Source organism: Pyrgilauda ruficollis, unplaced genomic scaffold, assembly GCF_017590135.1.
Source record: "Pyrgilauda ruficollis isolate IOZ18807 unplaced genomic scaffold, ASM1759013v1 scaffold51, whole genome shotgun sequence".
NCBI lineage: Eukaryota > Metazoa > Chordata > Aves > Passeriformes > Passeridae > Pyrgilauda > Pyrgilauda ruficollis.
The window spans coordinates 398,455-469,689 of NW_024526711.1; the positions used below are offsets into that span (position 1 = coordinate 398,455).

The following is a 71,235-nucleotide window of genomic DNA, read 5'->3' on the forward strand; positions in this document are numbered from 1 at the left end:
TGCTCTTTAGTGCTCAACATACTCTGCTGAGGTAAATGGGAATCAACCCTCTCATTTCCATGGAGCTCCCTCTGCTTGCATTAGCAAAGGGGCCGGCGCATCAGACTGCAGTGCAATGAGATGTCATACGGGTGTCTTGCTTTAGGTATCAAATTAGATTAGTCTGTGTTTCTAACCAAGATAAATACACTATCCAGATAATTAAATAGCTCCCCATTCTCTTCAATTTTAACTGAAACATCTCATTTTAAATATGACTCTCAGCCACACCAGCGTCCTGCAAGGTTTAACCTTATGCACCATGAACAGTTTTATTCAAGTTTTTAAGAGATATCTAGTGCTTGTAAGCTATTTTAGGACTGAGATCTTGCATCACAAAAGCTATTTGTCCTTTCTTACCTCCCTTCCCAGCACATGCAGTTCAAGTGTTTACTCTGAAGAAATGTGCCCTTAGGTTAACCTGAAAAAATGTGCAGCATTTTCATTTTGCCTTCACCTTTTTCTTCTGGTCTGGAGCTGGAAGTAATTGATGGTCCTGTAATCAAATAGGCCACTTTTAAACTTACAGGGAAACATTTGATTAATAGTTGGACTCGGTCATCTTAATGGTCTTCTCCAGCCTCAATGGTTTTATGACTCTATGATTTATTTTTAGAAGTTTTCTGTTAAACAGAGAATATGATTGCAATGATTCCAAAGACTCACCTGGAGCAAGTTACTCATACTAAAATGATCCCTACCATAATACAGCATAATTCCCCAGCTACCCTGAGTTGAGATCTCCCCTTAGAATCTACAACTGATGCCTCAAAATATTTATTACACTGGTAGAAACAGCTCTGTCTTTTCTGCCATCCTATATCTAAAATAACTGACAAATACTATTTATGTTTGCAAGACTGATATTGGATCTGTGGAAGGAAAACTGCTTCATTTTCCTGCTGGAGCTGTAGGAATCATTCTATTAGCTCCTGCCAATTCACATTCAAGAAATATAGTTTACTTCACATACTGAAAGAATCTGCTAAGAACCCATACATACATACACACACACATACACATGTATGTGTACACATATATACACACATGTATAGATAATTTGTATTTAATTTTACACTGAAAAAGTGCTAAAATAATCCAACAACTGTCACTGCTAGAGATGAGGCTAAATGAAATGGTATTACTTATATGGCATCAAATATTTAGAGACTCTGGTCCAAGAGCTTCAGAACTCTTAGCAAAAAATTATCATATGTTGGCAAAAAAAGAGAAGTTTCAAATGGTTTGAATTTAATTTTTCAATAAATTGAAAGGATTTAGAAGAACAAAACCCCAATAACCCTATAAAGAATAATTGTACTGCAAAAGATTGTATAATTTGAATTTCAGTACTGTGCATATAGAAAATACACATATTTATACATATTTTCACAGCAACATTTTAAACTTCGTTAGATTCAAAGATGACTCTAATGAATCTGTCAGCATTTCACATGTGCATTATTGCCTATATTTTGAAAAACAAAAAGCTGTACAAGTTGAGCCCTGTATTCTCTGAGTCTGGCTGCATAGTCAGAAACAGAAATATTGCACTCAAGACCATGCCTACAAAAATGCACATTTAATAAGGCCATTATATTCAAAATTGTAATGGGACTTGAATTACATGAACAATCAAATATATCATAAATAGACCTAGGACAGTCATACTGAAAAAGATGTACTCAAAACTGCAGTGTTCCAGTAATTTAATAACTGGGGTTTTTTCCCCCATGAAATGGCAATCTCTCAAACTGGTTTTATGCACAGGGCCAGGCAACATGATGTGTATGTACACATGCATTCTCACAATGAGTTTTTCATGGTTTTTTTTAGAATTTAACAATTACCCCAGAATTTGATAGTAGACTTCTACTCAAGTTCTGTCATAACAATGTTCAAGTTGCAATCAATTTTAATCCACTTCCATGCATGATGAGGGAGCAAAAAATTTTGACTTTCAGTTATTTAAATATTTACCATCATGCAAGACATAATTCTTAAGTCAGAAAGTGTAGCAAAGACACCATTGAACCTGTACTGGAATACTCCCCAGTATGCTGTTTCAGAGCTAGATCACATTAAGAGTATCAGTTTAGCTGATCTGGCTTATTGAATGAATGACAGAGCAAACAACCAATCTAACCCAATTCAAGGAATGACACAGATTTAGAAGTTAGCTGCCCACATCCCATGGCAAATAGAAAGAAGCTACCCTTTAATCAAAGTGGGGTAAACAACCTTGAAATTACAGCAGGGTAACTGCACTCACACCAGTCACTACCTTGGAGAAGCAGGTGTGCTGTAAATCTGCTCTGTAGTTATTTACTACTTTAGCTATTCCAAAGTTACTGAGTCAGCCAGCATTTTGGCTTGGTTAAGGGTAGTGGCATTTGTCCAAGAAGGAAGGGTAAATCACTGTCCCTCTTCCCCATGCCACACCATGCAAATACGCAGTTATGCAAATGCAAAAAGCATCATTACAAAGGCTGGAAGAATCAGAAGACACAGCAGATAAGAAACTTAATGGTCACATGCATTTGAGTTCAGCAAAGACAGCTTTTCACAATTCTACATTCTGCCCAAAAATCCACAGTGGTGGTGATTAGGGATGAACCACCTTAGGGATGAACCACCTTCCAGCTGAACCAACTCCAGCATTAGGAATTATTTTTTAGCACAACAGACTATATCCAAAACTCTTTTTCCTAGGACCTGTTTTCTGGGTTTAGATTTTTTTAAAATAGAAACAAGACAAGCCTGAGACACAGAATATGTAACCTGCTTGCATATTATAAACAGTCAATGGACGACTGAGATACAAAAATCTATTAACGTGTCACTCACTTTATACTCACAGTTCCCTGTACTCTTTCTGCACCAATGGTGCCACTTGCCAGATATATGTTTGTTGCTACCTCTGGATATGTTTTTGACCAGAGCTTGGGGGGGAATGCATTTGGACAGTAACAATGCAGCTCTTGCAGTGATGGTCAAGGAACACAGTAATTCAGGATATAGTTTCTAATTCCACCCATCTTCTACTCATTGCATGCTAAGCAGCTCAAAATGTATCTCTTAGTAACCACATTATTCAGAAGGTGTATAAATCTTTCCCTATTTTCTTCACAAAAGGAATGGTAAGAAGTCCTTTATGTAATGAAAATCTATCTAAAAGTTTGTACTTATTTTAGCAGTTTTGACTTACAATGGTGGCCTGTCTATCAGCAATACTTTGTCTGCAAGTGTCTAACAAATAGAGTTTTGACAGGTATCGAGCAATAGAAACGTTTTCAAGGTTTTATGTTTGCTTTATTCTCTCTCCCAATAAACCGAATTCTCTCTCCCAATAAAGTGATGGTTGGTCTTGTATTTAGCACGACTACCCATGCACACAACATTTCTAAATGGAATTACATGCTGTTTCCTCTCCACCACAGCATTACCTTGCCACAGATTTAATGCAGGTCACAGACAACAAGCAGCAGGCCTATTTTTACTGCTTGCTTGCTTCAACCAATATATTTGTTCACATTTACACATTCTTAAATGTACTCGACTTGGCTCTACTAAAAGTACCACTCCAAAATTTCAGTTTTCATTAAAATGATGACTTGATCAAAGGATACCACCAAAAATCCCTTTTACTCCCACAGAGAAACACACGTTCTCCTGAGTTAGTACTAACGGATATTTAGATTAGAGGACTCCATATTTCAGAAACCAGTTATTTAATGCTCAATATTCTTTTCAGCAGATGAAGAGGTAGGTATATTTCCACACAAGAAAAAATAATAAAACAAAAACCAAACTGTAACAGATTCTCAATTAAATCAAGTAATGTCTGAAAAGTCAAACACTGTTCTGACAGCACATATTTTGTCTGAAGGTACTCTCCAAGGAGGAGAAGAAAAGTTGCACATTCTGATTAGATAATACGTCATAATTTGAAATTTAATAATTTTCTGGAAAGAAAGCACAAGTATTCAAATGCTACTTCCTTTCCCTCCCCCCCCACCCCCCAAGAAATGTGGGTGCCAACAAATCTGCCTGTATCAATGGTAGTATTAACTTTTGGACTGCTAAACATGGAATCAACTGCAATTCTTCCTTACATTCACCAACACCAGCAGTCTACAAGTTTACACAGAGACCATATGCATGATAATTACATAATTACAATAGAAATTCAACTTTAGTGTTGTTCTTAAAACAATCTTCATAAATAATGAAAATATCTGTGTTCTAGCTCTTCAGTAACCTAAGGTTAATTGGTACAGATAGTGTTTTTTTCTTCCTTTTATAAACCAAACTGGAGGTTCCTCACTGCCAACAATGGTTAAGGCCTGGATCAAGTTACTCTCCTTTTGCTTTTCCCTTTTTCTGCTTTTTTCCATTTTCCACCACCGCATTATTTTCTGGTTTGCTTACTCCATTTGCAACAGCACCATTTGCTATTTTGCCATTCTTTACAGGTTCCTTGGGCAGCTTATATGTCCGATAGTAGAAGTTACCAAACAGGAAAATGAAGGTGACAGCATAGAAAATGACACCCCAGTGCATCCATTTAGGGAAAGGACAATCAATATAAATAGACATGGCTGTGTGGCCAATAGTCACATGGAACTGCACCTGAAAGACAGAAAATAGAGAATCAAAAACATCTGGATATATTCTGTAGGTCTGAGTGCATCATTAAGTAATGAAAACAGCTGAATTGGGAGGTGGTAGGGAAGCTGTATTTGGCTGTCACACTCACGCAAGCACATCCATGCTTGACCAGGAGCATCACATTTATTGCAGTATTGGCATCAGTTTTCAGAAGCAGGACAATGAGAAGATAATAATCAATCTGAATATTGTCTACATTTTGAACGTGCTTTTGTTACTCAGCTGAAACAACCATCAAGGAAGCATTAGACTTTAACTCACACAACTCTTATATATGTTGCATATGTTTTTTCAAAGCTGAATAAATGCTTCCATCTCCAGGAAGTACTCTAATTGAGGAGTGTCAGGCAGAGAACTTTTGGAAGGAGCAGCATCTGATCCAAAGCTCTGCAAATGCAAATCCATGAAGAGGCAACACCTTTTATCCCAAAAGGAGGGGAATTACTTACCAATTGCAATATGGTCAAATATCGTTTCCACCACAGGTATTTCTGAAATTTAGGGCCACAAGCTGCCAATCCATAATACATGTACATAATGACATGAATAAATGCATTCATTTGAGCTCCGAAAAAAGCTGTCCAGGAACAGAAGGGAAGACCATCATGTAATTTTGGAAAAGAGGATTCTTTTCTAGTATTACTCGTATAATTATTTTTAATAGTAAAAATTACAAAGCACAGGACATGTCAGGATTCCATCTCCAAAATACTGAATAGTACAATACAGACCTGGCTGTCAACATGTGCTGACAAAAACAGATGTTAATGCAAGTAGCACGTCACATCTTTAATGTGACTACTTATGACAAAGCTTTTCGTAAGATTTCTGTTGAACAAACATAAATGACATCTATTCCACATTAGTTGTTGTAGTGTAACTGCAACTGTTTTTCTAAAGGATTATTAAAAGCTTTATTTGACAATGTAAAGTATAAAGTACCAGGTTCTGAATTTTAAATCTTTTAAACTGTATTTAAATGCAAAAGGTTCACTTCTCAGCAAGAAGTCAAGAAACTCACATGGAAATCTGATTAAATAGGCCAAAAATGTTCAAACAAAGCAAGTCTTCACTCATGTTTTTTAAGAACTTTAAGGCATTGCGAGATGCATTTGTCTAAATTAATAATCTTTAGTTTATTTATGATTTAAAATATCCAACTTTCTTAAATATGTCAGTGTGTACCATAACATTTTCCAGCATGATCCACGTTAGATGCACATTGACAGTTTCATTTGCACTAAGATCTCTTTGCTTTGTCAAGATTAGCAGCCATTTAACAGAAACACATTATATCTTGTTAAGGTGTTCTTAGACTGACAGAGAGGCTCAAAAATGCTCTAATGTATAAGATTAGGGCAATACAGACAACAGCTGCTGACATCAAACAGCTCAGATGCCCGAGTGGTCTGGACCCAGTTGTTGTAATAGGGTCTAGTTTATAATAGAACTGTCTATGTAAGCAATGTGCTGCCAACTAGAAAATAGAAGAGCACAGATCTATCCACATTTATGCAGTGGTGCTACATAAATGCAGAAAAGCAACTGCTGCTTTTCCTTTTGCAGGTTCTAGAAACTAAGAGGCAGTGCTAGAACACCAAAACTTGAAAGAAATTTAGAAATAGTTGCAACTGTTGTATTAAAAACCGCAGATATTTTGCATGAAAATTCTGAAAAGGCAACAAGGGAGTGGGCCTTTTGAGATATCCAGGGAATTTCTAAGCAAGACTACAAGTAACCATCCTGTCTCCAATAATCTCATTTTATAGGTGCAGTTGCAAATAAAGATCATGAAACATCTGGCTGAGTACCTGCTTCCTGCATATTACATGAGGGAAATGAAAAGTTAGTCAGAGACACTAAATTTACGTATTTCTTCCTTGCAATCTAAGTGGCCATTCACTACTAAATACCTATAGTAAATGGGAGCATAAACCACCCATGCATTAAGTGCTAGTGTGGTTCAAAACAACCAAAAACAAAACACCAAACCCAAAATATTAGTTTTATATTCATAATATGGTATTTTGTGTTTACTATATGCTATTTTCAGTGTTGCTAGCCTACAAAGCACACATCAAAGGAAACAGGGCATTTTTCCTGTACCCTCAGCTCTGCAGAGCTTTCAATTTGAGACAAGGCTAAACAACAGGAACAAGAGTATAATGTAGGCAATGAAGGGTGTGGCAAGTGCAATAAACAAAAATATAAAATTATTTGATGGAGGTTTCAGAAAAGAAGCAAGGGAAAAAAAAGGCTGATAATGAATTTAGACTTGTGTCATTGTGAATAGGTTTTGAAAGTGAATTGACAGATTTACTGGCTCACCTCCAAGGGAAGGTTTCAGAATTTTATACGTGCCTCTTAATAAAAATAAAAGCAAACCTCAAACTCATATACAATGCCAAAAAAATATCTCCATTGACTTCATTAAATTTGCACACAGAATGTGACCCACAATTAGATTTTGCAGCTCTCTGTATCTGCAAAAATTGAAGTTAAGCAAGATGCATACATCTTTCTGTTTCACACAGATACAGATACTTTCGAAGGCAGATCTTCAGGCTTGCAATTGATGCCCATGAGGAAGAGAAAAGAAGTTTTGCAATTCATTAGATTATTGCTCTGCTATCTTCTCCTCCCCCATGTTTCCCACAGAAGGAGACTGTATGCATTAATAAACAGTTTTGTGTATTTTTAAATCTATAAAATTTTCTTCTATTGCTCCCAAACAATAATAATTCTCCCTTCTGCCCAATCAAAAGCATATGAGAGGAAGGGAACTCACCTTGTCCACCTGCAACCCACTTAATACCAATCCACCACAAGGTGAACATGGTGAAATGGTGATAGACATGGAGGAAACTAATTTGGTTAAATTTCTTCCTCAGGATGAAGAATACTGTATCCAAATATTCAATTCCTTTAGAGACATAATACCACCATAAAGCAGCAGCTATCTGCAATGAAAAACAGAGACTATGTAAATTTTAGTGATTCCAAGCTGAATGGAATAAAGTTCTCACCATCTAGCTACTGTAAGAGAAGGATACTGCTTCCTTCCCTAAATCTTGTTTAAATGGTGAGGTGGAGTCAAACATCTGACAGTATGAGAACAACAAAAACCACTCTTTTCATCTATTCTGGACATGGAAGAAGATTATGGAAGAAGATTATTCAGAGCCTGTTGCTCACAAAGCACATCTGTAAAAAAGAGCTGATATAGTTAAAAGCTTTGCCATATCTGAACAGTTTACCAGTTAAGCACGGGAAGTTTGTGTCCTCATTCTCTCCTCAGCTTTGCAGAAGAAGTCTGCCACAGGGCTTCCCCCTCTAATGAGGAAACACTTTGATGTGGTCAGAACAATGAGGCAGAAACACAATGATAAAATGAAGTTGCAAAGGTGAAACCTTTAGTACCACAGGCATATGGGTGGAAAGGTATCAAAAAAAGTTAGATGCGGTACAGATTTCACATTCCTTATAGCAATATTCCCTCAGCTTCTCCTGGCCTGCTCCGTAACTCCCTCTGTGAATTCCCCTGTGGCTCTCTGCTATTCAGGGAGTAGAAAAAAAGAGACCACAGCAGCCATACAAACTGAACAGGTATCATCCATCTACCCAACAGGGAAGTGCTACACACCCAAAATTCTTTTTCTCATCCACCCATCACAGCGCATCTTGCCCAGGATGCAACATAAACAGGGCTTCCTGCTGAAATTAGGATATTGTCAAAGCAAGTAAAGCCCAGAAGCTCTGTGTAGCAATATGCTAATGCTATGATATGGGAGTATGGTGATGGTAGGGACTCCCTCCCAGATCCCAAAACATAGCAACAAGTCTAGTTTTGGCATTGTAAGTCATCCAGCTTGTTATGCAAGGGTGGGACCAGATGGTGACTCACACAGAGAGTGAAGAGGGAAAAAAAAAAAAGAGTTGGAATTGGTACCACCAGCAAGGAGAGGAGGCAATGTCACAACACACTATTTGTAAGAAGTTGGCCTTGTCTTTCAGGACTCAGTGGATGGTAAACCAGACTTTCTTAACTTAATATGCTGTGAAATAACCTCACCACCCCCTCAGTCCACAGGGAAGACAAAAGAAAAAAGAGTTAACACAGAGCAGCTTCCATTCCCAACCACACACATAGTTTTAGGTGAGATAAAGGGGAATCATAAAGAGCTGTAGAAAGCAATGCTATACCCCTGCATGGTGTTTTCCTCCACCTCTCCAAACCAGTGGGAAAGAAGAACATCTCTCCACAGACTGAGTTTGTCATAGCCATAATTGGTCTGATGAACAGTTTAGGAGAAATTACAGCAGCAGCAAAAATGCAGCATAGGAGAAGAATGCTGCATATCTGCATTGCAGGCTCTGCAGCTTCCCAGAGGGACTGCACATCTTACTGATGCCAAACTGCAGCCTTCTATGTATCCATTAATGAACACCCCTCTCTCTCTCTGGATGTGATTTAGCCCACTTCAAGACTTGGGAAGAGGAGGCAGATTTTTTCACTTTTATGTGAAGTGATATTAATATCTAAAGCTGAAGAGAGGCTTAATGACAGAAAAGTGACTCCCACAGATCTTGGAGTTCCCAGACACACAGGCAAGCTGCAAGAATCATTTATACATACATATATATATATATGTATATATTGCTCATTATCCAGCACTGCCTCTGGGACAGGTAGTCAGGTATTTAATAACACCCACATCAAGGTTTGTCTCACACCCAATGGCTTAGCATAACAGTCCAGCATCTCTTACAGGTCTTTGCTAAAGTTGCATCTCTTACATAAATTAAGATAAGCATCTTTTTATTTCATAAGTCAAAAATAAACACTTTGGACTGTATAGCCATAAGAAGACAATCCAGCACTGCTCTTTGGAGGCCTTCCTTTCAAAGAAACTTTTAGAGAACCAGGAGGTCAGTCACAAGCAAACTGCCATAAAATCTTTTATAAAGTAAATGGGCATTTTTGTTAATTAAACAAGGGAACCAAAAGACAAATAGCCAATAGGCAAAATAGCCAATTTACTCTAACACAGAGCAAAATCTAAAAATCCTACAAAAATACTTCTGCCTTATACCCAAAGTGCCACAAGTTCAGTATTTCTTCTTGGACAAGTCACATAACACATCTCATTGCTCTTCTTTTGAACTGCACCTAGCAGAGAAAGCAATTACACTTCATGGGTAAAAATAATCTGAACTTTAGACAAAAATGCTTCCCATCATTTAAAAAAAATAACAGGACTCTTTGAAGGATTATACCTGCTGATTTTGTGTTCCTGTAGATTTTTTTGCCTGTCAGCTTCTTTACTCCCTTACTATCATCAAACTTTCTACCATTTACTCTCAAACCTGACAGGTTTTTTGTACTGATGATCTATTTCAGTACTTCCAGTGACTTCTACAGATGTTTTCATCATTAGCTTATAGAAAAAAATGAAACAAATGTCAAGTCATTTGCCTGAGGCCATGCATAAAATCAGTGAAAAAGGGCAGAAACAGAAAACAATACACTGATATGTAATCTATGTCAGGAGCAGATGGCTACTAATAAATTTCTTTTGCAAAGCATCAAAAATCATGACCTAAGCTTTAGCCTTTGGACACTGCATGCAAGAAAGATTTAGTTGAAAAGAAAAGGAAACATGCATCAAAAAGGCACATCCTTGTTATGAACAATACTAGTCACAACTATATATTTTCTGGTAATTTTCATATGTACCAATCTAAGTCTGTTAAACACCAGATGGCACAGAAAGATTACATTACAGCCTAGGATTAAGGGGGTCAACAAGAGGTCCAATCCCATGTCCTCTGCCTGCACCAGGGTTTTTGACTGGAGGGCTGTTTTATTACAGGACTCTGTTTCTGCAGCATTTTCCCTCATTTCGGGTTGGAGACATTTATCCATTAAGGGGTGTGAAGGGACAGGTACTTCTTGGAAGGTCACAGCAATGTGAAAATTAAAATAACTTTTTTATACTGAATTTTCATTTATAGAATTTTGTTTACAGAACTTGTGAAGTCAAGTTTACTGAATTTTAAAGTATATTATGTCTATTTCATAAGAGGAAACCATTCAAGCTCTAGACATAAATACTAACAATGCAGATTACAATTACAATACAGAAAACAACCATTGTTTGGCTCCATAATTACAATCAGCACACTTAAAATAAGAACCAATTCACACAGCCCCATATTCCAAATTATTTAGAAATGCTAATTAAATAGATGAACTTTGACCTGGTAAACAAGGACACACAAACATAAGCAGAGGGGGGAAATGACTACTGACACACACCAGCATACATTAAGTTAGACAGTGTTATGAAATCATTCACTTCAAATACTGAAGCTCCCAAAGGAGTACTACCAAGCATGGATTTAATATCTCCGCCCTTTGCATTTATTATTTTGACTCTTAAGCTATAACCAAAAAAGTTTTTGCATGTTACATCTGTAGATTCCTCTAAATACTTTCTTAGAGATTTTCTACCCCCTTTTCTTTCCTGTTTACTACGAACAATTTTTTTTTTTAATAACAAAACCACTCAACTTTCTGCCAGCAGTCAGTACAGTGGCTGCCTACTACTACTATTCAACAGATAAGTCATTCACAAAGGAGTTTATTTCAGCAAATGTTTCGGCACCTGGGGAATTTAATTTTCATCCCTGCTTGCTCCAGTTGTCCATTGTTTCTTGTAGAACAGTCAGGGAAGCCTGAATGAGACTAACATGTGTAGGTAGGTTCAAAACAGTAAGCAGGAGAACCAGCTTCTTCACATTTTGTGTAAACTACCTACACAATTAACCACCAGCGAAAGCGAGAAGACCGAAAGAGTTGAAGAAAATATACATGGAAAAATATCCCCTTAAAAACTGGCAAAACCAAAGAGGCTGTGTCTGACTTAAGAGGTCTCTGAGCCACAGGTTGCTGAGTTGCTAAACTGTACAGGGAAAGTGCCACCACATGCCCTGACTTTACTCCCTTACAATCACTGGCTTACTGTCTTGATACATGATGTGAGTTGGAAAGGCAGAAAAGGACATTCTCTGGTATCCAGGATAGCCAAACTTTTTTTTTTTTTTTTTTTTTTTTTTGAAAATTTTTTTTGGGCCTTTTTTTTTTTTTTTTTTTTTTTTTTTGGTAACAGTTTTCTAGGAGCTCTCTGTAGTCTCTTGAATGACAAAGGATGGTTTTTTGACCCCTTATTTTGATAAAGAGCTTTACACAAAAGAGGCCACTCAATGTGATGGCAACATCACAGCGGCATATTCCCAAAAAGCCAGAAACAGGGCCCCTACCAAGGCTCCTATGTTGCCATTTAGACCACTATATACCATTAATTTCACGTTTCTCAACATTTGTTCCAAATTTCAAAGCCCCAAATTAAAGTTATATATGAAGCTCTGTTCTTCAGAGCATGTTCCATAATGCCTTCTGGGCTCAGTGCTGTTTCCATGTGAACTAGTCCCAGTCTTCTTTAATTGAGCAACACAGGATTTATTTACTCATTCCCTTGCAAATATGGTCATTGCATTTGTAATTGATTCTACTGTTGCAGTGCAGCATTTCTCTGCAGAACAAACCTGGTGCCAATAAATGCTAGACATTTAGTATCTAGATCTATTAAAAGGACATGAGAGATGTGCTAAAATATTTATCAATTCTATACTCAAAAATGCAAAAACATTTTAAAATTGCTTTTGCAGGTTTGTATTGTAAAAAGACGATGATGAACAAAATCTGGAGGAGGTTTGGATTGGGTTGGCTTTTGGTTTTTTTTTTGGTCTGTGACAGTGTCAAAAAACAGCATACCTTCTAAATCCAGAGCATGACATACTGCAAAGCAGGACAGAAATCTATCCCAGAATCCTCCATTCCAGTTTGACAAAGCACACTTGTGGAAAGTAAAATTTTCTACTTGCAACTTATTTCCTAAACTGAGAATTCATTCAAAAAGAACTACCAGAAAATGATCAAGATAAGAATCTTGACTGATAAAACACTATACACTTGCTGCAGCAACTTGAGAGGACTCCATTTTCACTCCTTCCTCAACTCCCTCAGCTGCAAACTGAACATGCTGCAACTTCAACTTCAGGGATAAGTTTTACGCAAATCCACAAATCTGGGAAATAATTTTATAAAATTTAAAAAAATAAGAAAAAAACTCAGGAAGGTAAAAAAGTATATATTGCTAGAGCAATCCTTCCTATCTGTCCATATTATATAGTACAAATACATTCTTCAGGTCATTTTGCCTTTATTTCATTGTATAATAATGCTGTCCTCATCATAACAAACAAAATGGATGATAATTCTTTTGAGCAGGTCTGACCTCTCCACTGTCTCCCACAAACAAAGCGGGAGCACCCAAAAGTCAGGCTATGGAACAGAGTACTGCTTGTATGTAGCTAATATAAAAATTCTTCCAATATATTACACACCAGTCCTCAATGGCATTCAGCTAAGTACAAGGGCATTCTATTTTGCTTCTCTATTAAAAACCCCAAACCTGTCAAGCACTTGCTGTACTCTGCTAGATCTTGTTTTTCCATAAAATTTTTAACAGAATCATTCTAGTGACTGACATAGTGAGAGCACTGTATTGGCAAAAGTGAAAGATTGGCAGCTGCAATAAGGCCAATAAAAATCTACACGCAGAGCTGTTCTGCAATATCAGCCATTACAAACAAGGTGTAAGACTTGAACCTCCTGTTCTCACTACCACCCCTGCCACGTGCAAAGCTTCTGACTAACACTGCCCATGAACAGCCACCTCACAGACAAACATTTTTCAAACTACCATAAACATAACACATTTTCACTGCATTTTCAGGAACATGTCCTAATCTGTACACGAAACCTGCAAGAACAGCTGAGAGATTCTCTAATGTCAGCTCTGCTGGAAGATAAGGTTTAGTGTGTGTGCTAATCAACAGCATTATGAAAATGAACAAGGAACTGCAATTTGCTTTTAATTTGGATGTTTTCCAAAACCCAGATATTCGAAATCTAAGATTATAAAATGAAATGTACTGATAATACATTTGCCAAATGCCAGCGAGACCTCTTAAAGCCAAACACGGGAAAAGGAGACAAAGAGTTGCCTCACCAGTATGGGTGAAGTGCAACCACAAGATAAGATGACAAATCTCACTTGCTTTGATCTAGCTAGGACACACCACCTTTACTGCGGTTACCCCGGCATCCCAAACTTCAGCAAATCCAGGAAGCAAAGGATGTACACAAAGTTTACCCTGGATGGTACAACTGTGGATGAAGCCAAGGATGGTATCTTTAAGACTCCCCTTACTTGCAGCAGTCAGATGCAAGTTAGCACAAATATGCTGATGCACTTTGATTAAACCTGCTACGTATGATGTAGTCAAACCTGAAGTGGCCTGTGAGGATGTAATGGGACACAGCCACTGCTGACAGCAGCTGTGGAAACACTGTTTTCAAAAAAGGCTTAAACCATCATGTAGCGCTATACATTACACACATTCATATAAAAATACAAAAAAGCAATACTCACCCTAACTTCATAAACATTATCTGAATAATCCACAGTCTGGCAGACATAGCTGTACCCTCGAGCTCTTGATGACAAGAACAACTGAAAATATTAAAGTCATACATGAGGGGAAATAGAATACATAAAGCATATTTATAACAACTATCAGCAAATTTCTTGCTACATTAAACTTAACTGAACAGAAATACTTAAATTATTCTTCTTAGTTCCGAGAATACTATTAAGAAAGCCAATATTTAGTACTAACAACCTATCGTTACAGACTACTTATTTTTTTCTTATAAATTCAAAAGAAAGTACTAATTTTTCCCTGCATGTATCTGCCCAGATAATTAGAGTCTTGTAGAACAAATTCCAGAATGACCTTAAGCTATGTGGACACTGATATTCTTTCTGATGGCTCTAGCTTCAGAATCAGAAAATACCTAATTGCTTTCACTACAATTGACAGAAATGCTATTCCCAGTATGGATTCAAGAGAACACTGTTCAAGAGACAGGGATTGGATAACTTGGATCTACAATTCTTAGCACAGTATAACAATCAAAATCCAGAACCTCCCCTGCTCACTTTGAACAGCCAAAGCTGAATACCCACTAAACACAGTGAGAGGAAAAGGATGGAGAAAAGTTCCCCATTTTGCGCCAACAAAAATGGCCTAATGCAATTGAAATGCTTCTGTAGGGCCTTTCCAAACTAAGCACGTTGCAAAAACCTGGACAGGAGAAGATAAAATTGACATTTGAACAAGTTCCCATTGGAAAGAAGTACACTTGTCTAGAGTTGTACAAAGCTCAAGTAACACTTATCTTGGCATTCATAAATGTTATGATCCAAGAACTTTTAAAGCCAAGTAATCCCTCTATTAAGGATCAAAGAGAGAGCAGTGGAGCAGACATAAATTGGGGTGACAGAAAAAGATTTCATAAAACCTGTCACGGACAGGCACTGACTACTCTTACCACTAACTGACTACCGTATTATTTACAACATATAAAACCTTGTGAACCTCTGGACTTGTTTGCTGCACGTGTGTTAAAGGAGGTAAATGAAAGAACTGTCCACAAAAATTATTTTAGGAAAGAAACTGAACTACTTCTGCATCATCTAAGTCCATTTACAAACTACTGTAACTAACTGGAACTCCAGTGTGGTCCCATATGGGCACAAGCACATCCAGGACTAACAGAGAAGAGCAGGGAAAGTTTAAATTGCACTGTTACAGAAACCAACCCATCTCTACTGTGACCTACTGGATCACTCAACCAAGGTTCCCTTGCTAAAAGGCAGTAAATTGACTTCACCCATTGACTGCCCTGAAGTAGAATAAGAAATTCATGATTCTGTAACAAAATAGGGTCTATTTCATTGTGACTTCTGTATAGTCTAAGCAAACTTTGCTCCAAATTTGGATCTGAATTTGAATTGAGCATATGAGCATATTCAGCACTGTGCTTTATGACTTATATTTAACATAAGCTGCCACAGATGAACAAAAGAGCTTGCCATGAGGATGGTTATTTAAATAACTTTTAATGGCATTTCACATTCAAATTCTGTTCTTAGCAATGTCTGGAAACTTTACAATCACTCACAAAATACAAGCAGTATCATTTTAGTAATAACAATAACATTAAAACTCGTGTGATTACAATAGTGGCACAGTGGCATTGTAAACTTTGGAAGCAGAAATTGCCTTGTTACAGGGAACCACTGAAACTTGAACACCTTCCTGCTATCAGTCTCTACAATCAAGAAAAGACACTTGCTGGAAGTGCTGTATCCATTGCCTCAACATCCACTGAATAACAACCTACTACTAGGCAAAAGGAGGAAACTAAAACCTCTGTGTATAAAGTTATGAGCTTTCAGCATATCAACAACAAATACGTATTTGCAGTCCCACCCAGTTCTACGTTAATTCACTAACTTGGAAATGCTACAAACACATATCCTATAAAGAACATAGGTCTGAAAATTATTTGACTGCAAGTTTGGTATAATTCAGCTTATGGATGAAACAAACAAGTTTAAAAGAGTATGTGAAAAAGCCAGGCATTGCAGTAACACTGCAGAACTAATTTCAGGAGTTTCAGTTTTAGCTTGCCAAGATGATTGGATTTAATCTCTTCCTTCAACTATGCTTTCATGTCAGCATTAAATTCTTTTGTACCTGTCACACTACTTAGTTGAATAGTCCAAGAAAACAGTTTAGACAAAATGATGACTAAGGTGTGATGGTTAAATTTTACTAAGCCATGTCTTAAAGAGAGGCTGTAATCATTTTATGATTAAAGATTTTATGCTAGGAGCTCTGGGAAAGGGTCAAAATGCAGATCATCATCAGATAGGCAATTTTTTCCTGGCAAAAATACAGAACAGACCAGACAGTTCTGCAATACTGTAATTTTAACTGCTCTGTTCATTTGCTTACTTCTGGAAACAGATTTTGAAAATCTATGATCAGAGGTCTTCCAGGAAGACAACTCCTGATCTCCATGAGCAGTCACAGCATCATAAACTTAGCATCAGCCATATTCTATACAGCTATCCTTGAATAATAATTACCAAACTGTTAAGTAATCCCAGTTAGCTACTGCTACACAGCTGTTCCACTGCAGTGTTACTATTCATTCCCTCTGTCCAGAAAATCCAACAAAGGAAAAATGCAGCAACACTGAAATTTATTACAAGTAACACACTCAGAACATTGCAACCCAAATATTAGAAGTCTGTATCCTTTTATTTTTATTTAAAGGTATAGTTCACTTCATTTTTATTCTTAAAGCTAACTTCCAGACAAGATACTTTTCCTTACTACAGACAACGGACATCTGAATTTCTAAATATTATAAACACATTAAAATGTAAACAGTTCAATTTCTAACAAGATACATTCTGGTACCCTTTAGGATTATTAAGATAAAAAAAAAAGTATTTAACAGGTGTTAAATTTACAGATTTTAGTCTCTCCAGTATTTAGATTAACATAAATCTAAGACGAACTTGGAATACCTCAAACACAAATTCTCTCTATAGGACTCATTTAGTGCAATTATTCTAAAAACACAAACTCCCTATCTATAGAAATACTCACCTCAAAGGCAAACTCATCTTTAAAAGTCTGTGCAAAACATCCACTCTCAACAGACATCAAGAATATGCAACATCATTTTCATTTTGACATCCTCAAACCTCAGTAAGAATTCCCTCTGGCAAGAGGGCATACACACCTCTTTGAAAATGAAGAAGTTGAGCAGAACCATCCCAAAGTTGTAAACAACCAGCAGGAAGCGTAGCTGGAAGGGCTCTCTTGTCTTCATCCATTTGGGGCCCAGCCAGACAGTGAGGAGATAAATAGTGCTTATAGTCAGTGTTGGAAATGGAGACTGCATCAAGGGCCAGTCATCAACACGTTTGTCTGGGGGATGAAGCAAACAGAAGGAGTCAGCAAGGTCTGTGTAAAACATATTCCGTCATCACTTTAAGCATTGAATTTGTTAAATATTATTTTCTCCTGGAATAACTGCATCAGATAGTAGAACCTATAGTAGAACCTTTCTAGGAAGGTTAAAGAAAATAGTTTTTTAGGAAAAACACCACTATATCACATTACCTCACAGAGAGATTCATTGTCATTCAAGCTTTGTTGTCAAGTTCTACAAATCAAAACAATAAAGCAAACAGAATCACATGAGCCCAAACACAAATCAACCCACTAATGCCCCAAACGAATTTTTCTTATGATGAATAATGACTCCAGTGGCAGTATAATCAAATATTCATCATCACTGCAAATGAAAGATACACAAATTTGGCAAAATACTGATAAACCCAGTAGCTTTTATTAGTTTAAAATTAGGCACTAGAAAGTCTCCTATAATGTTTATACAGGTTGTATGACGATAACCTTTGCTACTTGATGTAGGTCAGTCTCATGTTTCAGACAGAATACTAACAGTGTTACCAGAAAACAACAAATAAAAGAGTTCTAAAGGGATGGTTCTAGTCAATCTGTGCTGCCATGTGGGAAACAAAGGTTTTATTTACAGTCTCCTTCAGTCACTCATAGGATCCAGTTACATTAACCACATTTCAGAGCTGAGAATATGCTGCATTAAGTCCTAGATCAGTATGAAAAAAGCAGCGTTAGCCTGATGAACCAGTGCCATCAAGGATTAGAAGGTAGCTCTGCTAGAGGAGGGAAGCGAGATTGCAGTGACACCTCCTAACTTAGTGCCGGTGTTGTCCCATGTGTCACACGTCCCCCATGCCCTGAAGGCTAATATCAAGCTGTAGCAAGAGATGAAAAGAAATACTTCATAACTATCAGAACTTCAGATACTGCACAGCTCTATGATACTAACTGGATCATTTTCCAGATGCTTAGGCCAGTTACAGTTCCCATGGAAATCACATCACAGGGCTCCTTGGGAAGCTCAAACGTCTCAAATACATGCCTTCAGTCAAGTGTGGGCAAACTTACAAATGCAGCTGCCAGAAATTTACCTAGAGGAAAAGTTTCTTTTAGAGAACCGTAAGTCAAAGACCATGAAAAATCCCTATACCATAAATTAATTTCTGACCCAGCACGATAGAAAACCCTTCTTATCAAGAAAATGAAGTAAGTACAGAACACTGCTGTCATTACTTCTCCCACACCTCTTTCTTGTTTCCTTTGTTAGAACCTAATTTTAGGAAGAAATTTCATGAGGCCCTCTATTTCTAATAAACAACAAGTACTGTGATCTAGGGAAAGAGAGCACGCAGAACACAGATTATTCTTACTTCCAGATGATTTAATAATAATTGAGCTGCACATTCCAAGATGCTAGGAGGCCTAAAAAGAAACGGAAAAGCAGAAAGGAAAGCCTAACTGGTTCCATTATGGCTGTTAATGCCAGAAGAGAAAATTCATCCTAATGCATGGAAACTTCAAGAAAGGACACTGATGCTGCCAGAATGATGGGATTCAGCAGTGTGGCCACAGCCACCAAAAGGAGCCAAGGGCAAGACAGGGCAAGGACTACAGGGAGGAGTGTAAAAAAAGAGGACCTGAACAGAGTGAAAGAAGACAGCCACCACTTAACTTTTCATCAAGCTCCCGAAACCACAGAGAATACCACCCAGCAAATTCAAAATCACTACTGCATTGCAATTATTACACTCTTATATCCTTTACAATTTAGTTCCTTCTTGCTTTTAGTGATTACCAATCTGAATCTAAAACAAAAAATAACACACACAAAAAAACCCCACCCAAAACAACAACAAAAGAAAATAATAATAATAAAAAAAACAGGTGTCAGTTAAGAGACAGCTCTGGGAATAGCCAATGAGTGCCTTGCTTTAATCCAATCCAGATCTCCCTTCACTGCAGTGTACAGAGTTAAGAGCAGGTGAGGCAAGAGACACACCAGGTTTCTTGCAATAAGGAATATAAAGAGGATAAAGAGAAAAAGACACATTAGAGAATCTGTCTTCTATTTTCTAACACAGTGTTCCATGATAATTTTACACACTAAAGTGGCAATACAAAGAAATGTGAAAGAGGAAGATTTGAATTTTAGCCAGGAGGTGAATGTTACCACCCACTGCTGAAAGCAGGAAACCATGACCTGTTCCAGATTTCTTTTTATGTCAAGAGACAAAGATTTCTGGACTTCCAGATGGAAAAATGAGGATTCACTAGAGGGTGAAAGGAAAGACAAAGAGACAACTTACACTAAACCCCAGCTCAAAGTAAGCTTTGCCTCACACCTCATCAGCATTGTAAACAATTCTTCCACCTAGTTTCCACAAATACTATAAACTGAAGAACCTCACTGGAGAAAACCAAGAGATATATTTCATTAACTCTGACAACTACGTAAGAGCACCTGAGAAGCTGCCATTACTTTTCCATACCATGGTCTCAGCCTATTATTTTCCCTCTCCAAAGGGATTTTTGGACAGTGAGCCACCACATCTCAGAGAAGTCTTGAAGTATTTACAGGAAAAACTTATATTACTGATACAAATCTTGTAACACACTGCCCAGGGAATCTAACATTGCCATTCTGGGGGCCTGACCTCTCCTAGGACAAGTAATTACAAACACAAAATGCTTCTGTGAGAGGGAACACAGTAGGCAATTCAGTTCTGGAGTACATCCTGGCCAAAACAGTAGAGCAGTCTATTCTCCTGGGCTAACTACAAACACCACCTTACGTTTATTTTAAGGGCATCTAGGAGTTCTGCATATGATTATTTTTAACTAGTACTGTGGCATCAGAAAACATGACACCGTTAATCCCTGAACTTTTTCATCACAGGATCTCTCCTGGATAATGCAAAGTAACTTGTTGCATCGTAAGTCAACTCCATTCTTATTGCACAGAAGGTTATACAAAACAAATTTCATTTCAGTTTACCTGGAAAGCCTGCTTGTTCATGTTCTACACAGAAAAACCAGTAAAATGCAGACCCTTGCTCCAAACTTCCTTTCAGATGGTCTCTTTCAAAGATAAATTCACTATCTTAAGTCAATTGCTCAAGTGACAAATGCTCCAAGCTACTTCAACACTTTCCTCCTTTCCATTCCCCAATCTGTTTTAGCAAAACCAGCATAATTTTGTGTCCTACTTACTAGCTGGTGCTGATGACCACAAAAGATTTCTGCAAATTACAGAGAACTGTGAGAGCTTAACGGGACATACGAGTGAATTAAATCCTGCAGTATTTCACACAGAATAGGGACATTTTCACCTCAAAGATGAAATAAGCTTGAAATAAAAAGGCCAGCTCCCTGAATTAAAAGAAATCCCTCCAACTGCTGTGAAGCAAAAAGACCAGTGCCTTTACCTGATTAGAATTGACAGAGATTGACTGAATCTTTCAGGGGATTAATGCGTTTGTCTTTCAAATCCCAAGACCCAGATTCTAATTCGATCACAAATAAAATGTCTGCTGTGGTGGCACAGCCTGTAGCACAGTGCTCTTCTGGCAAGGTGGGAAAAGTTTTATAACAAATACTTAGGGCTGCACTTTATAGCAAAAACAAATCCAGCCTAGACTAAGGCATCTACTAACATGTTCTTGATAGAAAATAACTGTTATGTAAGGAAATAGTAGGAAATATGTATATACACAAGGCTTTCCTGTCATTTTGTGTATATACATTCTGAAGTTACACCTTGCAAAGACAAAACCCAGAAGAACTTACATTTATGTATTTATAAGTACGTATATTCATTATTATTTTAAATATATATATATATAAATAATTGAAATTGTCCGGAGGTACCTACCTTTGCAGGATGTAATTCTTTTTGTGGGGAAATTAACAAGAAATACAAACAGACCACTTTGATTTCTTCATTCAAAGCCAGAAGAGCAGGACCAGTGAAAAGGACTGAATATCCTGCCTGGCAATGTCCAAAGAAGACATAATTAACCTATACTAAAATATGGCTGGAAAGTGAAGATGAATTTCAATAAGTAAGGCTGCAATGATGGTATTCTAGTATTAAAAATCACAATAAGCTTTTGAGAAACCTACAGTAATTGTTTTAATATGTAAGCATTTCTGTTAAACATGGTTCAGCGTTTCCTTTCTGATAGAGAAGATTTTAGATGGTTCAATTTTTCTGCATTTTACTTAGCCTATGAACAATTTTTTCCTTCCCCATGAAAAATAAGCAAACAAATGCATAGCAGAGTCACTTTGACATTCACCTAGAGAAATCCTGAACATTACAGTGGTGATTATCTTTGCTTTTAAAATCAGTTTTAGAGAAAATAATACATCACTAAAATACATGATTATTGCAATTCCCTGTCTTCATGTTAGGTTCAAAATAAATACTTAGAAAATCTTCAGTTTAACAACGTATGTATTCCTTAGCTATAAGGTCGGTACTCACTAATTTATCTGGAGAGACTTTCAAAGTTATTAATAGCTATTGATACTATTCTCAGCGCAAAGACACTTACAGTGCCAATCCAGCACATCCATCTGTCCGATTACATTTCTAAAGACACTGCAGAAATGACAGCGAGCATTTAAAAGTGCTTCTGTGAGAGCTCTCTGCAGATCACCTCTATTTTAACAAAAGTACTATCAAAGCCAACCTCAAGTTTAAGAAAGATTTCCTTAAAAAAGTAAAAATTTTAACTCCATAATAGAAGGAAGGCGAAGCAGTATTACCAAATTGAAGTATTGTTCCATGAACCACAGTGTTTTAATTGTCTAAGAATTTCCCACATCTTGTTAGTTCCCCTACCACTATAATTAAAATAATTACAAAATGAAAGCACATATAATATAAAAAAAAGAGGTGAGAAATACAACTTCACACACCTTAAAATGTTTACAAAGTTTTCACACAAGATCCCTTCAGTGATTTCAGTGCTCTAGTGACCCCCTCCCTCCCCTTTTCTTTCTGGCTACAGATAAATATACAATATACTTCTCTCCAAGATTTTCATTAGAAATACTGGTTCAGTCATGTAAATATTTACAAGTGAATATAACATTCACTCTGGGAACACAACCACTGCAGAGTGGATCTGTTGAAAGTAAACTTGAATAAGCATCTACCTGATTAGACCCGATGCTTTAAACTAAACTGACTAATACATCAGAATAATTTAAAAGTAGATTTACTGTTAGCAGTTTGTAGAAATTGCAAGAAAAAAAGCTCAGTCTCTGACTAACACCTCAGAACAACAACAGCTAAAGCTATAAAATTAGCCTTTAAAACAGTACAAGACTACATGGGCTGCACAGTTTGAGACTGAAGACTGATAATGAAGCAGCACTGCAGAGTGAAAATTGAGAGGCCCTATATTTTTGGATGGAAAATCTGTAGAATTAAAAAATTTCTATTCACTTACTATTATTTTGATAGAGCTGCTCATATGGCCTCAAATGAATTTTTCTTTTAGGTTGTCATTGCTTGGATTAACTTACCTGCTTTGCTATTGATTATTCATTGCATAAACTGCACTCTACTCCTCAATTAGTGAAATTACAAAATCATTTAAATTGGAAAAGACCTTCAGGATCATCTAGTCCATCCTATGACTGAACACCACCATGTCAATTAAACCATAGCACCTAAATGCCATGTCCACTCACTTCTTGAACACCTCCAGGGATAGTGACTCCTGAGGCAACGCATTCCAACATCTAACCACCCTGTCCAGAGAAGAAATTTATCCTGATGTCCAACCTGAACCTCCCCCCACACAGCTTCAGGCCATTTGCTCTTGTTCTGTTGCTAATAATCTCAGTTTATAAAGTTTCTTTAATGAGAAATCCTGTAATAGCAGGTTGAAGCTACTGCATGAACTAAAATTACATCCCTATAGCCTCACCCATGCTTCAAGCAAAAGAAAAGACCATGTCTTCTTTGGAGGGATTGTGCAGACAGATTGCTGCAGGAAAGCAAAATGACTGGGACAAAAAGAATGGCCAGTTTATGCTTCTTTCTTATCCATCATACTTGGCAATGTCTGCAGTCTTCTGGCACTATGGGTATTTCTAGAAGAGTTTGACAGGGTCAGACTTACCTGTACCTAACTCAGAAAGAATCTACTATCATCTACAAAGCAAAGGTCATGAAACTTCCATTAACACATGTATAAGCCAAGAGATCATTTTTAGAAGAATTTCCCATTTTAGTACAGGATATGTCTTTTCAGAGGCAGCAAGCCCGGTAGAACATATAACAGCTGGATGTAAAACATTAACTAAAGTTGCTCTCTATAGGCCAAAAAAATCAGGATTAAACTTGAACTAGTTCATATGATTTTCTTTCCTGGACACATCATTCTTTTCATTCCTCATTTGGGTAGTTTTGAACAATTATCAGGTGACTCGCTAGTTGCCTTTTCTTTTTTAATTTTCCTTAAAGAAACACTTCATCTCATTCACCTGCAGGCGTATTTTCCTATCATAGAATCATCTTCATGGCTCATCTCTGTATACTCAACAAACATTTAAATTGGCCTTGCACTGGTTTCTCAGGAGCCAGTCAAGCCCCTGCTGCTTTATGTCACAAAAAATTCTGTATTATCATAATGTCACAATATCAGTGGTGGTAATAACTGGCAAGAAAACTAAGATGTGAGTATCAAGAGAATCATAGAATGCCTTGGGTTGGAAGGGACCTCAAAGATCATCCACTTCAAACCAGCCTGTCGTGAGCAGGGACACCTCCCACTAGAGGTTGCTCAGAGTCCCATCCAACCTGGTCTTGAACAGCTGCAGGGATGGGGCATCCACAGCTTCTCTGGGCATCCTGTTCCAGTGCCTCACCACCCTCACAGTAAATAATTTCTTCCCATATATGGAATTGGTAAAGCTGAGGATGACATGCACAGGACATTATATGTATAAAGGTTCCCAAAACCCAGCAAAAAAAAAAGCATAACAGCTGATCTGGTTTAAGTAATTTTAAAAAATTAATTAGTAGATCAGTAGAGAGAAAGCAAGGTTTTTTTAAATCTTTGATAACAAATACAAATCTAAAAATCTGAGTTAAGTTTTTTACCTTTCCTTGAGCTTTAACTAGTCAGGAACAAACTAATTTGTTCACGTTAAGAACAAGAGACATCAAAATTTAACGGCAAAGCATTGTCATTTTAACAAGCCGTAAAACGCAATACTAAGGTACAAGAATAAGAGTATTCAGCCTCAAGCACAACGAATAATGAGACCACATACTCCAAAAATCAAAGCAATGAAACCCACATATTCTAAATTTGCTGTACAAAACCCTGTTGTGGTCAGAAATGAGAGATGCCTGCCCCAAAACCAAGAGGACTATGAGGCAAGACTAACAGGTACCACCCACAACCAGTTGTGGCTTTGTTTTGAACTTCAGGGCTTGGAACTGACTGCTTAGTCTTCTTTAAAGCTGTAAACAGCAACACAAAATCAAAATGCCAAGCAGCTAAGAGCAACATCTCCTGCAGCTAATGAACACCTGTGTAATGTGCATGTGTTTCATAAACTCCCATTAAAGTAGGGGGAAGGCCTAATCCCAATTAGCTGTTTAAAGGCCAGATGTATTTTAACCAGTCTTCCCAACATTCTAGTCTTCTCAGGACTCCTATCACTCAGTCATTAATACCACATTGCCTTTGTGCCTCCATACAACAATTACGTTATACACGGGTTTCAAGCCAAGGATAGTTATGGAACTACTATGAAGTTCAGGACACATGACAATTTACCATCAAGTCTCAGGATTTTCAAGTCCAAATATATTACCTTGCTCAAATTATATTTATCTCCTCCATTTATTATGATTACTTGTGGGGACAGTACAAATGGTCTGCTTCAAGCAATAATAAAAATATAATCCTCACTGAAGCTTACACAAGATATGCAAGATACAAGCCCTTGAGGCATGAAGTATTCTTCTGGTTGCCAAATCTTCTTTTCCAAACATCACAAATGCAAGATGCATTTCCAATGCAGTGATGCCTGCATGCTGTTTCTTAAATATTATAAATTATGGAGTAAACAGACAAAAGCATACAAAACCCCCAACCCCACCATACAATGTAATTTTATAAACTAGTTGCAGACTTTTATGATCCAGCATATGTCTCTGTATTTCTAAAGCAATAGAATTACTACACCAAACACACTTCATAAAGCTTTTCTTCTACTGAAACTTCTATTCAAACATTTATGGGTTTTGCCAAAACTATTTATCTGAATTCAGACAGGACATGTCACTACTTCATACAAAAGTGCTGGGGTTTGGCACTATGGAAATAGTTGTAGGAGTATCAGTAGGCAGTAATACAAGCACAGGATTTATGCACATTCAATGTTGCAATAACAAATTAGTCTATTGGCCCACCCAGAGTTTTATAATGCTGAAGGGGATGATCATAGGGCATGATGACTTCTCCAAAGACAGATACTGGATTCCTTCAGTTTGAACTTAAGTTCATTGAAAAATGTGAAAGATTATTAATATCAGTTCAATAATAACTCTGCAAGGTCTTATCCTCTGTAAAGTGTTACATACCCAGCGTACACAGGACAGTAAATTCAGCACTGGCACATGTCTAATGTGCTAACACACCAAAAGGATAGTGATGCTTAACTACACAGCATATATAAACAACTTATGTTGATGCTCTTGTAACAGCTATTTGGGGTTGTAGATGAACATTTAGAGACTTTTAAATACAGTGCTTGAGGACGTATGAAAACCAGCAATGGCAAGTGAAATCTGCCTAAAAATAATACCAGAAAGCTACTGGAGAAAATTTGCAAGAAGCTGCACAGAAAGCTCTCTGATAAACTACCTGTTTTTCCTGTTTGCATCACCACAAGGATGCTCCTCATCACTTCGGTTTTACAGAAGGATGAATGAGATGAGAATTTTGTTTTGATTAAAAACTACAAAAGGAGTTACTGAAATGCATTAGCTCTTCAAAGTTCAGAGGCAGAAATAAATTTACTGTTGTGAGATGCATTAGGTCTTCTGTTAGCTTAACACAAATACATCAGTCAAAGCCTCCAAGGAAAAACAAAACTCTAAAACACTTAGAACTTAATTCCTCAACATCCCTTTAACATTAGCAAAAATAACAAATTGGGGGGGTGAGGAACCAAGCACAAAAAAAAAAAAAAAAAGAGACTAATTTTGAAATGCTGATTTTCAAAATATGAATTGAATCACAAAATATTTTTAACCCGAAAGTTATGAAAAGAATGATCAGTGTCTGAATCTTTCATTCACTAAGTACACAGCACTATAATGGTCTCTTTGGAAGCTACATAATGCACATGTCCAAACAACTGCTACAACTGAGTCTTTCCAGTTTCACAATTGTGTTACCTTCCATGTAACACATGGGCCCCAAGCTTCTCTAATGCTTTCAGCAATAAAGTTTCTCCCTCATGGTAAAAAATTTAGGGATCACTGAAATGGAGATTGGACAGAGTAGGAAAAAACCTGACCTAATTATCAAAGCATTTTAGGGTACTCTGTATGTGAGTATTTCTACTGGGCTCATCTGTTCCTGGTAAACCACTAAATATTAAACCGTGTAGAAAATATGATTATGAAGTCTCCTATTTACAGCCCAGCTAGTCACTTTAACTACTATTTTTTTTTTTTTTATGTTAACTCAAACCATTTAAAAACAAGGTGTTACAGTGATGTCTAAGAATAGGAGGACAAAATCAAGTCAGAGCGATTTGCTGGCTCAACAGAAAAAGTGAAAGACATGGGTTACAAATTCACTTCTTTCAGCAATATTCTAGGAACATTTAGAAAGCAATAAAACAATTTTTCTCATTGGTCATAACTGGGAGAAGGAATCAAGGAGATAACACCTATAAGCAGATAAAAAAAGAAAATAGAGCAATATAGTCAAGCATGCAAACTAAGCACAACATATGCAAGAGCTGAAAGAAGACACTTTTTAGATATAGCAGAAATAGGTAAGAGGAATAGGAAAATATGATGGAAACAAACCAAACAGTCAAGAGTTCACAATTATGCTGAAACAGAAAGTGAAACTAGGGATGTGCTGTTTTGACCCTGTCTGAAGGCCAGGTACCCACCAAAGCTGCTCTGTCACTCCCCTCTCACCTGGATAGGTTAGAGAAGATAGAAGAAAAGGCTCATGAAAGTTAATCAGAATCACAGAATCACTGGGTTGGAAGAGACATTCAAGATCATCGAGTCCAACCCATGCCCTAACAGCTCAACTAAACCACGGCACCAAGTGCCACAGCCAATCTTTTTTTAAACACATCCAGGGATGGTTTAACACATCCAGGGATGCCTCCCTGGGCAGACCATTCCAGAACTTTATCACTCTTTCTGTAAAAAACTTGTTCCTAATATCCAACCTATATTTCCCTTGGTGCAGTTTAAGACAGTGTTCTCTCCTTCTGTCAGCCGCTGCTTGGAGAAAGTGACTGACCCCCATCTGACTGCAACTTCCCTTCAGGGAGTTGTAGAGAGTGGTAAGGACAGGGAGAGGTCACAAATTGGTTATGTCATGGACAAAACAGATGTGACTTGGAGAAATTACTTGAATTTATTACCAATCAAAATTTGAGTTGTATAATGAGAAGTAGAACAAACCTGAAAAGCACCTTCTCCCAAACCCTCCCTCCTTCCCAGGCTTATCTTCACCCCTGATTCTCTACCTTCTCCCTGCCAGTGGCAATGGGAGATGGGAAATAGGGACAACCGTCAGTTCATCACATGCTGTTTGTGATGCTCCTCCTTCCTTAGGAGAAGGAGTCTTTCCCCTGCTCCAGTGTCAGGTTGCTCCCACAGGAGACAGTCCTCCATGAAATTCTCCAGCCTGAGTCCTTCTCACAGACTGCAGCTCTTCACAGACTGATCCAGTGTGGGATCCTTCCTGCCAGGAGCCTGCTCCAGCACAGGCTTCCTTCCCATAGGGTCACAGCCTTCTTATGGCATCCACCTGCTCTGTTGTGAGGCTCCTCCACAGGCTGCAGATGGATCTCTGCATCCTTATGGACCTCACAGGCATCAGGGGCACAGGTACCTCACCATGGTCTTTCCCATGGGCTGCAGGGAAATCTCTACTCCTGCACCTGGAGCACCTCCTCGCCGTCCTTCCCTGACCTCCATGTCTTCAGAGTGGTTTGTCTCACATATTCTCACTCTTCTCTTCTCTGGCTGCAATTACTTCTGTGCCATTTTTTTTTATCTCTTCTTAAATATATTATTGTAAAATCATAGAATGGTCTAGTTTGGAAGGGAAATTAAAGATCATCCACTTCAAACAACTTTATCATGAACAGGGACACCTTCCACTAGACTGGGTTGTTCAGAGCCTCATCCAATCTGGCTTTAAATATTCCCAGGGATGGGGCATCCACAGCTTCTATGGACAACCTGTTCCAGCATGCCACCATCCTCAGAATAAAGAATTTTTTCCTAGCATTTCTAAGCTAAACCTCCACTCTTTCAGTTTGAAGCCATTCCCCCCTATCCTCTCACCACACGCCCTTGTAAAAAGTTTCTCTCCATTTTTCTTGTAGGCTCCTTTCAGATACTGGAAGGACACAATTAAGTCACCCCAAAGCCTTCTCTTTTCCAGGCTCTACAATTCCAGTTCTCCTAGCCTTTCCTCATAGAAGAGGTGCTCCATCCCTCTGAACAACTTGGTGTCCCTGCTCTAGATTTGCTCTGTTAGGTCATTGTCCTTTTTGTGCTGGGGACCCCAGAGGTGGAAGATCTCATAAGAGTGGAGTAGAAGGACAGACTCACCTGCCCCAACCTGCTGGCCACACTTTTGATGGTGGGATTGCTGTCGCAGAGATTTTATTACCATCACTGATTGGCTCAGCCTTGGCCAGCACAGGAATGCAGAAATCCCATCTTGGAATGGGCTGGCATTGGCTCTGTTGGACATGGGGGAAGCTTCTAGTATAGTCCCCCTAGTAGAAAACCCTTGCCATGCAAACACAATACAAGGGAAGAATCCCACGGTACAAGCAGACACAATGCCACAGAGAGAGTGAAGACTCCAGGACAGGAGTTAAGGATCAAACCACTGAAATTATTCAAGTGCCTAAAGAAAGAAGTTGAGTTGCAGGCACACAAGCAAAATGAAACCAAGAGCAATTGATGCCCACAGGCGTCACTATCTTGCATCAAATGCAAGCCAAACTTATTCTCCCTCACCTTCCATGAGAGAAAGGTAATCTAGCTCATGCTTATCTTGAAATCCAAGCACACACAAAACGAGTTAATACAAACCACATTGCACTCTATTCATCTCCAGGCTTGCCTTGCAGCTACTTATTGCTTTGCCTGCTAGCTAGGGTGCAGTACTCAAAACCCCAACAGGGCTAACACCTAAGTATTGCCAAGCCTGAATTTCAGAGCTGCCTTCATTTGCATCCTTAAAATTCCACAAGACTTTGAAGTTCATACACTCAGAAGCACTTGAGTTTGACAACACTGAGCATAGTTGTACCCACTTGTCACCACACAAGACGCAGGAACTGTATTCAGCATCCACATCCTCCTAAGTGAGGTGTCAGTCAGACAGACCCACTCAAAGTGTTCCTTATGAAGTGCAGTGGTAGCTCCAACTTGGTTTCCAAATACAGCTTGAGAAAGCAAGGCCTTGTCATATATTTACTAGTCAGAGAAGTCCTACCTTATAAGATCTGTCCTTAAAATCACACTGCCAAACTTCTGTGCTCCAGGAACACCTCAGTCATATCAACACTCTTTAAAAGCCAAAGCTGTCATTCTTTTCATGGTCAATTCTTTTTAGATAAATGAACTCTCATTTAGCTCCAGTTTTTCAGGCCATTCAGGCATTCATTCAACCCCACTTGCTTTACCTCAAAAAACTCTTCAGTACACACAACAGCCTCTTCTCTCCCCTTAGCTTTGCATCCCAGTAAATTCCTCCTCGCAAAGTCCCCTCCATATCTGTTTGGAGTTTTCTCATTCATTCACCTTTCATCTAAATGCTCTCCTAATCAATCAATCAATCAAGTATCTCAAAAAACCTGGCTGGAATGGCAGAGGAAAAAGTGGAATCTTGCCTCACCCACTCCTCATGACTTCTGACCTACAAGACCTTAAAAGGAACTACATCCTATGTTCCCTAAGCTTCTTCTATTACCTGTCCTTGTGCAGCCTTTGACACTCTTCCCTGGCTGCACAGGACAGCACAGCACAGCTGCCTTGAATACAACGACTTCTGGTGGTTCATATCTATAACCACAGCCCTGCCACAGCCTCTTCACCCTGAGCACAGCACAAGTGCCGGGTGACAACTACAAACACTCCTGACAAGGCACTGCAACTAGAGACAGCTGCCTACAAACAAGAGTTCAGCCACTATCCTCAATCAAGCTACCTAAGCAGTGGAGTCCCTACGATGAATGCATCTGCTTCACAGCAAGGATATTTCAACTTCCCAAGAATTCTTCACCTCTGGTTGCAGTATGGGGCTCCAGGACCACATACTGATATACACCTCATGGTGCCTCAGCTGAGAAACATTATTTGCTTAGAACTCTGCATCAGCAATTTGCTATGTGCTGAATTCTAAACATCTAGTCATTTGGCCTTCTGCAGTAGGTATTAAGGTCATGCGATCAGCTTGGTTAAATTCTGTATACAGCCATTTCCAGATCTTTTCTCATGGCTTCTCCTTTAAGAGTATTCATAACAACTTATTTCCTTCAAAGATTTCAAGACATGCTACCTACACAGTTTTAGAATGAATTTTCAAATATTCAGTTATGTTCTTGTCATTTTGTCTACAGATTTCCTTTTCCTTCTGGAATATGCTGATGAGTGTTCAAACAGAAGTTTGTATTACATTCTTGCTGGTGCTCTTTGAAGGTTTTTTTCTGTTTAATTTCTTTCCTGGAGCTGGGATTTGCATATCATCCCTACAACTTCTCCTCCTTCATTTTAGGCAAGAGAAGTCTTCCTCTCGTAACTCAGGTTCTCATCCATAGAGTTCATTTTTCTTGATCCTACTCCCTTATGACCAAGGTCTTGAAGTTTGCTGACCTAAGATGTCTAAGTAGACATTTCCCCTTCACTAATGTACTTTTCTGAATGATGTTTCCATTTCCAAAAATGCTTGGTATCTGTTTAGTTCTGATTATGTCTTTTGAGTTGTACAATCTGATAAAATCTCCTGATGATGAAATGGGGGTAGAATTTCCCTCAAACATTCAGCAAATTGCTTTCAATACCAAGCACTATTTTTTTTTCTTCACTAATAAATTCCCTCCCTTCACTAACTGGCAATTAAATGTCAAATGAATCAAATAAACTGGATGCTCCTATTGCTCAGTTTAGTTGACAGCAGTCTCATATGATCTAGGCATTAACATTCTTTACTTCCACAGTCAATTTCTCCAAATGCTCCTTCTGCCACAGGTTTTTTCTTTGTGTTTCTGCCACAAGACAGCCAGCCCAGTTAGACAGCTTTTCCATTTCCAGTATGTTTCTCCCTGTCTAATCTTTGTGTTTTACCCAGTCATGGCCACAGCCTGAAAAAACTGTTCCCTTGAGAAGAATATTGTATCTGCAAGACAAGTATTGTGCCAAATCACCAAATCTGATGCTCAGCCAGCCCTCTGAAAGTTTAGGAACACATTCTGCTTTGTTTCTGTGAAACAGACTTCATGAACCTTAATCTCACCCTTCATTCTCTTTCCCCATCATCATCCTCTGAAGCACTTTCACTGGGATTCTACTTGCCTCCAGCTTTGGCACAAATCCTCAGCTGCAAGGGACTACTTGCACTCAGAGTGTTCTGCTAAGCACCCCCATGAACTTTTCTCAAGTATACGCACTCAGGATCCTTTGGTCATACTTGGGTTCTCCATGGGGGGGGAAGGTACAAGGGAAGAAGAAACGTGTGTTGTTCTGCTTCTGTTCCCTGGACTGAAAAAGAAAATGAACCTGAACTTCCTGGGCAATTTTAAAATTATTCCCAAGATCTCCTAGCAAAAGTGTTCATGGCAATCAGTGTTCTCAAGCAATCTGCTCCACTGGTTCACCTTTTAGGCAAGCAGCTGTAAGTTTCCCATCTTCTCCATCCTCACTGCCTTACACTACTGACCCAGCTGATAAAACCTACCATTGACGCTGCTCCTGAACAAGATCCTAGGTAGAACACTGCCCTACCACTAAAGTGAAAGTTTGTATCTCTCTCCTTTCCTACTGATGGAAAAAGTCTGTAATCTTACTAACTGCAACAGCTGTAAATAGTTGCTGTTCCAAAGCAGTCCCACATGGCCTGGGATGGCCCTGCCTCCTTTAAACTCTTGAGATCCAAGAACAAACATTCTCACCCAAAGTCAGTAAAGCCTTCTGTTCCTTAGCTCAGTACATTCAAACTAAGTAACTCCTCTAAATAAATATTTTTGTCCAGTGTTTCACGAATGTTCTTCCCAAGCCAGAGTCTCCCATTCCCCTGCCCCAACTGACAATGGTCTCTTCACCCACATTTTGAGATTTCCACACTCTTCTTTCCTGGATTGTGTCCTGAGTTATTCATCTTAATAGTTCCCCTGGACTCAGCCTGGAACCTCCCTTTAAGTCACTTGCTCAGTCATCTAATCATACCCTTAATCCTTCCTGGCAAATCCAACCCCAACCAGCTACTCGAGCTGAGAGAAAGAAGGAAGCCCTGCCCTAGCAATTACATGGAACTGGTCCCATGCCCTTACAGAAATAAGGGCATGGAATTCCTAGATCATATTTCCTGATAGTAACTGTTCCTCTGACCACCTTTTTTTTGCTCTTGATAACTGCTAAGAAGATGTTTTTGACCTTTCTAGCTCTTCTTGAAGATTATGTCTTCCAAAATTATGTTCTTTAGCTTCCTAGGTGAATATATGGTTACAACGGATTTTGAGCTTTCATGAAAGGGGTCTGGAAAGTAGTCAAGGCTGGAGAGAATAAAAGTAGTTTTTCAACAAATGAACAAGCAAAAGCATTAAGCTAATGCTGAAAATGTATTTGATAATATATTTGGGGAAAAAGTCACAGAACACTGCTATTATTCCCAAATGCAAGACTTAAAAAACCAAAACCACAAACAAATCAGATTTAGACAGCATGCTTAATGCCAAAAGAAATTGTAACATCAACTCAAAATCCATTTAGGCTCATTATATACTTGGTCTTTTGGGGGTTTTTTGGTCTCAGAAAAGGTCAGTTGCTTTTTAAATAGCACAAAGCAGGGGAGGAAAACGATCAAATCTTTAATGTGCAAAAATAAAGCAGCACAAGACTCAGTGGGATGTTCTGGCACAGTTCTACACAAGTGTCATCACAGGAGTCCGAGGCAGCAGGAGAAAACACCTGCTGGCAAGACAATCTTGCTGAATACAGAGAACAGGGCTAAAGACACACAGGTGTTCAATAAAAAAATGGAAGTGGGAAATTGAGAGAATAAGTGTAGGAGTAGTAGTGGGAATAATATTTCTTCACATTTTGTTGTGTAATTTTGCTGTGTAGTAGTGTTTCAGTATGATTTATTGTGTAATGCTATTGCATAGCATCATTTGTTGAGCAACTTTGCTGCGTGGTATAGTTTTTTATTTAATGATATTGAACATTAGGCAATGGTCTTGCATGCCATAATTTGTGTTTTCTGTTGAGCAACACTACTGTCATAGCTCTTAACACAAAGGTGAATTGCATGAACTCACAACAGTGCTGAATTCACAATTTTAACATATCATAGAATAGTTTGGTTTGGAAGGGACCTTAAAGATCATCTACTTCCAACCATCCTTCCGTCGGCAGACACACCTTTCACTAGAATTTCAGAGCCTCATCCAACCTGGCCTTGAACAATTCCAGGGATGGGGCATCCACAAGTTCTCTGGGCAACCTGTTCCTGTGCCTCATCACCCTTGCAGGATTGAATTTTTTTCCTATTATCCAAACCTACTCTCTTTCAGTCTGAAGCCATTACCTTGTCCTATCACTACCTGCCCTTTTAAAAGGTCCCTCTCCTGCACCCCTTTGAGGTACTGGAAGGATGCTGTATGTTCCCTCAGAGATGGCAAATGGAGACAAGTATTTTTGTCTGAACAAAGAAACATGCAGAAAAGCAGCAAACAGAGCAGATATTTTTGCAGAACTTAGGGCATTAAAAATTATTTCACTGAACAGCCACACAGCATTACCTCATGAATAACACTTTCTTATCCTGAGCTACCTTGTAACTACAATGTGACATATTACATGTTTCGCCTATCCCTACCTGACTGTAAAAACTACAGGAGAACCTTGTTCCACACACTACTGGGTATAAATAAGAACTGTAATGTGTTTTTCACATGGCTTAGGCTCTACCCAAAACTAGCCTTGCAGGGACCTGCTGTAATCCAAAATCTGAACAAGAAAGTCTCCACAAGATATGACTGATTACTTCATTACAATGGAATCCTGCTTTAACAGCAGTGCTGCCAAACTTAAAGCGAAAATTAAAAATTTTCCATTATAAATCAGTACGACTTGCACATATTTTAGGGGCAATAACAATGTCATCCTACTACTGCTTAACATACTCCAAAGAAGCAAAAGAAAAAAGTTTGCTCCACGTGTAGTATCACAGTTAGTTACTTATCCTTACATTCTTTACATTTACTTGTTTTTTCTTCTTCATTTTTTCCCCTCTGATCATTTTTGCTTACAATAGACATGGTCTATTGACAGACTTAAATAACATTTTTGAAGTTCAGGAAACATATCAGAATGTGTAGTATTTTTTTCAAATAAATCAAGCAATCTATAAGGTTATCAACTTTGTACTCACATCTATATTTATATCCATCTGAAAATGCTATTGATTGACTAGAATAGCATCTCTTTCATTCATTACCTGGCAGTCTGTGGACAATTGTATGTTGCAAGAGTCAGAGAGCAAACACTGGTAGATTACAATGCAGTGCTGCTGCAAGCATTTTTATTTGCTCTCATATTCTGGCAGTTTTCAAAAACAGAAGAGAAAAATACACATGCAGGCTCAATTTTTAAAATATAGCAATACACAGAAGTTATGGAAAGGGAAATTGTGAAAAAAAAAAAGTGAGCTTCTTCCATCTATAACATAAGATTAATTTATTATCTGACAGATGGCAGAAGGGAGGGGGGGCGGAAAAGCAAAGACTGCTGATGCAGTGAGCTTCCCGTCTGTAATGAAGGCCCCACATTCCCACCTATCACACTGCCACGAAATACATCCACAGCTACATGCACACCAGTTTTGCTCTGTTTCAAAATAGCTAAACCTCATCGCTGCGTGGACAACGAAAAAATCAAGAAAACATCCAGGGGAGTAAATGATCCTTCTGCCAGCTGGCCGTGGCTACTCACAATAGCAACTGTGAAAGCGACTCCTTTCATTTGACACACGAGACAGAACCATTCACGCCGACCAATAACACTTCCAGAGGTACCGGGCACTGCAGCAAGGTACCACCTCATTTGCTGTCCCAGCACTGCAAGCCGCTTTTGCACATTTCTCCATGTTCCAAGACATTTACTCTTCCTTCAGCATATGCCACATTGCAGTCGTGGAGTGCCAATACAGGAGTGCAGCACATTGGAAAAGTAGAACAGCAGGACTGACCCAAACACACTTAATATAAAATTAAAAGCTGCTGCACTGGCGGTAACAACCATTTCCTCTTTTTTTTTTTTTTCTTTTTTTTTTTTTTTTTTTTTGGGCCCCCCCCGGGCCCAGGACTGACCCAAACACACTTAATATAAAATTAAAAGCTGCTGCACTGGCGGTAACAACCATTTCCTCTTTTTTTTTTTTTTCTTTTTTTTTTTTTTTCTTTTTTTTTTTTTTTTTTTTTTTTTTTTTTTTTTCTGAGCTCCACGCGATGCCGACGCGGGGCTCCCACCTGCCGCAGAAGCCAAAGACCGCCTGAGCTCCGGCACGATTTACCGGAGGGCCTCGCTTACCTCCGACATCAGATCCCCGTACGACAACCCCAAGGCACGCCGCGGCGGCAGAGAACCGGAGCACCAGGGCTCTGGGAAGCGGATTTCGCTACGTCCACCCGCGGGCGCCCGGGGGACGCGCTCACCTTGCCGCGGATCGATGCTCCGTGCACCCCGGGCCGCTACACGGGATTACGGCAGATAAATAAACACTGCACCGAGCGCACCCGGAGGGGCGAGGGGAGCGGGCGGGAGTTGGGGGGTCTGCCCTCGCCGCGGCCCCATCCCGGGGAGCCGGAGCGCGCTCCGCGTCTCCCGGGAGATGGAGCCATTTTGAGCCGCAGCGCATCAGTGGCAGCGGGCGGGGGGCGCCGGGCACGGCGATGGCGGGGCCGCGGCCGCCCTGGCGCGTTACCTCGGATGCTCCAGGTCCAGCGGTAGAACTCGAGGGTGTCGTTCACCACGCTGGACACCAGGCCCATGGCGCTGGGGGGCTCGGCGGCGGCGGCACCCATGGTGAGCAGCAGCAGCAGCGGCGGAGCCGGCAGACCTCTCTCGGCGCGTGCGTCCGTGCCTCTGCGCCGGGGCTGCTGCTGCTGCTGCCCCTTCTACAGCCGGGGATGTGATTTAAATCTCTATCTCTCCGTATCTTCCCTCCAGACTCCGCCTCGCTCCCGTCACCGGCTCCGGTGCCCCGCGGGCAGGGTGGAGGGCGCGGAGGCGGGGGGCGGCGCGGCGGCGGCCGCGGCTCCGCAGCTCGGTGCTCGCGGCTCGGCGCTCCCGGCTCGGTGCGCGGCGCGGAGCGGAGCGGAGCGGCCACGCCGCGCAGGCGCCCGGAGGCCCCGGCCGGAGCAGGTGCGGGCGGTGCGGGCACCCGCTCCTCCTCCTCCTCCTCCTCCTCCCTCCTCGGAGGGCGTGCGGGGTGGCGAGGAGGCGCTTGTTATCTCAGCCGGGCTTTTTTGTGTTCAATATAGGATTTTTTTATTTTTGATTTTATAGGGGGGAAATTGAGTGTTTCAGCCAACTTCTATTTCCTTTCTTTCTCTTCTCTTTGTATAAGTTTGGATTTTTCTTCTCTCCTTCTTGCTACCCCTTGATAGACGCGCCGTGGGTCCGGCGTGAGCGGTGCTGGTGTTGCCTCCGTCTGTGCGTATCGAGGCTCTTCTGCTGCTTCCAGGAGCCTTCGCTAAGATCCCTTCTCCTCCCAGTATGGATTACACCAGCAACCGCAACGGGACCTCGCTACCTCCCTGCCCCACCACCTGGTGGCACTTCCCTGACCGGCTTTCTCCAGGTGCCACCCAGCTGCCCTTCGCACACCTCCCCTTATCTCCTGGTCCGAGGCCTCTATGGTCACTTCATGGAGCAGAGAGATTCAGCTGCCTGGAGTGTTGCTGGGTGCTGCAGGAGGAGCATCCATTCTGCACCCTGTGTTTCAGTCCCAGCAAACCCTCTGTCTGGTGTAAAGGCACCACCTGCTCCTCACACCCTTTGCTTCTTTTCTCCTTCTTGGCAGCTTGTCTGTCCCATGATCTTACATAGTGCAGATGGCTGCATGACACCCTTGGGAGTGAGGGGCAGGAGGGGACCTGCTCCACCCAACTTGCAAGCTTTCCTCCTGGCAGGCGGCAGATCAGATGGTGTCTGCTTTTCCCTCCTCCAGTGCAGCAGCACCTCTGTCACTTGTTGTCACTTGGTCTTGGTGAGCACAGCTCGCACTCCTCCTCCTGGGTGAGTCACCCCCGGCTTCGCTCCTGCACTGCTCTGGCTGCTGCGATCCCAGCCCTGTGGACAGGAGAGGCACACTGGCCATCACTAGTTGCTCCACTGGAAGCAGAGTCACGGCACCAAAACCAGGTGGTTGGCAGTAGGGATCACCTACACTGGGAAAAGGAAGAGGAGCTATGTCAACACCTGGAGGCCTCGATGGACAGGGAAGTCCAACTTACCCCAATGCTGGCTGAAAGTTGGAGCAAAGCAAGGATGTCACGTGCGGATGTATGGACAGCTGCTACTTCTCTCACATGAGAACAGTCAATCAAAATTCTACATGAATTACAGTGACTTGAATTATGCCTTATTGTGATGACGCTGACCGTGGCAGAAGGTCTGGTGAGAGCTCTGAAATGGATCTGTCACTGGGTAGGGCAAGGTGAACACCAGCCTGCTTCTCAAGTTGCAGACAGACAGTGTAGTGTTAGCTGTGTTTCCTGCATCTCCAATAGGAGAAACCACTGAAGTGTATTCTTGGACATTTAGTATCTAGGTATGTGGTTAGCACTGTCTAAAGCACAGCTTCAGAACTTTTTGTAACATTGTCATTTAAATCAAAAGGAAACCAGGAGATTGAGTCATAACCCTCAAATTGGTATGTGGCCATTTGTGTTGGCCGCGTGCTCAAAACAGAGCGGCTACTGAGTGAATCAACGTGACAAAGGTTTGCACTTCCCGGCCCTGTTGGGCAAGATGTGGAGTTAGGAGAGTGCCACCAGCACAAGGAGTGAAGAACCACAGTCTACCAAAGAACAAAAAAAGAAACAAGACATATTAGCAATATGAATACATATTTCTGTTAATAATTATTTATATTATAGCTTACATATACTTACTTCTTTATTAAAATGCCTATTTATTCAGTGGAAGTTTTTTTGCACAACTGACACCAATAATTATTGTTTATAAAATGTTTATATCATCCAATTAACTGTTTCATCTATTTCTGATTAGGTAACTTTTCTTGATGGCAATTAAATCCTTTATATTAGCAATATGATTGTACATAGATAATTTCACAGAGCCATTAAGGCTTGAGAGGAGCCACAACTGAGTTGCAGAGTTTGGACAGCAGGGAGAAGATGAACTATCTAACCAGAGTGACTTCCTCTGTGCTTTGAGATTGCCTTAAAAAACATGCCGAAATTTATGGCTAACTATTTTCATTAGTTTGAGTTTCAGCCTGCAAATATGTGAATGTTCTTTTAAGATTAGGTCTGTGTCGGACTTCCAAACAAATCCCAGTTGTTTTTCTACATTTGTGCACCCAGCAGAATATGCTACCTTAAGAACGCTGAGACCATGTCTTCTACTTAAAGAGAGCAGAAGGAGGAAGGCATCCAAAGGCATAGTATCAATATCAGTATCAATCATATCCTCCAAAGAAATCTCCAGCATGAAAATGATGATTTTTCATTATCATTAGTTGGCCAGTGTTGTCACTTTTTACTTGATAATCTACTCATTCCTAAAACCTGGACATCTCAGATGGGCAAATTTCTGCTAGGAAAAAGCAGATCTGTGGCAGCTGATCCCAGAGGAACACACATATGAATTCCCAGCTGTGCTCCAGCCATTTGCCCAGCGTGCTTGTGCTGGCAGCAGGCAACTGTGTGCTTTGGGAAGGGTGCAGAAGGTAACAGGAAGTCGTGGGATAGGTGGCTCTGGGAAGCTCTCCTCCCAGTTCCCATTCCAGATACAAACCATTTGTATTTCTTCCAGATATTCTTGTAAAAAACCCCCAATGATATCTCATTTCAGAGCTGTTTCAAGCCATTTTCTGCTTCTTCATGAAACAAACAAACAGTGATAGAAATGTTACAATTTCCTGATGATCAGTGCCTTTAGTTGTGCTTGTAAAAATGCATTTATTCATTAATTTCAGTGAAGCATATGCTATCATAATGATTGATGAATCAGCAGATGCTTCTGCACTAGTTGAAAGTATTCCCACTCAGGTTTTGCTTCAGGTTAGCAATGAAATTGCTGTGAGGGGAAAATGTAATGCAGGTATATTTGGTAATATTTATGAAGTGTAGTACGAAGAAAGCAGTCAGAGCTTTGTATGTTGCCGCCAGTGATCCCTCCAGGCAGCTCAATAAAAGACAAAAACAGCAGTAAAAGAACTCTGCCTTGCTACAAAGAGAATCACCACAACCAGGAACTCACCTGGTGGGAAAGCATAAAATTGCTTGAATCAACACATTTGACAGATCTAAATGTTACATGATGTGGTAAGGGACAACCTATTCACTTATCAGCAAAAAAGTATTGTATATGTTGAGGCATGACCAAATTTAAATGTTGAAAACACATTTAACTTTAGAAATGTGTTTTAATTACTTGAATTATCAAATTCTCATGTCTTTTCATTTGATTCCATCAATGTCTTGGGAGGGAAATTGATTAAATAAATTAGCACATTAATTTGCAGTGAATGGGATTTTCTTGCACAGCCTATCCAATTGATATGCTCCTTGCATTAAAACTTTCGAGTTGATATGCCTTATAAAGACTGCTAGCTGAGCCAAAAAAGCTCATTTGATCTTTGAATCAACAAATACAGGCTCAAGTGTATTCATATGCAATAGTACAAAAGCTATCTGCTTCAGCGAAGAGGCTGATTTAAGGCAGTTTTACACTAGAAAAGCTTAAAAGAAGCTGGCTTCATAAAAACATAGTATTTTAAAATAATAACATTAAAACCAACTATGCATCTTTCAGCACTAATTAATTTGTTTATTACGTAACATACTGTTAATTCCATAATTTGAGGTGGGGTAACTCTGCACACAGGTATTCCACAGCACAGAGAGTCTTCCATGGCATCTGAAACAGATCTGGCTTTTTGTTTTCTAAACCATATGTTAGATGCCATCTGTCCTTTCGTACATTTCAACTGCATCAAAAGAATTTTTTCCAAACCAAATATATTGGAGTGATGCATCAGAAAGTGTCAAGAGATGGTAATGCTCAGTGCAGGCTTTGCCCAAAACTTACCTTTGATGTAAGTTCCCACAAGGTTCCATCTCGCTGTTGTCACCAGCACTGGATTGGATCTCTCATATGTGTCAACTTCATGTTTTGAACATCAGCCGTTTTTACTGTGGCTCTTACAGAAATATGAGAATTAAAGTATGTTTAATATCCTGGTTTAAATAGTCAAGGGCCAGAGTGACACTCCCAGTGATGTCAATGCAAGTTTTGTTTCCAAAGGGCTCTCTATACATATTGACATTTCTTCTTAATCTTTCTGCATAAAAACTTGTTGCCAAGAAGAAGATGAGGGAAGTGGTGGGCAGCTTTCTCCCAAGCCATATCAGGCTTGACTCTCAAGTAAATATATCTGTGGTTTGACTCAGGATCATTATATTTAGAGTTTTTTCCTAAACTGTAGAACAAACCCTATTTACTGCAGTCTGGGCAGAGACTGGAAGTGTTGGCCTGCAGTGCTAGGCTGCACTTATCTAAAACTGCTGCTCTTTGGTACTTGATCAGAAGAGGAGCCCTTAGTCCAGTGTTTCCCAGCACCATTCTGAGTGATTAATTTAGAATTGATTCCTGTGTGGGAAATGTCACTAACCATGAAGCTAATGTGTATATCCAGAATATGAGATGTGTTGTGTACCCAGCAGGTACACATACATTCATAGCTTTACCTACGTTTCACCTTCTTTTCAAAAATGAGTGTTCAACAGATGTGAGGATGACAAAAACCTGTATATATGCACTGTCTCACTCTGCCTTAACAATACTTTTCTTACATGGTTTCTCATACTTTTACACAGCTAAGATTTTTATCTGCAGTGATATCTGTCACAGCATCTATCATTTGTGAGGTGTGGCAGGCACGCTTTTGCAATGAGGGCTTCATATGTGTACATGCTGGAGAAGGACGATGCTAAACTATGGGCTGATGTTTTGAAGGCACTGTGTTGAAATGACAGCAACATGTATAGTCAGATCTACAGCAAGTCGCTAACTCCCAAATCCAGCCTTTTCCATAGGTGTGTGTCACTGCTACTGCACCCACTTCACTGGGTGTGTCAGCCTCCTGAAGGCGTGTAGCTGTTTGTAGGGATGATCTTGCACCTTTGCTTCTGCACTAGTAATGGCCTGAAATGTAGGGCATAGTCCCCTGCAGAAGCTGCTTATAGCAATGCAGGCAGGTGGAAGGGCGTTGGTTATGCAAGCAGGGTGCCATTGTGCTCTCCAGCTGCAGCTGTGTGACTATGGGTGGTAACGATGGTGCTGCCCGTGCCCTTTACCTGTGTGCTGTGTGGAGGACAAAATTGTGGTAAAGGAGTTATAGAAAGGCTGTGTCAGCCTCTGGGCCCCTGAACTGGTGTGCCCTGGCTCACGCTCCACCTTTCGCTCTGCCAGGGGGATACGCTGTGGAACTGCACGCTCTGGATGGACAAGCCTGAGTGCCAGTCCTCATTATAGGCGTGTTGTCTTATCCTCAGAAAATCATGTGAAAGTATTTGCCACAGGCTTACACATTTTATAAACAATAGGTTAGCCAAATAGCCCTACTGCGGTAATCTGGCATTATTAATTTAATTTTATGTATGGGGAAACTGAGCCTAGAGAAAAGTGATGCCAGTTCCAACCATTTGGAATTGAGTAGAGCAGAAATTTTGGGCATGTCCCTTAAACTAACTACATCTTGGCCACTCCCTCGTATAAATCCATGGTTCACTGGTCTCCCCATGCAGTGCCACATGCAGGCATGGGCACGAGACTCAGGACACTACTTGGAAAGATCCTGAAGATCCACCAGGTAGTTGAAAGCAAGACAGACACATATAAAACATAACATTTCCTATGCTTGTATAGTGAAATTCCAAATTTCTTACTAAACATATGAGAGCTTTTGCTCTGAGTTTTTGTGCAGTGACTACTGTAAATCTTTTAGTTGTCAGGATTCGCAGGAGAAAATTTTGTGGTAGTTGTGTGTATGTGTGTATGTAACACAATAGTGTTTCAAGAGAAAAAGCAAGATCAGAAAAAGATAATAGAACATATGCATATTTAGTTGTTGAAATCAGAAATACTGTCATCACCTTGTAAAGGACCTTGAAATCATCTTCTACCATGTCCTGCTCACACTCAGCCCAAGTTGCCATGAATCCATCTCTCCTGGCTGGGGATAGGCAGGGAAATCCCCAGGGAGGGCTGCTCTGCAGGCAGACTGTGCTTCCTGCTGGATTTGCACTGCCCATTGCAGGGTGTTGTGGCACTGGGCTTGGTGTTAGCCTCTGAGCCATCCATTCTTAGAGCAAGCAGCGATTAATACTCAGGAAGATTTTAGCAGGATTACAAAGCTCTGGTGGGAATGAAGTCACCTGTCCCCAAGGTAAGAGTCACAGCTCTCCGTGGCAGATAAATGGACTCCCAAAGGGGAAGCTGACACCTTAAACTTTTGTGTTTTTTAAAAGACAATTGTTGCATACGAGTAGATGCACTAAACAAGCACATTTTATCTAGGTGCACATTTTATGAACTCTGCATCTACCCACAAATCTTTATTTTGCCTCAGGCCTTGTCTCAAAATACTAGGTCTTATCTATGTAATGGAGCAGGATGCTTAAAACCAAAACCTGGGAAGCCTGACATTGGAAGGGAATCTGTCTGTTAGAGGTAATATTAAAGTATGTCCAAATGACAAAGGCCCATCGGATACTGTAATACCTGCTAAAAAATCACAAGTAATGAGATGCTCGTGGACACAAAAGGATAGCTCTGTATCTGAATTATTTCAAGAGTTCATGAATCAATACTTGGAGCATATCTTTTGTAAATGAGCAGGACTCTGCTGAATCCAATAGAGTCTTTATAGACACCTATTTTATATTGTTTACAGCTGAAACACCAAGAGAAGTATACTACTTGTCTTTTCATTGGGAAAGTGGCCAGTGTGAGGAATGCTGAGGATGCTGGATTATAAGAGTATAATAAAATATTTACAGGAGTATATTCTGATGTTGATCATGCAATTTATTGATGCATGCCAAGACGAAAAAAATTTCTTTTTTTTTTTAAATAAGCTTGCTGAATAATAAAATTTGGTTTTATTTCTGCCTAGCTGAGTCTAATAACAAAAGAACCAGGATTATTTGGTCTAGACCTAGTAAACCATAAGATTTGAAGAAGGAAAACAAAAGAGGCAAGAAGTGATATCTACTCTGAACTTAAAAGAGGAGGACCTCAGGGAGATTATTGTTGTGCAAATTCCTGGGAGCTGCTCCTTTGAAAGAAAAAGGATCCCAGGAGAGTGAGTCTCAAACCATGAGGAGCATCAACTTCTGTCTGCAGGACATGATGCAAGTGTGAGGCAGCCAGACTATCTGAATGGGGAGCTCCTGACAGGGCGTAGAGAGGAAAAAGAGATCCTATGGGACACAGAAGAAGGCATGGGCTGCTCAGGATAAATACAGAAGGAATGCCCATGTCTGAAATGATTGAATAAAAAAACCTAAAAGACTAGCCAGAGTAAAAATTGGTGAAGTACATGAAGGAAGCAGCAGGAGAAAGAATAATGCCAAGTGAACAGGTAGCCTAGTAATGAAGGAGTCAGAAAGGTGGAGGATTTTACATCCCAGTTTTTACAGGTAAAATTTTTCTCAGGCTTTCCATGTGTTTGGTAGAACAAATTCTCACCAGTGTGAGAGGAAGACTGAGTGAGGGATTACTCAAGCAACTTGAACACAGAGCCAGGTAGGAAGCATGACTGATGTCACTGCAAGGCTGTTCCCTACCTCTTCAAGAGGTTACAGTGATCAGAAGTTCCTAATGACTGCAGAAGCAAATGTCACAGTCATCTTCCACGATGACAAGGAGGAAGAGCTGGGGAAATAGAGACTACCTGGCTTTACTTTCATCTTTGTGGAGTGTAAGGAGCAAATCCTTGTGTAAGCCATGTACAGGCACATTAGAGAGAAGAAAGTGATTGGGAAAAAAGAAGTATGGATTGGCCAATTGCCAATTGTGCTTGACCAACCACATTCAATTCTTCATTGTAATGACTGGATTTGAAGATGAGGGCAGAGAAGCGGATGCCCTTCACTTTGGCAAGCTTTTATCTCTGCTCTTACAGCATCTTTGGAGCTAAACTAGACAGACAGGGTAGGTGGGTTTACCCGTTAGTTTAATTCACTAGCTGGGTGAATTAAAGTAAGTAAAAGAAAAAAAAAAAAGGCTGAAGCAACAGGCTGAAAATGATGTGCTGTCTTTTCACAAGTGGTATTCCTTGTGCATTCCTACATGTCAATTCATGGCTTTGGCAATGGAACAGCATGTATCTGCCACAAGTTCACAGATGGTATACAAATGTAGGGAGTAGTCATTGTGCTGGATGACATGTCTGCTGCTGGAGTCACCTTGACAAGCTGAAGAAATAGGCTGATAAACATTTTCTGAAATTCAACAAATGCAGTCCTGCATCTTGGACAGAATAACACCATGCAACAGCACCAGCATCTGTGCAGTCTATATGATATATAGTAGCATTCATTATGCCATCATGCTCTAGGAAGGGTATCTGTAGGTACAGGGCTAGCTCCAGGGCTGTATTCAAATTCCACAGAGGCTATTTAGTTGCAGAAGGGAAATGATACTTTTAATTTTTTTAAAGTTTTACACAGTACAATATTGGTACCTAAAGAAAAACGCAGTGCAGGGCAGTACCTGACTATAAGAGAACCTGTCTCCTGTGTTTTGCTGATACAGGGGTAAGGGAGTGCACCAGAAACTTTTGCCAAAGTGCAGGCCCATGCACACATAACCCAGTGCCAGCCCAGAGCTGCCTAGTGGCTATGGTCCTCAGACCTGCTGGTTATTGTGTCAAGAAGCAGATAAAACATCCTTCTTGGTTGCTGTCAGCATCTCTGCTCTGTTTTCAGCCCAGACTGGCTGCCTATCGAATAGCCTCCACATACCTTTCTGCAGCAAAGAAAAAGAAATCATGTCTTCTATCTCTGTGGCATGCAAGAGTTTCCATTTCTCTTTTTTCTGAATTAATTACTTATAAGTTGTTACTTATCATAGTTTTTTCTTGCCAGAGTTTCCAGTTGCAGCTTTTATACTTAGTCAGCCCTACTGTATAGCTCAGACTATTGTCAATAATCTCTTCTCTATGTAGGAATTCAATTCATATTTCTTCATTTAGTAACTTCTTGATTTTTTATTGGACTGCAAACCAGATTAGTCTTATTTTGATGGTTAGTGTTAGGCACGTTCCAGATGTTATATCCTTCACCAAAGTTTTTGCAAGTTTTTAGTGTATTTGTAGAAATGTGAATGCCAGATCTGTTAATGGTTTCTCAGAAATTATTGTGCTCCGTACAGCTGATGGTCCATTTTCAGTTCTGTTTACTGTCACTTAGTTACTTCTTAATCCATATAAATGAAATTAACTAGTTTTTGCACCTCTAACTTTTTAAACTCATGTAATTCAGATGCTTACAGAATCTTTATCTTATAGGCTAGTGCCATTACCTTTTTGATCAGACTTCTGATCTTTAAATAGAAAGCCTATGTAGCAAAATCTGTTTTTCTCATACTTGGTTGGTGGCCATTAATTGCTTAAATATTTTATTTTGTTTTAATGAAATAAAATTTATGCCTTTTTAATTGAGTCCTGAACCTGAATCATGTTAATGAGTTACACATTTGTGATATCAACCAATTTAATATTTGAACATGTTTTCTCTAATGCACATTAAATTAATTAGTGTTTCAAGATTAGAGAAAAATCAACTTTAATATTTAAGGGAGTCATTTGGCCAAGTATTTTAATGTTTTAATACTCTTGGACTGTGAGTTTTCAATTTCTGTGCTGTTTGAAGTTTTTTAATATTACAAATATAATTAAAGATATGCATCCCTCAAATTATAATATTACTTCAAGTGTTTCAAATGCGATAGCTTTACTTGGTGATTTGTGAAGTGGCTAGGTGGGATGCAAAATGTATTCTGTTCCATGTGTACTGCATTTAATGTGTCAGAATACAAGTTTCTCTATGACAAGTAAAAATGAAATCTATTCCTAGATGTAGTTAGTATTTTTTTTTCTCTTATGTGCAAAAGGACACAGGCTACAATGTTACATGACCTGAGCTATACTTTCAGTATATGCTATCTCACAGTATATGCCATCATACAGGATTTATGATCAGCTAATGTTTATAATCCCAAATCTACTCAAATTCATTGATAATACAGATTAAGTCATACTGTAGAGGAATATTTGTGAATATACAGGCGTAATGATAACCACAAATATGTTACCATATAGGAATGGCAAGACTGTGATTAATAATAATAACAGCACTTACAATACAGCCAGACCATCCGACATGGTCATCATGGGGGTTTTGGAAGATCATTTTACCAAGAAAATCAAACCCTAAACCATATATAGCACTTACAGCAACTTTTATTGCCATTTGGTTCAGATTCCATATGAATCTATAGAGATTTTTCTTGCATGACAATATCAAACATGTTAAAATATCTTGCACTATATCCTAAAATGTGAATATTCTGTATGTCTAACACATGTATAAATGGCATTTCACCTATGAGTGGAATACTATTAATTGCAGATAGTAATAGCTTATCTGTAATGCCACAGTGACTGGAACTGGAACCTTTATGCTAGAAATCACACCTGCAGCAGGAACAGAGCCCTTACCATAAAGGCCTTGCAAAATAAGCTTAGATAAAAATATCTTGCAGGCAAGTCAGATATTGGCAGTTTTAAAACACTCTGACATGGTTGCAAGAAAAATGCTCTGGCCATAGGAGGGAAGGTTGGGAAAATGGCATCTGGTCCATGTTATGGCTAGAGATTGCCAAGACAATATTCCAAGACAATATATAGGTATAGTGACCTATAACAATGACTCACTGATCTTACTAATGTTTAAATGGGTACCTGAGGTGAGTCCACCTCTTTCACCTCTTCCTACTCCTCCTTTCCTTCTTCCTAAGGTGAGCTCAGCTCTGCTGTTAAATTTAAATGGATTCTAGCTGCATATTCAGTTTCTGGGGCTAGGGCTTGCCATGCATTCAGTGAAGAAACCTGAGCTCATGCCTGCAGAATTTGGAGTTTCTGGAGTTTCCTGGTGACTCTCCAGTGTTGTGTCTGTATGCTTAGAAAGACAGTGTAATAAGAACCCCCATGTGCAATAATAAAGCTGGATATGAACTTGTATAATTTTTGTTATGTGGCTATCCAACTTGACTTTAAAGGATATGGTGGATACAATATAGGTGATATTTTAGCCTTATCATTCTAATTAATAAGTAAAAAATAGTAGCAGTTGCTTGATCAAAATGATAATGGTTTGTGCTTAGTCTCACTTTCTTTTGTGCACCTGCAAGTTTTCTATGAGCTGCTCCAGGTTCCATAGCCAGTGGGGAGAAATAGATACGTGTAGAGGAAGATGTTTTCCGTCACCCTTAGATAAAAAAAGTCATTGACTGAGGTTTTCCGTCTCTATCAATAATGTAAAAAGCCTAGAGCAGTGACTAGTAGGTGTTAGGTGACTAAAGAAAATTAATCCCCCCCATATGTATAGTTTAATATTCAGGTAAACTTTACCCATTCTGAGCCAGTGTGTATATTCCCTGTGTACATGCAAGCAGAATGTGCTGTCATAATATGAATGATAAGAATACTTTTCATGTATCTATCTCATTCACCCCAGGATATCCTCTGTTTATCAACGTTAATTAATGTGTCTTCATAACAATCTCATGAGGAAAGAATTGCCCCCAATTTAGAGATGAAGAAATAGAGCCATAGCATGTTTAAATAAGTTGTCCCCAGTTGCACAGAAAACCAGTGGCATAAGTGTAAATACAAATGGATGCCTCACAGTCATAGCCCAAAGATAAGGTAATCATAAGGTGTGGTTCCCAAATCAATACAAACAGTGTAATATGGTCCTTGCTTCCGGCCTGTTCAAGGTAAATAGGTTGAGGTGTGGTGTGCACAAGGTAATTCCTGATGAGTTCACATCAGTCATGCACTAAACTTGGTACAGATATAGCCAGACTGAGGACAGAGCCACAGGGCAAGGGTCAAATACCTGTTCCACATACTTGACATATTTGTGTGTCTGTATGATTCATTTATTTTGATTCTGCGTAATATAATCTTTCAGCAAAGAAACAATTTGATAGCCCTGATGAGAGGCACTAGAGGTACTGGTGTATAAGAGGCTGGACAAGAGCTGGAAACATGCACTTGCAGCCCAAAAAATTAACCATATCCTTGACTGTATCAAAACCAGTGTGACAAGATGGTCAAGGGAGGTGATTCTGTCCCTCGACTCTGCTCTGATGAGATCTCACCTGTGTCCAGCTCTGGGGTCCTTAGCACAGGAGCAGGTCCAGAGGAAGGCCATAAGAGTGATCAAAGGTGTGGAGCACCTCTCCTATGAAGACAGGCTGAGAGTGTTTGGGTCCTACTCCCTGGACAAATCTTCAGAACAGCTGTGAAGAAGCCCAGCTGGTTCACGCTGAAAGCAAGACAGAGAGCATTTTAGGAGTTTGCTAGTGCAGCTGATTTCATTTCAGCATCATGAATATTTCCTGCAACCAATTTATTTTTGGGGACATAGGTATCTATTGATGCCAGGTTTTGTTCACACCTTCAGTGGGCTTGATGTCCTGACGTATGAGCTTGCCTTCAATAAAGATTTGCTGTGTATTTTTCCCCCACAGCACTCCTCTCCCCTCCTGGCTTCATGCCCTTACTGCCATTCTTGTCCAGCACTTATCTGCATGTATAAACCTGTCATCAGTGTGAGAAGTGGCACAAGCCAAAGACTGTAACTGTACTGACTTACAGTTCAGCTCATCATTGTGTATCACCAGCGCTGCAGGAGAAATCCTGTGCAGTTAACTTCCTGCTTTGCTATATGGAAAAAGCAAACACATGTTGCTAAAATAGTTTCAAAATATTATTCATGTAATTCTCTCCACATTTTTCTTTTCCCTGCTTTTTCCCTTTTCACTCCTCCATGTACTGGTCAACTTCCTAATGAGCTGACATTGGCACAATGTTTCACTTTCCATTTCTGTGTGTCCCTCTCCATTTGCTCCACAGTTCATCACAGTTATGCCATCCAACACAATGCCAAGTCATTTTCCTGCTGCTATCTGAGTCATGGTATAGTTTGGGTTAGCTGCTGGTGCGAGCGACCAACAGCCAACTCCTTGAGCCACCATCATCTGCTGTGACATAACTTTGAACAGAGGCTCTCTCAACCTTTCCCTGTAGGACACAGGTGAAAGTCACTGAGAGGCTGCATGTTAACGGCAGAGAGGCAGGAGAAGAGACCACGATGACCACAATGACCACGGACCTGAAGGTCAGCCTCTGGCACTGGGTGATCTAGATGTTCTGCTGAATGCTACAAGAACTGAACCAAGTAAAAGCTGTGTCTTGGAGAATCTGTGACAGGAAAAAGGTCCACTGGCCCTTACTACTGTTGTCATGGGTGAGTTGTAACAGAACAGGAAGAGACTTACCAATTTTGCTACAGTATTCAGGCTTATGCACTGAATTTATTAGTCGTTTACAGCTATGGGTTGTATTTGTCTTTGCATAAAGATGGGAAAAGAGCATTTCTCTTGCACCACTTCTTTTTTTTCCTATATCTGGTAAACTACAGAGAAGGAAGGAAGTGATCTAAGCATGCAGCTAGGGCCTCTTTTAATTTGTCTTTGCAATTTGCAGAAATATAAGAGATATAGGTGTAATAAGGAAGAGTACCCATCTCTTCTGATATTTTTGTAGCTCTAACACAGCAGTAGACTAAGATGAATTAACTAACACTGAAAAATTATCCCAAATGGATGGACTGTGGAACTCGGTACAATTACAGTCTATGTCTTGTGCCATTTTTCAGCAAGCTTTTTCTGACTGAGAGGGATGTGGAAGGCCTTGTGAAGCTATTTTGGAGCTCCTCTCATAGTTCAGGTTCTTTTTGTGCTCGTCTAAATTTTCCCTGTATCTGGCAAGGGGCACCTCAGACCACTTCATGCCCTGGGAATTGCAGTGGTCAGTGGGATGCTAGTGAATGCTTTTTTTTCAATGGTAACTCCCATAACTAACACATGTTGCAGTCTATAACACACTATTGAGTCACCAGGTAATGAAAAAATCTCCTTTGCATTAACAGATGGAATTATGCTTATCTTTCCATAGTTTGCTTGTTTTCAGTCTCCGTTACTAATGTGTTCCAGGACCTATCAAGTATGAAGCAATAGTGAAACCATTTCTGGTAACATGATCATCATGCTATACATGTTCTACTATTATTTTCCCTAGCAAATCCTGCTTATATTTTTCCAGTCATTAAAGTTTTTACTAGTTAATAATAATAAAAAAAAATTCTTAACAGAGCCCTCTGTTTATTTTGTCCCAGACTGCTTCAGAGCAGGGTTTCAAATGCACATTATTTCAAAAGGAAATAGATGCATGTCATGTTGGTAACAATTCCTAACAAGGCTTTATTTACTTAGATTAAAAGGAGAATATTTTCCACCTCTTCTAATAAAAAAATATTTTCTGTCGTTCTACACATACTTTTGCTTTTGTACATAATGGCTGGGTACCCTAAAAATGGTATTATGTTCTTGGAAATTGAAGGGAAGATATGTTGTTGCATCCAAAACATTTACTGCAGGTAGAGTCTATAAAACCAAAAGTCTCTAATGCACGACATAAATCAGTCCATAACAGCAGAGTGGATGTGCATACCACACCAGTGCACAACACACGACATGACACGACACAGGGCTGCCTGGCATTCCTTCATTCCTAAGCCATGTCACTGAGCAATAAGGGATGTGGGAGCAGGAGGCATCCCTCATTTTCCTTGATTGCTTCCTCTTAGATTTAGAGGGAGGGGATAGAATTTCTGTCTGTGCGTGCCAGATTTACCAGCTGAGTGTGTATGGGGAAAATGTATGCAGCCATAGCCTGCCATTATCTGCTCAAGTAATGAAAAGATAACATGTATAGTGTGCAAGTGCTCACTCTGTAAGCTCAGCATTCTGCAAAGACTTGGCCAGGACTGCATCCAGGTGTTTCCCTACAAACTGATCTTTTCACTGCAGCCTGCACATTCTTTCATCATCCAGCAACTGGCACCACAGTAAGAGCAGGTCAGTGGGATTCCTTGCAGCTACTGGGAAATCCCGAGCTTTACAATGACCTCATCAGTAAGAGACTAAAATCCCTCTTGTCCCAAAAGGCAAACATCCTAATTCTTTAACAATGTCACAACACAAATCTTTGTTATGTCCCTGGAGGTGTTCGAGGCCAGGTTGGATGGGGCTCTGAGCAACCTGGTCTAGTGCTATGTGTCCCCACCCATGGCAGGGGGAGTGAAACTAAATTATCTTCAAGGTCCCCTTCCAATCCAAACCACTCCATGATTCTATGATTCTGTGACTGTGATACATAAACATACTTATGCTGAGTACCACTTGAGAAAGATGGAATAGCACCCTCAGCAATTCTGTTTCTGTGTGCTTACTTAATGGATAAACAACATGTGTTTGAGTGCCATTGATGATCTTACTGACACTTGGAAAGTCCCATTCCAGACAGCTGTTATTTCGGGGATATTTGCAGAATTTTCCTATCACCTAGAGGTATCATTTCAAGGCCTGATTTTGTATGTGTGGTGTCCCACTCCTAGGGAAAGGGAGCACTCAACAGTCACAGAGGCTGGTGGTTGGAAAAGAATAACAGAATCCAGAGGATCCTCAAAAACTTACTAAGTTTTATTAGTAAATTATACATGTGGCATGGGAATCAGTATGAGTTAGTCCCTTATATTCTACTATAAACACACACAGGTATAAGTTGAATAAGGAGTAGGGTGAAAGAAAAGAGAGAGGGAAAGACTAAAGAAAGGGGGAGGGGAAGGAAGGAAGGAAGGAAGGAAGGAAGGAAGGAAGGAAGGAAGCCAATCCAGCTGGTAGGGTGTTCAGGGACCTGGGGCTGCCTCCTGGAACAGGAGTGAAACACGCAGCAGTAGAGCAGCATCTGGATGCAAATAAGACAGATGTAGGTGAGGAAATAGATGGGCCTTTCTGCTTGGGAAAAATGATGTGAAAACAGAGAATAGGAGTATACTGTTATAATGTAGACTTGGGAAGGAATTCTCTCAAAGAGGATGGGATTTTTGGAGAAGACATTCATATAGTACAACCACAACCATTCAATCAGAGAGGTAGTGCACATGTAAATCTAACTATAGCTTCTCTTACCAGTACAATACAACCACCTTTCTTAGAAGTACATTAAAAAGGAATTGTAGCTGAGTACTCAGTTTATCCCTTCAGAACTGTTCCCAAGTTCTTCAGTTCTCTAATGGAGCTTATTTTCTTCTTTCTTTTTGCTTCTTATGATGCAAAATTTTGATGAATTTATAATTCCACAAAAAGCTGCATAAGTCTTGCAAAAATCATGCATTCCCTGTTCAACATAAAGGTCACATCTTAGACAACTGTCTCACAGAAGTCTTATTTTAAAACTATCTTTAATAAATTCACCATTTCAACAGATGGAGTAGAGAAGAGAGAAGACTAAGATGCATAATGGTAGAAACCCTGACGCAAAAAAGATTTCCACCAAATATTCATGTCATATGAATTACACCTCCTATACAGCCATGCAACCCAGTCACTCAGCATATGGTAAGTAATTTAGGAAGCAAAAAGTAACTAATAAATATAAAACAAACATGACAATGCATTTGATAGTTCTGGCATGTTTATCTAGAACAAAATCAACACCACAGTCAATGCTGCATTGTTAAGAATGCAAAGTAATGTACACGCTCAAATGATTAGTCCATGACGGCAAAAAATGGACATAATTCTATGGAAACTTCATTAGTACAAAAATTATATTGAAACACCGTTGAGTAGGAGTTTCAAAATGTTCACTGTTTAGTGGGATCTCTTCTCCTTCTGATGAAATGATTTCATGTTTTACTAGGTTTTTCTGCCTTCCATACACTGTGTGTTTTTAATTCCCATCTAATTTTGGTGTTCATGCTTCGACAGCGATCCCAGATACCTCAGCCTTACTGGTATTCTTTAGATGTACAGCATCAACCATACCCTTCAGCACAGGCAGTACTTTTAAAGTCTGACATTGGTTTTGGCTTCAAACTCACTGTCAGGACCTCTGAAATGAATTATGTAATAGTTTAAAGTCAGGACTGTGAAATTAACATCTGTGTTGATGTTAATTTCACTGCATTTGATTGTATTACATTTGTATTGAGACAAAGAAACTTTTGACAAAAAACATTCTTTCATATTAAATTTTATTCAAAGATGATTATTGACAAATCCTCTTGAAAAAATCCTTATTTCAGTGCTTATGCTTAGTGCTGTGTTTTGTCTCCAGTTTTATCTTCCAGACACTGGTTCCTTGGAACTTTTTCCCATTAACTTAGACACCACTGTAATACCTACTTTATTCTCCCAGCAAAGATTAACAGCAATCAGGTTATGTCTCAAACAACTTTTTCTTTTCTTCCTTAAATAATAAGGCATTTTGTTCAAGTCTGAGGTAATTTTGTGACTTTTTTGTGTATTTTAATGACTTGGTTTTTTGAAATGAGTCATTTGCTGTTGACTAATTTGAGACTCCCCAGCATCACATGTAAAAATAAGATCGTGTCTGAGCCCCTACTCACTAATCACATGATTTTTATACATGAGAATTGAATAATTTGTTTTTGCAATGCCATCATGGTTCTAAGTTTTCTGTCTTTAAAATCCTCTCATATAAATCTCAGAGTTTCCCAAGATATATCAAGGTTCTGGAGCAAGAAAGAATTTTCTTGGTGGATGAGGATAATGTTAGGGACTACTTAAATAAACTGGACATACACACTGGACCTGACAGGACACACCCACAAGTACTGGCCAGTGTAACTGAAAAGACATTCAATTATCTTTGGAAGGTCATGGCCACTACGACAAATAACTGAGGACTGTAAGAAAGCAAATTTCATTGAAAATGGTTCTCTCTTCAAACATTCAAAGCAGCAGTCCTAGAAAATGTATTTTCTGGCCTTCACACGGTATTCTGCAACATATTTTCTCAGAAAAGGTGTATTTTCTATAAAAAAATCAACCTGAAAATCATTCCATAATACTATTAGAAAGTATTTAATTTAAATTAATCAGATCCTACTATCTTTAATATGTAGCAGCATTCACAAAACCACAGTTTAATATGCCATCTCTGTAAATAAACAGGGAAGTATTTTGCTTTGTGGAGAAATCTTGAAATATACCTTCAAGCTAGATGCTGCCGGTTTCCTGAATGAAAAGAATTATTCTTCTTGTTTGCAGTTACTGTCCCTGACCTACAAGCAATCAAACTTAGGAGAGCAGCAAGGGGGCAGATGGCAAACAGTAATCCAGGGATCTGGAAGCTCCACATATCAGCTGCTCATCAGCATTTCCCTCTGTGTCTACCCTGACCTTGTGCTAAAAGTGAGCTCACTGAGAGGTGACCTGTTTACCACATTCTTTGGAGGTTAAACCAGGAGAGCATGGTAACATGGGCAATTAGGCTAAATTCAGAGCCTGCCTTAGCCCAGTAACTGGCTGATATGTTCCTCTCTTCAATGCACCTTCATGGTATAAATATGTGACCACACGTGGTTTCTTATCGGAAGACATGTAAGGTAAAGACCAGAGCAAAACCAGATCTGATGTTATTGGCTGCTCTGCCAGTCTTCTGGCCAGCTAGTATAAAGCATTGTGGTTTTACACCTGGGAATTCAGATTCCAATAAAAAAACAAAGCTAAGTGTAATGGTTTCATATGTGAGAAAATTCTGCTGCGTCTGCCTAATGGTGGGTGAGAACTAGGCAGACTTTTTTTAAGGTGCTTTGTGGGTCTTTTTGGTGAAGAAATGAAATAGATCAGGGACTCAGATATCATGATTTCAGAGAGACAGCAAGCACTTTTTTGGACAAAATGGGACTTGGGGACTCAGTATTTTGTAGAGTGCTCACAGAACAGTATAAGCTATAAGGATTGGGATTTGTTCAACCATGAACACAGTTTAACATGGAGAAGAAAATCTTCCTTCCTATCCATTTAGGTTATGTTGAATTTCCACACTACAGTGAATAATTATGGGATTTGTTCAACCATGAACACTTGATTATTTCAGTTTAACATGGAGAAGAAAATCTTCCTTCCTATCCATTTAGATTATGTTGAATTTCCACACTACAGTGAATAATTCACTACTGCTCTAATAAGATGTTAAAATCTAACTTCTATTATCTTAATTTTTAATTTATTTTTTGAAGTAATGACTCTGGTGAATAAGACGGCTCTTATTTGTAATCTGTTTTTCTAAGGCATCTTGAAAGTAATAGATTTCATTTTTGTATGAAAGAGTTGGTACTGAGGCATGGGGTATGCTTGTACTGGTTAGTGGCTGGGCAAGCAGGAGTACCTGTGAAAACACTCAGGATCTAGGCTTTACAGAAATGATAGAGATCATCTGCTGAAACCACTTTCAACATCTGTACAGTTGATTTCCTTTACATCACACACTGACAGTTTATATTCATTGCTAATTCTAACATATTCCATCATCTCCTTTGCACACTTTTTCTTTATGCTAGCTCAGTCCTTGATCTTTGCTGCTACCTTGTTCAAAACTCAGGCCATTTTCAATGGGCTCAGTACTTTCTAAACATCCACTGGGATTTAAGACCTTAATAGCCTAAAGTTTCCAACATAATCCTTCAAACAGAGTTAAGCCTGAAGGGTTCCTGACAGGCTTCTCTATTTGGAAGACAGCCCTTGCATCGCTTCTTGGTGTTACGGGATCTTCAATTTTGACAATCACGATATTTCATTTGGTCATAATTGCATTCCCTTCTCACCACTGCAAATGGGGACAGGTTTTTCAAACTAGTTTTCATGCTCATACACTGGAGCACCACATGGCTACAGAACCTCCTCACTGAGAATGAGGCTAAGTGCCAATGTCCTGCTGAGTAATTATTGTAGCCAATAATCAAGTTTTCCTAGTGTATATGGAATACATACTAGGTAGGGTCAAAATGTCAGCAGCCTTGCCTACCTGTGACTGTTACCCCAGTTTTGAAGGATTAATATCTGCGATGTTAAGAACATTTGCTTGCTTAAGACAATGGTCTTAAGGCCTTCTAAAGTGTCATAATCTTGAATTTCAACTTTCCCAGGGCATAAGGTAATAAACTGAACAACTGATGGGGTTTCTCTGCTACACAGCATCAGAAATGTGCACTGCCATGGTGATCCCCTTCAGTTACTCTTGTCTTTTTCTCCCTGGGGACAAATCCTAAATCCTCTTGTGATGCACTCTAGGTATGTGATAACTGTTTATTCAGGGCCTTACTTTTAAAAATAAGTTTTGTTTTGTCTTGTCTTACCTCTGGGTATCTATTCCATACACAATGTAAACAAGTGTTACTGCAAGACTACCACATGTAGGTCAGCCCTTCCAATGAGCCTGGAGTTACCTTGGCAGGCAACCAGGAGTAATGCTGTGCATGGCATAACCCACTGCCTTCACTGGCCTCTCCACATGCTCACCCACAAATGGGATGGACAGCAGCAGCACAGGTAAGAACCACTGTGTGGGCTGTGCTCTGGGTACCTCAAATTACCACAGTGCTGATAATTGTGCCATCAGCAGTCTCTGGGGCTAACCAGTGAATAACAAATACATTCCTTACTGGTCCACACTGTACTGCCATATCTTGACTGCTATTTTACCCCTTCTTACTGGACTATCCTAACTTGTGCAAGTCTCTTCATGCTGCTCACACACCCAGTGGAAGCAGGGTGGACAAAACCTTCTAATCTTTTATTGGTATCATGTGTCTGGACATCTGCTAATTGCTAATTTCAGCTCTCATATCTTGGATTCAATCTCTCTTGGTGGCTGTTTCCTTTGTGCCATTAATCTATGGGTTGCTTTTGGAGTGACCTCCTTCCTGAAGAAACCTTGGGAGGAGGTGTTGCTGCAGTGAATTAACACAAGCACAGTTTGCTACTGAAACTACGGTTCCTTTCCTAATTTTCTGCTGCTTTCATATCCCATCAATTAGGGAAGCGTGCAGTCAACCTGCAACATCTGATTCTCAGGGAAATCACCTGATTTTTCATTATTACCTTTGTTTCCAACCTGTCAAGACAGAATAGGAGAGATGGCTCTGCACAAAATTATCATAATCTCTTAAATTAGTCATATTCTTATGGAGAAAGCAACACTTTCTATCACGTAGTAGTAACTATTGTGCTATATATTATAGGTATTCCTTAACAATGCTATTGGGTACCAGAAGCAACAGTGACAGCATGGAGAACTGTGCAGGACAGTGCATGGCTTCTCAGCTCAACAGCTCCCAGCACTGCATGGGAGCCCATGCAGCTCTCTGTTGCTGCCCTTGGACTGCTTTCAATAACCAGGTTAGCTCACTTAAGATGAGCTAAAATTAAGAGCTATAATGAGGATGTCCTGAGGTGGATCTTTTGGCACTCATGCTGGTATTTACAGCTGTGATAAAAATCAGTTACATATTTATTTCTAGTAATAAGATCTTAAAATGTACTTCATGTTTGTCAGGCTTAGATCCAATTTTTTTTTTCTTAGAAATATGTCCTGAGGCTCCATTCTGGGCAATCTGCCTACTAAAAACTTTCATTCACTTTGCTTTCCTGTGTAATCTTCAATCATGTTTTCAGCTAAAAAAAGCCAGTTCTTTTTGTGGGAAAACACCAATCCATATAACAATTCCAGCCCTTTCAATAACACAGTATTGGGGACTACATTGTCAGTACTGGTATGTTCTTTGGACAATTGTTTTGGAAAGACATCTGGAGATTTGTATCCAGCAGTACATCCTGACAACTGGATGTCAGATCACAGTCACTTTTTCCTGAGAAAGATAATATAAACAATCAGGGACCGACTAATATGCTGCAGTAAAACTGACGATAGCAGCAAGCTGCATTAATTCAAGCTGCATAAATTGTTGCTTGAATAATAGCAATTATAAGTAAATCTAATCATTTTCTTCTCTTCAAAAAAAGGAGAGATTGAAGAAAGGGACTGATATGGGCATCTCCTGGAGCATCACAGAGAAAACAACCCATATCCCCCACAAGAGAGGACTATACCCTCCGGTTCCTTCTCTTAGTATTCAGTCTCTTCTGGAAATTAACAAGAAAAAGCAATAAGATACAGTATCAAGTTGTGCCAAAGGACGTTTATATTGGATATTAGGGAAGATTCTTCACCAAAAGGGTGGTCGGGCATTGGAAGAGACTGCTGGGGAAGTGGTTGAGTCACCGTCCCTGGAGGTACTTGAAAGGCACATAGATGTGGCACTTAGGAACATGATTTAGTGGTGGATTTGGCAATGCTGGATTAGTGGCTGGATTCTGTGATCCTAAAGGTCTTTTCTGACCTAAACAATCTATGATTCTATGTCTTTTTCCTTCAGTGTCAATTTTTTCCTTTATGTTTTACAGGAACAGCATTTAAATCCATTTTGAGGCTATTCTAAAATTTCAGTTTGCTCCTCTTTTGCTGAAGTTTGAAAACTATTTTAAATTCCAGCAATGGAAACAATCCCTCATATTTCAAATCTTGCCATTCTTCACTGTTTACATATTATAAAAACAAAAAAGGTTTTTATTTCTGTTTATTGGAACGTATCCCAAAAATAGCTGAAGACTCATTCAGTTGTCCTAAATTATCTTCAGTTGACCAAAGTTTTATTTTTTCATTAAATAGGAAAAAAGCTTTAATTTACAACCGATCATACTTAAAAACTTAAGAAAATATTATTTTCTTGAAACATTAAAAATCAAACCATAAAATTCAACTCAAGGGAACTACTAAGAAAACAATTTCTACACTGTGCATTTTGTGTAGAGTGTTGATGAGATTATTTGGCTGTACTGGTAATTAAAAAAACTATCTATGTAACTCCAGCTTGAGCAGTATCCACAAGCAGGCATTTTCTGAGACACTTTGCATCTCAGGTCCTGTCTTCCTCCCTGGCAAAATCTGATTACCCCTATTTCCTATATGATTGGAAATCACAGGCTCCTCTTTCTCAACAATACTGATGGACAGGAATTACAATGTAAATCCAAACAGTGCTCAAGACAATTAATACCAACATGATGCAACACAAAGCTGACCTATCTGTATGGTACTAGGATCTGCTGTCATTTTAAATATTGGTCCAATTAAATGTTATGGTATGATACTTTCCTACTTCTTGTCTGGCTTCACAAATAAATTAATTAGATTTTGTCCCCATGTAATTTATTTTTTTTTTACCAAATGCCTGCATTTTTTAAAACTCTTTCCAAATTGTAAATATCTTTGTGAGGAGGTGGTAATCAGGAGCCACCATGGAGCTTTTGATGCAGTCTGTCCAGGGCTGCTAAAAAACATCAGAAAATCTGAATCTGATCTCTCTCCTAATTCTGGCAGCAAAAGTTTTGACAAGCTTCTTTGTTAGCAGATGATTAATTTGTTAGATTGTTGTGGTTTATGCATGCTCATGGGTCATCTAACACAGGAAAATCTCCTGTTGAAATGAGCACGTGAGTGCTTTGTGTCACTGGAGTCTTCCACTAAAGCTAAGTGTGAGACAAATGTCAAATGCTGCATGCTGTTAACATCGGAGTTGTTTTCTCATTATTATCAGCAGAAACAGTGAGAACTTTCAAGGCAGAAAATAATTTATCCGTTTCCAGGGTTAGGAGATGCTTTTGAACGTAATTGGCCTTGAATGTTTTGATCATGCTGCTGAGAAAAGAGGTGAGCCAGTCTGAGATACTCCTTTCATCCCACGGCCTCAGGTTACATTCCCTGTAGCAGAGAGCATCAAAAGGAATGTGTATTTGAGCCACACTGCCTCAGTGGAACATCCCACTTTCACTGGGATTAAAAAAGTACTCTGGATTCTCTAGCTGCCTTATAAAAGTAGGGACCTCCAAAAGAAAAGGGAGAAATCAGGTAAGGGGTGAAAAACAAAATTCATGAGAACTTTTTTGGAGTTCAATTGCATAAAATGCCATTGCTTTGGGGGGCAGTTTGCATAAAATGCCATTGCTTTGGGGGGCAGTTAGGACATACTTAAGTCCTTGGGTAACATCACCTTCACTTCCCTGGCAGCATTACTGATTGCCCACTTAGTTGATTTCTTTTGAATGCTTACAGGGTTTTTTTTATAATTTTGGTTTCTGATCTGTTTTAACTTTTTATTCTTCTAGGGTTGTTACATGTTACTTGTATTCCAACTCCTATTCACTTATCAATTTCACTAGTATTTTATTTACTTCCGTCTTAAGGCCATTAATAAAGGTTTAATTAATAGGTCAGAAGTGCAATCTCTGTGGCTTAATGATACATTGTTTGGATGCATTGATAATTCAGAGGGTGGAGTATTAATGATTAAGTATTTAAATAAATTTTGAATACTACTTCTTCTAGTTATGAGGAGACACTTTGTCCCAGTACAAATATATTTTTATATATGCAATAATAAGAGCAACTCAATTTACATACTTACAATAGTATTTTCCATATGAGGCACTGAGATGATTACAATTCCATTACTATCATCATCATTTTCATAGATAAGAAAGAAGAAAAAGCCACACTCTAAGCATTAGCTGTATGTTAGTAAGACAGTGAAAGACTCGTAAAGAAAACACAGGCCTTTTCCTTATTAGCTTTTTGTCAGCTCAGTTTTTATAAAATTGTTGAAAAAGGATGCTGGGAAAGGAAGGAGCTGGCAAGTAAGAGGTAGCATAGAAACAGAGTCATAATTACACCTGAGGGGCAGGCAAATGTTACTATATGTTGGGTTTATTCTCTGAAGACCCTGTCTAAGCTTCTTGGAACTTGACTCTACGTTCTTGGATGTAGTTATCCTCAAACACATTCCATCTCTCTAATTCTCTAATTCTACTCTTTTTTTCTCAGCAGATGATTTCCAGAAAATTAACACTTCTGTTGTTGTTCTTGTTGATTTTTTAATTTTTTTTTATCTTACTGAATATCACAGGTACACTGGCAACAGAAGCTGCATATAAAACCAGTCTGATAAGAAATGGCTTCTTGGTTTAATATTTCGAAATAATTTCATGGCCTTGTGGTTAAGAGCATAATTTAGGTTACTGAAATCTAGACATTAACATCACTTTTTCAGAACCAAATTCACAATTGTATGCAGTATCTTTTCTTGCTTTCACTGTTTGTAGTAAAGGAGACTTTTGACACTTGTAATGGTATCAGCAGTTAACAGTCTGTGGAGCACCATGGCCAACACTTTATAGCTCTCCCAATCCCCTGAAGACCCCACATGGGTTCATGAATTGGCAGAAACAAATCTGTATCCTATTTTCTCTGCAAGATCCTACGATCTGGCAATAAACAATGTGGTTTGCTATTAATCTTTTTTTTTTTAAACAATGAAACAAGAAGTGTCTGATACCACACCTGTATGTTCCATTACAGCTATAATGGTGATTGCTGTTCAGATGTCTATTACACCTCTTTAGAAAGATACATGTTAAAATTACTGATACACATTATTGCATTATGGCCACCTCCTCTCTGAAATACTCTAATAATGCAGTGAACAATTGATATGTTGTAATACTTTAAGCCCTGATCTGGTATTGCACACAAATGCATCTTTCACACATACACATCCTTAAATTTACTACTTTGAGCTGCCCAGGTAAAACTACTTTTACTTGGTTCTTTCTAATAGTCTAAGTATTTTCTCCAAAAGCTAACAATATCTAGGTCTCAAGTAAGGAATTTATGAGGGAAGATGTCAAGAATAGATGTTGAACAAACTCAGGTCTCAGATTTCTTAAACTGGGTGGCATTCACCAATTATATCCCTCTGCCCACACCCCTTGTTTTCATCAAAATGTAAATGGGAGTCTCTCAGGGCTTTCTCACTCTTTAGGGAGTGGCAAAAATAGATTCAAGTTTCTCTGGCCGTGCATAAGTAGTCAAGTAGGAACCACATGCAGTCTAAGGGCTGTGGAGAGGAACTCTGCACAAACTAGCACATGCTGCTTTCCAGGCAGGTGTCAGAGGACTGTCCCAGTACAACTGTGTCTCTTCTGAGCTGGACTTTTTTCATGCCCAACTAGACCAGAATGTAGGCAGGAAAGATTCTTAACTTGTGACTATCTGACTAATTGGCCTAAACTGATTGCTTTTGCCAAAGCTTTAACCTCAGAAGAAGTAGTCAGCATTATTTACAGTTTTGAAGATCAAACCTCAGATTTAAAATTTCACTAAGGAATTGACTAGCACCCAGTGTAAGAAGTTTGATAGGTTTTATTGCAGATAATATATATTATCTGACATTTTTAGAAATATTCAAGAATGAACTAATATAAAGTGTCCTGCAGTAAACATGGGAATTGTACCATGCTTAGCTTCTATAAAATGGACACTTGAAAGGAAATTTCTGACAGACATATATATATATATACATTTTTTTTTTTTTTTTTTAACATGGACATTCAAAAGAACCCATGGATCCAGCATGACCCAAAGCTGTGAACCTGCACAAGCAACATTTTACAATTTCTCAACTCTGTTCTTTTCTAGTTATTTCCAGCCCACATAAATCTGTAACTCAGTTTGGTCATAAATGAAATAAGCTGCTGAACAGCACCAGCTGGATCTGATGAAATCAATGTGTACAGCTGGGTATTATCCTCCTACTGGAGGTACCACAACTCTCATATCATCACGGATTTCCTGTGTGGCCTCATACATGCATTATAGTGGCCAGATAACAGACCAAAACACAGAAGAGCTCCAGCTGAAAAGCCATCCATGGCAGATTACTAATTATCTAACAGGCAGGTGAGCAATCATCTTGTTTGTTGTACTCAGTGTCAACCTGGTTTACAGAATCCCCTGAGAGAAGTCCTGAGGGCAAAGGAGTCCAGGATGGTTGAAGATTCTTCAAGGAGGAACTCCTAGAGGCATCGGAGTGGCCCATTCCCATGTGCCAAAAGGTGAGCCAGCAGGGAAATCTGGCCTGGTGGAACAGACAGCTTTGGAACTTAGGGTAAAAAATAGTGTCTATCACCTTTGGAAGAAGGGGCAGGCAGCTTGGAGAGACGACAGGGATGTCACAGGGTTATGCAGGGAGAAAATTAGAAAGCCAAAGCCCAGTTAGAACTTAATCTGGCTACTGACATAAAAGACAATAAAAAATGTTTCTATAAATATACCAACAAAAGGAGGGTGGAGGAGAATCTCACAGAATCTCACAGAATGGATAAAGTTGGAAGAAACCACAGGGCATCATCTTGTCCAACCTCTCTGTTCAAGAAGGGTCATCCTAGAGCACTTTGCACAGGATTGCATCCAGATGTGTTCTGAATATCTCTGGTGAAGGAGACTCCACAACCTCTCTGGGCAATCTGTTCCAGTGGTGGTCACCCACATAGTGAAGAAGTTCTTCCTCACATTTTCTATCCCTTACTGGATGCAGGGGAAACATAGTGACAAAGGATAAGGAGAAACCTGAGGTACTCCTTTTCCTCAGTCTGCAATAGTAAAACTAGTAGTTCTCTTGGTATCCAGCCCCCTGGAACACGGGGACAAGGAGCAGAAAGAAGCCCCCATAATCCAAGGGGAAACAGCAATCTGCTACACCAAACAGACACACACAAGTCTACAGGGCCAGATGGGATCCACACGAGGATACTGAGGGAGCTGGCAGAGGTGCTCCTCAAGCCACTTGCAATAATTTCAATTATCTGTCATCCACGTATTACAGGTGTTCTGGAGTTGCAGTGCAGTCTGGATCACTCTGTGGGAGATGGTAGGGCTGTGTTTCCACTCCCAGGACAGTCAATCCCAGGTGTACTGGATGCCCCATGAGCAGTGTCCTGCACTCTGCTGCCAAAGGACTGAGGAAAGCACACTAGCAATGTCAATTGTGATATGCTTGTTGGCTGCCTTTGACTCCAGCTTGTGTTGAAGTTCCAGCATGTCCAGTATGGCAGCACTGAGTGGTGGCATGACTTCATTCAGGCCAGGATAGTCCATGGTGTGTCTCCTTTCTCTGTTAGACTTTCACACTGTCCATATGGGATAGTTAAAGGGTGAGTCCTGCTAATCACTCCTTGGCTCTCCAGCTGGTGAATCAGCTCATGGATGGGAATCAGGGAATCTCAGTTGGTGTGATAATGCTGCCAATACACTGCAGTGGCAGGAATCAGCACCTGCTGCTCTTCAGCCTTCAGCATGCCACAACAGAAGGGTCCTCTGAGAGACCTGGCAAGGTAGACAGCTGCCTAATTTCCTCCTTCTCCAAGGCAGCTATCCTGAAAGCTCACCAATGCTCTTTTAGGTCTTCGAAATACCCTCTCCTGACATGTCTACAGGGCAGATGCATTGAGCCTCTGGGCCAGTCACAGAGGAGGTTTTTTGCCACTCATTCTCAGTAAGACTTAATTCAACCTTCAACACAGACAGATCCTGTGATCTCCCGTTACTCCAGAAACACAGGTGGATTCTGCCTCTTTGTAATCTGATGGCAATAGTGTACACTGTGCACTGATATTTACTAGAGCCTTACAGTCCTGTGGATTTGATGTACCAGGCCACTGGGATCCACACAGTCCAGTAAACTAGGCTGTCCGCTTTCACATATTTGCAGGCAGAGCCCCTCTAGTACTGGTCATAGATGTCTCCATTGACATGTAAAATCAGAATTAATTTCCATAGGATCAGAAGTAAGACCAACCCTTCCACTCTGACTTAGAAACTGCCCACTGAAGACTGGAGCAGCAGTTTTCCTGGAAGAACCCACATTTGTGGTTGCTTTACTTTGCATCCCATGTCTCTAGAGTCAAGGTAGATTTTCCACCCCATTTTCTCATGTCTTCTTTGTGGTTCCTCAGGTAAAACCACAGGGTGTCTTGTGGTGTACACCCTCTCTATCCTCCTTCTTGAGCAAAAGAACGCTCACTGCAATAGCTGAGATACTGGTCTGTACAGGTGAGGAGTAGGACCTATCCTCTCTTTGTTCCTGGAACTCCTGGAACAGCTTTTCCTACTTTTGGACAGGTTTTCTACTGCCAATATACAGGTTTATAGGGAGGAGGAGATATTTTCTTCATATTGCTGGAGTTGGTGAGCCACTAAATCCATCATTGGTGCCTCTTTCCAGATAATTACTGCCAATGAGGTGGCAGACTCATGCAGAAAGTGCATTCTGTACAAATTTCTGCCACATGGGTCATGTACATTAGATTTCATCTTGATCTGTGGGTGACTGCATATTGTTTGGGGCAGAATAAATCATCTCTAGCAGGGCTAATTCCTGAAGGTACTGGTTACTTTTCTTCATGGTGGTCCACTTGTCTTTCTTGAAGGGATTCCTTTCCTTCATGCCTGGCAGGAATCATCTCCACCACAGGTTGAGGACTTATGTTCCCCTTTCCATTTGCCTTATCAATACTCCCTTTACCTAGAAAGTGATCCCAGCTGCTTGGCTTCCTTACCCTCTAATTCCAGGGTATTAGATCCATTATCCCAGCACTGGAGCAGGCAAGTGACAAACATGCTCATCTGGATGATGGCTGAAATCTTTTCACACATCCTGCACATCATTAAGGATAGGATCAGGGGGTCACCTCTTGTTCTGCTTCTTCCTCCTTGCCTTGTCCTTTACCAAGTGAGCTTTCATGTCCATTTCTTCTCATCTACAGGAGCATCTGACATCAGCACAGGTTGGTTCTCACGTTCAGCTGCAGTGCCTGTCAAGGGAGTTGGATCAGCCGTGGTGTCTGTCCCCAGGGTTGGGGTAACCACAGTGCCTGTTGTTTTGCTCTCTCATCCAGAGACTTTTTCTTCCCTGCAGAGCACTGAATAGTGATGAACTTGGTAGGTAAAAAGGTTATCATTATTAATAGTTTCCAATAGATGGCTCCCAAAGTACAGTGATGACAGCGGTGACAGCAATGCTTAGTATAAATACTAGATTTCTTTCATGACCAGCAATTCTGTCATACCATAAGTCAGAGCTACAAAATACAGCAAGGTGCTAGCTTTAGCTCAGTTCCCTGTTTCCATGGGTGAGATACTGCAAGTAAGGTATGACATAGCACATCTGAAAGAACAAGCACACCAACTTTGAGAGCAAATAAATCAACATGGTGACCAGGGACTATTAAACTGATATAACAAATGCTTATAATAAAATTGTTCTAACATATTCTAGTCAGATTTGTCATTACCTCAAGATGTCATGCCCCATGTTGGGAGCCAAAAAGAGCTGCTAAGGATTGTTATGGTTTAACTACAGCATCTCTCACCACTCCCCACCCCACCACTGTGGTATGAGGAGGAGAATCAGAAAAAAAAAATGGAAAAACCCATGGGTTGAGATAGGTACAGTTTAATAATTTAAGTAAAATAAAATAACAATATAATCTTAATGCAAAACAGGAGACAAAAATAAACCAGAAAGAAATAAAATCTAAGAGAACAAAGTGATGCACAATATAATTGCTCACCACCTGCTGACCAATGCTCATCCCATCCCCAAGCAGAGATCAAGCCCTTCCAGCCAACTCCTTCCAGTTTATATACAGGACATGATGTTCTCAGGTATGGGATATCCCTTTGGCAAGTTCAGCTCAGCTGTCCTGCTCGTGCTCCCTCCCAGCTTTTTGTGCCGCTCCTCACTGGCAGAGTATGAGAAACTGAAAAGTCCTTTACTTAGGGTAGGCACTACTGAGTAACAAACAAAACATCAGGGTGCTATCTACATGATTCTCCTACTAAACCAAAAACACAGCACTTTACCAGCTATAAGGAAAATAATTAACTCTATCTCAGCCAAAATAAGGACAATGTGGCATGACTGAGTATTGCACCTGCTTTTCCCTGTGCCAGTCTCCCCCATACAGAATCTGGCTCTAATTCCTTTTTCTCCATTGCTCCCAGTTTTGATAAATCTGCATTCACATCTGGTATGGCTGGCACCATCACCCAAGTGAGCTCATACTTCTGTTGGCTGGTATTCTTGATGTGCTTATGTAGGTGCTCTTTGTGGAGTATGATCCTGCTACAGGAAAGATGACCTTTTAAAAATATTCCACTTCAAATACCTGTGAGGTTTGGCTGTCCCTCACACTGCTCCTCCATAATGACACGTGAGATCCAGCCAACTTTCAATGTTTGATCTGTAGCTTTCATCAGCTGCTTAAAACGTTATGCTCAGCAACTTCTCATTACAATCTCTGTATTTCCAGCTCCCCTCAGCCAGCCTAACCTCCATCCAGGCCCTAGTCAAGAGCCTGATCATTTGCCTGCAGCCTTAACACTATCTTTGTATCAAGTTAATCACCAAAAATTGAAAATCACCACTATAATGTGCACATCACTGTTACAGCCAATCCCTGAGGTATCTTTCCTGACATGAACAGCTTGAACACTTCTTATTGACACTTCCTTTTTCAAATCTGTTGATTAGCCAGTTTCTACATCAGTATTTTTGTGCATGAAAAACTGTGCATTTTATAGACCTCCAGCAGAGACTGCAATCAAACAACACAAAGAAGTCTGAAAGAACAATGGTTCTCATTATTTTATTGATTGAATATGACCATCAATATAGAAAAAAAGTTTACTTTCCAAGTCCAATCACAAAGCATGCATCCATTCTGTAAATTAAGAAATACAATGGGACAAGATCCACTGACACACAAAAACAACAACAAAAAAATTACACATAAATCTGAAAGTACTCAGTAGTGACAAATAGTAGTATGTCATGGAAACACAACATGTAGGAGGACTGGGAATACTTGACATCTGGTGATTATTTTTGCTGCTCAAAAATCTTGTAGTTGTTACTTACTCACTGCTTTCAGAACAACTTCTCAGCCATTGAGGTGCCTCTGCCATCTTGAATGTTTGTTTGCTTCTTCTCATGGACATCCACAGGTCGTAGCAATGATTTGGGAGTCAGGAATAGTCCAGATACTCTCAGTAAATGGTGTCCATGAAATACCCACCAAAGCTCTCTCCAAATGCACTTTCCACCAAAGCAGCTACACTGAACATCTGTCAACAGTTGCAACCAAAGACTTACCATTATTTTTTTTCTTTTAGATAAGCTCTTCATAGGCTTTGGACATTAAACCTCAAGTACCAAATTTAGAGGATGGGCGAGTGGCTGCCAAATTTTCAAGAGGAGGAAGGCATCTCTCTTATATCTACCACAGAAAACACCACAGTGCACTATAAAGATTTTATCAACATTTGAAAAATCCTTCGTGACTCACCTGTACCTTTGGTACATTTAGATTTACAATACCATTATCCAAAATAATATCAATCCTACCATAAGATGAGGTATTTAAAAGTCAAACAAGATTCCCCTGATAGTGACTCATTACAAAAGACTGATCTCTCTCTCTTTTTGGTTGTTACCCAGTCTAGTACTTTTTGCAATTCACAACTCACTTCTGTCATTTAAAGTGGAATTACCTTTAGGTGGAGACCTCAGTTCATACACTTCTTAAATTCCCTATGTATCTATGACTTTATATTAAATAAAATGAGAAGCATAAACATTTATAAGCAAATAAAGAATGGTTCTACCAACCATCCAAAACTCATGCATATTTTATGTTTTGTTGAAGAATACTAAATGGAGGTTCTTTTATTTTTTATTTTTCTACAAGTATTACAGCCTTTCTTTTTCTGACTTTTTTTCTCTTGTTTGTTTGGGGCTTCCCCCCCACCTCAAGATCCATCCCCTCTTCTTTCTCCTATTTATTTTGGTTTTGCTAGGAATCTATATGGTATTGAGATTTCTTATCACAACTACAGCAATCAAATGACAGCCCCTTATGGCATTTTTCACTTACTAGAACAATACCACTTTCCTCTCCTTTAACACCCATCAAAACTCCTGCTAATAAAATAATCTACCTCTATGTCCCTCACAAATGCAGAGCAGATTCATGTAACTTGTGCTGTTTCTTTACATTTTCACTAGATTTGGATTCTGGTGGAATGCAAGGTCACCAACACAACAAACCCACCAAAAATACGGAAGGAGAAGTAAGGCAATGCTAAAAAAGATCATCTCACTTAGCCTTAGCTGTTAATTAGAATTACTCTTATTTAGTAGAGAAACACAGGAACCTCCATGGGATCATCCATTACATTCTAAAATAGGTGTTTGGACAAAATTTCCTTGTTGAAATCTTTTTGTCGGTCTACAGTGAGCCTGTATCACTAGAGGAGCTGAGATATTTAAAATGTAGATGAATAAAGAAGAATGAGATAAATTTCAATGAAAGGCCAGATCTTATTATTAATAACATCATGCAACTTATCAAATTAATAAGGAATAAATACACATCTGATTTATATGTGCCATCAATCTTGAAAATAGACTATATTTAGCATAATACTGAATTCATTATAAGCACCAGAAGAACCATACAGCTACAAAGAACACAATTTACTGTGTATATCCAGAATGCAGAATTCCTGGGACAGCTCAGAGAAGGAGCTGCTCTGGCAGCCTCAGGCACACTGCAGATACGGGAGCGATCCCTCGGAG

At 39.6% G+C, this 71,235-nt stretch overlaps 1 protein-coding gene across 1 annotated transcript; it reads right to left on the reverse strand.

The window, feature by feature from the left end:
* Positions 1–4,004: 4,004 nt before the first annotated feature.
* ELOVL4 (ELOVL fatty acid elongase 4) lies at positions 4,005–37,463 on the reverse strand. The gene is made up of 6 exons (XM_041480378.1): positions 37,146–37,463; positions 17,504–17,691; positions 14,271–14,351; positions 7,499–7,670; positions 5,160–5,287; positions 4,005–4,671 (listed from the first exon to the last, which is right to left on the reverse strand). Exons 1-6 carry the CDS (start codon positions 37,243–37,245, stop codon positions 4,396–4,398), a joined length of 945 nt encoding a protein of 314 aa, XP_041336312.1. The 5' UTR covers positions 37,246–37,463; the 3' UTR covers positions 4,005–4,395.
* Positions 37,464–71,235: the final 33,772 nt, after the last annotated feature.

Excerpts from the sequence above, each read along its gene's own strand:
- ELOVL4 (XM_041480378.1), bottom strand. The coding sequence starts at position 37,245 with ATGGGTGCCGCCGCCGCCGAGCCCCCCAGCGCCATGGGCCTGGTGTCC. Across the intron at positions 14,352-17,503 it reads ACTTCTTCATTTTCAAAGAG|TTGTTCTTGTCATCAAGAGC; the intron begins GTGTGTATGCCC and ends TAATATTTTCAG. Across the intron at positions 4,672-5,159 it reads ATTTGACCATATTGCAATTG|GTGCAGTTCCATGTGACTAT; the intron begins GTAAGTAATTCC and ends TCTGTCTTTCAG.